This window comes from Oncorhynchus masou, unplaced genomic scaffold (genome assembly GCF_036934945.1).
Source record: "Oncorhynchus masou masou isolate Uvic2021 unplaced genomic scaffold, UVic_Omas_1.1 unplaced_scaffold_685, whole genome shotgun sequence".
Lineage (NCBI taxonomy): Eukaryota > Metazoa > Chordata > Actinopteri > Salmoniformes > Salmonidae > Oncorhynchus > Oncorhynchus masou.
The window spans coordinates 351,625-417,583 of record NW_027013300.1 but is presented as its reverse complement, the minus strand read 5'-3'; the positions used below and the strand labels follow the sequence as shown (position 1 = coordinate 417,583).

Genomic DNA, 65,959 nt, shown 5'->3' with positions numbered 1-65,959 from the left:
GTCAGTGTCTCATCGGTCGACTGCCCAGCTGACCCAGCATTCTGCAGCTCCGCCTTCTGGCAGCTCTCTGCCAACATGACCGACGGCGTCAATGGCACAGGCATCGCCAGCCTCACACACCGCCAGGGAGTGGGCAGCCTCACCCACACGGACCTGAAGCAGGCGGTTGTTGCTGCAGCGTTCAACGCTTCGTGCTGTTCTCTGACAGTAGAGCTGGTGGCGTTGGACAAAGCCATGAATGTCGGCACCTGTCTATACACCACCAAGGTAATCTGGCATCACAGGAGGCTGTTGAGGGGAGGACGGCTCATAACAGTGGCTGAAATTGAGTGAATGGAATGTTATCAAACACATGGAAACCATAGAAACCATGTGTTTGATACCGTTCCAGCCATTACTATGAGCCGTCCTCCCCAATTAAGGAGCCACCTGGGGGTGTGGTTCAATGTGGGTGTGTTATGTTCGCTATATCGTATCCTGACAGCAATTGTTGTTTGTCCCTCGAGTCACAGTCCCAAACAGGCCACAGTACCTTTACATTGGGTGACGAATTGCTTAGCAACCGCGTGACGTGTTTGGTCAAGAATCCCGTGCACTGAGCGTAATCAAAGAGAAAGAGGTGAAGAGAGGGATAACTGGTCCCAAAATCTGTTTACTCTGGCAGGTGGCGGTTTTGTTTGTGCTCACTCACCAAATGAGGAGTTTTTGTATGGAGGTCAATAAGTGTTGAATTTGATTAACAGAAAATGTAATGGCTTATTTGCTACATGTGGCTTGATCTACTCTAAGTTTTACAGTGATTAGTTTATGAGTGTACTGTTATAAGTAAGACATGTGACATCCCTGCAGTTTTGAGAAAAAACACTTTGTATCGGAGTTGTGCCTGGTCGTCACAAGTTACCACAGCCAAAGTCATAAACCCGCCTATTTCTAACAATTTATCTTCTTAAAATAATATATCTTAACCTTAAGCACACTGCTAACCGTGCTAGTGTGCTGAAGTCCAACCTCGGAACATAAATGGAGGATCCAAAACCTGTAAAAGCCAGGTTCTTGACAGCCCGCCGTTCTGTTTTGGACAAAGAATCTCATTGTTAGGGCGGAGACATAAGCATCATCATATATCCATATCTCTGATGAAAGTTGTTTGATGCTAACCGTAGCTCACGAATGTGAAGATGTTTGAGTTGCAGAAAATTACAAGCCTTTTATTTAAAAAAAAAATAATTTAAAAAACGAATTCTTTCAACATTGAAATTTGTGACAATAGATTGTTTTAGAACAATTCCAAAGCTCTGCATGCTAATGGTTCGATCGGCTGGGAAATAATTGTGCGGAAGCACAACTGGCACCTGTACTCTGTATAATTAGTGTCAACTGTGATTCGACTGTGCCTGGCAGTGGTCCCGTGTAGGATAGAGATTTGAAATCAAAACCCAACCCTCAGAGTAAAAGCCATGACCTCAATTACTCATCTCCGTTTGATCAAAACTGACTCTATGACCAAAATGATCCTATTTACACTTTGTAGTTAATAGGCGAGTTCTATTGATCCAGGTTAATTCAACCAAAAATAACTGATGAATAATAATTGTGAAGGTATGCAGGGCATGTGATTCTAACAGCTTGCTAAATCTAGATTTCAACTATAAAAAAGAATGTGTCTTTGCAGGATCCTTGTCCTGACTTTCCAGAATGCCTGAATTGCTTCGCCTTGATTTTCTGATTGGCTGGATACAATTTTACAACATCCAATTATTTCAGATCTAGTAGAGTGCAAGTTTCATCATGGCGCTGACTGTGGCGACACGTTGGCACATTAGAATTATTAGAATATGCCAGATATGAGTAAATTCTTGCATTCTATCCATGCAGGCGTTTGCAGGCTACCTGAGACATGAACCAGATAGGTGGGAGGGCAAACAGGCTGTCTGCAGTTCATTCATCAATTTCCCTAAATGGATAAACTCAACTACTTTATCATTTTAACCAACATTAGGTTTTTAGCAAAAAAGTTGTTGTAGGTGTGACGTCATTCTGTCCAGCTTTTTTTATTGACCAGACCTTCAGTGGAAACTCACTGTAGCAGGCATCTATTTTCTATGCAAATTGTCAACAAAAGATATCTGGACAAGGCGTCATTGTAAATAAAATTTGTTCTTAACTGACTTACCTAGTTAAATAATATGTAATAATATATATTGTTTAATAAAACATGTATTTGACTAATAGCGATGCCTTGTAGGCCATTTTCAACTAAGTAAGTAGTTTTTTGAGTTCAGCTCCTCTTTAAGAGTGTTGAAGCTCAGCCTGCACAAGTACTCTGGTGGTCAGAGAGTACTACCAAATCCTCTGGGCCAGAATTAGACTTATAGGACCCAAGTCTCTCTTTCTCCTCATCACTTAATCTCCCTCCCCCATTGCAGGTGACAGATGTCACCCCTCCTCAGTGTGAGGTGGTCAGCGTCTCGGGTGGTCGACTGCCCAGCTGACCCAGCAGCCTGCAGTTCCGCCTTCTGGCAGCTCTCTGCCAACCTGACAGACGGCGTCAATGGCACAGGTAAGTCGCCAGCCTCACACCTCAGGGCATAGGCAGCCTCACCCACACGGGACCAGAAGCAGACGGTCGTTGCAGCAGCGTTCAACGCTTCGTGCTGTTCTCTGACAGTGGGAGCTGGAGGCGGTGGACAGAGCCATGAATGTCGGCACCTGTCGGTTTTCCATCGTCCACGCGCGGAGCCACCCCTCCATCGCTCTGTCCCGCCCACTGTTGGTGTGTCTGCTGGTCTCTGCCTTCTTCACTACGTCCCTCAGAGACCTACTTATTTGATCTAATGCTGCGTTCATGACCAAGTGGGAATCTGTCATTTAAACGTTGTGAAGTGCATTCACATGCTTAGAACTTGTTGGGAAACACTGATTTGGCTAATGGCCAACCAGCTGAGACAACCATAAACATAAAGTACAGCCATCATGCTTGCCAACTAATTATAGTTTTCAAAAGCCATATTAGATTAGATAGATAGATAAATAGATTGCTTTTAATAAGGTTTCGTTGCATTTAACTGCTGAAAATGCTGTTATCGAGTTAATTTCCTTAGCAAGTGACATCAGAGGTCAGCATTTTGGGAGAAGTTGTAGCTCATGGGTGATAGACTAGTAATTACCAGTTGGAGGGCGTTCAGAGTGGATTTTCCTCTGTCTTATGTGGTAAATGCCACCTTCCCCACTTGGTTATGGCAATATCGTAAGGCTCATGTGTTGACTGCCTTCCCAGAAACTGCCTCTTAATGCTAAAGGATTACGTTCCAGGTCATTATATTGCAGACATTGCATTGCATCAACAACTGCTTTACGTGATACATCATTGTGAAATGACATCATTGTCTGATATGTTGAACACCTATCCACGTGTGAACTCTGCCTTCCCGACACTGCCTCTTAATGCTAAATGATGCATCAGATACGATGTGTGAAGCTGATATGTTGAACACCTATCCACGTGTGAACTCTGGCAGGCGTCTGCAAAGTAGTCAGCCTGAAACATGGCCAAAGCCACAATGAAAATGAATGTCCCTTTTGTAAAAAAAAACTGCCAACAGTCTCTCTCTCTCTCTAGGCACTTTCTCAACGTGTTATTTGCACTGTAAGATGTTTTCATTTTTGTAGCATAATGTAAGTCTTTAGTTTACATCTGTCATGAATAAAACATCTCCGCTTTCCTACTGACTCTGTATTATAACAAGACAAATAACCTGAGGTAGTTTAGTAGCAATGTGAAACCGGTCTGATTTCACATATCAGTGAAACTAGATAGTGGTCAGTCTGCTTGACTAGACTAGTAGTTTAGTGCTCAGGACACAGTTTAGGACACAGTTTAGAGTAAATAATGCTTTGACTGCACACATCCCACCCCAAGGGAGCAGCAGCATAATTGGCATAATAAAGAAATCCCCATCAAAATCCATCTGTTTAAACTAAAGATATGTGTTTTTTGCATGGTCTGCTTGTCAATCTGCCGATGTCGCCATTCCTCATGTGTGATGGAAGGTAACACCTACAGGGGTGTTTTTCAGACCAGCAGACATCCCAAAAATCGGTCTTCTCACCAAAACATTTGTAAAGCGTCCAAACAGTTTGGGCTACAAACCAGTGGTGGTCCATGCCGTTGAAGACGAGATGGCCTTATTTCTATTACAACATATTTGATAACTGTCATTCATATTTCATTCACCCAGTTCATGTAACAGCGATAGGTTTAGGCTACTACGGTCGTGGCCAAAAGTTTTGAGAATGACACAAATATTAATTATCACAGTCTGCTGCCTCAGTTTGTATGTCGGCAATTTGCAAATACTCCAGAATGCTATGAAGAGTGATCAGATGAATGGCAATTAATTGCAAAGTCCCTCTTTGCCATGCAAATGAACTGAATCCCCAAAAAACATTTCCACTGCATTTCAGCCCTGCCACAAAAGAACCAGCTGACATCATGTCAGTGATTCTCTTGTTAACACAGGTGTGAGTGTTGACTGGGACAAGGCTGTAGATCACTATGTCATGCTGATTGAGTTTGAATAACAGACTGGAAGCTTCAAAAGGGAGGGTAGTGCTTGGAATCATTGTTCATCCTCTGTCAACCATGGTTACCTGCAAGGAAACATGTGCCGTCATTATTGCTTTGCACAAAAAGGGCTTCACAGGCAAGGATAATGCTGCCAGTAAGATTGCACCTGAATCAACCATTTATCGGATCACCAATAACTTCAAGAAGAGCGGTTCAATTGTTGTTGTCAGGGCACCCAAGAAAGTCCAGCAAGCGCTGGGAACATCTCCTAAAGTTGATTCAGCTGCGGGATCGGGGCACCAACAGTACAGAGCTTGATCAGGAATTGCAGCAGGCAGGTGTAAGTGCATCTGCACGCACAGTGAGCCGAATGACCTTTGGAGGATGGCCTGGTGTCAAAAAGGGTAGCAAAGAAGCCACTTCTCTCTAGGAAAAACATCAGGGACAGACTGATATTCTGCAAAAGGTACAGGGATTGATTGGACTGCTGAGGACTGGGGTAAAGTCATTTTCTCTGATGAATCACCTTTCCGATTGTTTGGGGCATCTGGAATAAAGCTTGTCTGGAGAAGACAAGGTGAGCGCTACCATCAGTCCTGTGTCATGCCAACAGTAAAGCATCCTGAGACCATTCATGTGTGGGGTTGCTTCTCAGCCAAGGGAGTGGGCTCACTCACAATTTTTCCTAAGAACACAGCCATGAATAAAGAATGGTACCAACACATCCTCCGAGAGCAACTTCACCCAACCATCCAGGAACAGTTTGGTGACGAACAATGCCTTTTCCAGGATAATGGAGCACCTTGCCATAAGGCAAAAGTGATAACTAAGTGGCTCGGGGAACAAAACATCGATATTTTGAGTCCATGGCCAGGAAACTCCCAGACCTTAATCCCATTGAGAACTTGTGGTCAATCCTCAAGAGGCAGGTGGACAAACAAAAACCCACATATTCTGACAAACTCCAAGCATTGATTATGCAAGAATGGGCTGCCATCAGTGGCCCAGAAGTTAATTGACAGCATGCCAGCGTGGATTGCAGAGGTCTTGAAAAATAAGGGTCAATACTGCAAATATTGACTCTTTGCATCATCTTCATGTAATTCTCAATAAAAGCCGTTGACACTTATGAAATGCTTGCAATTATACTTCAGTATTCCATAGTAACAACTGACAAAAATATCTAAAGACACTGAAGCAGCAAACTTTGTGAAAATTAATTTTTGTGTCATTCTCAAAACTTTTCGCCACGACTCTACATGGTACTAACATTTTCCCTATCATTAGTCCAACATTTGCAAACAACATTTTCTATTGGACAAATTCAGGTATGTTTATCCCCGTTTTGTTCCATTTGCTTCCATTTAAGAAACGTTTTTCAACAGAATCGGCTGAATGAATACACCACTGATCACATAGTTCACATTCATAGCAGCCATGTTGTATTCCTTCTCACATCTATGCGCTCCGGCGGGCCTCGGTGGCAATACATTAGTAACACCAAAATCTTACCTTGACTTGGAAGAGTTCCAGTGTTGTGTTAAAGTCATAGCCAGCTAGCTAACATAGCATCCGCCATTCAGTAAGCTAATATAGCTTGCTGCATTTGCAAGCTAAGTGAAACTGAAAAAATTACTCTCTATTTATCTCTTGCTTCTCCTTCATTTTGGAATTAATTAATTTGTTCAAAACTGTTCAACTACTATCTTTCTCTCTTTTTGAGTCAACTATACACGACATTTTATGCACTGCAGTGCTAGCTAGCTGTAGCTTATGCTTTCAGTACTAGATTTATTCTCTGATCCTTTAATTGGGTGGACAACATGCTGCAAGAGCAGTGATAGGTTGGAGGACGTCCTCCGGAAGTTGTCATAATTACTGTGTAAGTCTATGGTAGGGGCTAAGAACCATGAGCCTCCTAGGTTTTGTATTGAAGTCAATGTACCCAGAGGACAGTGTTGGGGAATAATCAAAATTAGTTGGGTAACATAGATAAGATGTTTTATTTTCATTATATGCTTGTGAGTTACTTCTCATCAGAATGTCTATTTTTGTATAATACTGTTGGCCGGTTGCAGTTATCTGTTCTCTGTCATGGGGTAAGTTACTTGGGCCGCAGAGAGGGGAGGGGTCAAGCTTGTCTTCATATGTAAACATATCTTTTAAATCAATTATCTCTTGGCTCCACAATGTCTGTGTGCCAGTCACTGTGTCTCTGTGATCTTGTCAAGGAGGGGTGTATTTGATATATGCCTGTTGATATGAGGATTTATTTTATGGTCCTGCGAGGTGAGAACATAGTTTAGGAGACAAAGCTGAACGATAATTTATAGCCAATGCTGTCTGGCTATGTGTGTCTTTGCTATAAAGGATCTCAGTTGCAGTGTGTAAGGACTCTCAGAGAATTAATTTATAGACACTGAATTGATCTGAGAGTCACAGGGTTGTGATGGAGCTCATATAATTAAAGATGGACTTTATGATAACTCTGACTTATGGTGGTTTGTTCTCATGATTTGGTAAATACAGGAAATTTCCACTACAACGGAAACAAGCTGTCTTCTGGCTACATCATGTGCGACCCGACAGACTGCTCGAGGCTACTGTAGACCTTATTTGCAAAATAGTGTGTGTTAATCAATTATTTGGTGACGTGATTATATTTAGTATAGTTTTATCTAAAAAATACATATTTTTTTATGTTTTACAATTTAAAATGTATTTAAATCACTGAGGAGCCTCCACTGCTACAAACTAATATGATCCACCATCAAACGGTGAGACTCTCAGACATTTCTGTTGTTTTGCTCTACAAACAAACACCCATAAGCCTTATCAGAAGGTAACCTGGAACCAGTTTCAAAACTGAATGTGAAATATATATGGAAGTACACTAGCGCCAAAAAAGGGGTTATGCCACATTCACATGCCAGTCGGAACTAGGAAACTCCGACATTTGAGACTTGCTAATTCGTTGATCACAGCCTGTGATTAACTGCAACCAGTTAGAACATTTCAGAATTTCTTAGTTCCGACTAGCACGTGAACACGACATCAAATTTGGGTTAAAACACAATTTCTTGAGCTTTCTTATAATACAATCTGGGTTTTCAATGTTTGAATACTTTCTGTTTGGCATGATTTTTTTGTATTTTATTTGTCACCATATATGAACAAGAATAACATGCGTAGGCTAGACCCTGGTGACCCTGATAAGATACAGGCATCCTTCCTAACTCAGTTGCTGGAGAGGAAGGAAACAGCAATGGTGACTTTAAAACAGTTACATAGTTTAATGGCTGTGAAAGGAGAAAACTGAGGATGGATCAACAATGTTGTAGTTACTCCACAATACTAACCTAAATGACAGAGTGAAAAGGAAACCTGTAAAGAAAAAAATTTACAAAACTGTATTTGTCCTGAATACAAAGCCCTATGTTTGGGGCAAATCCCCGAAACAACTCATCACTGAGTACCACTCTTCATATTTTCAAGCATGGTGGTAGCTTCATCACGTTATGGGTATGCTCGTCATCGGCAAGGACTTGGGAGTTTTTTAGGATAAAAATAAATGGAATAGAGCTAAACACAGGCAAAATCCTTGACAAAAACCTAGTTTTCTGCTTTCCAATAGACACTTTTAGACAAATTCTGCTCTCGGCAGGACAATAACCTAAAACACACTGGAGTTGCTTACCAAGACGACATTGAATGTTCTTAAATCTACATGAAAATCTATGGCAAGACTTGAAAACGGCTGTCTAGCAATGATCAACAATCAGCTTGACAGAGCTTGAAGAATTTTGAAAATAATAAATGTGCAAATATTGTACAATCCAGCTGTGCAAAGCTCTTAGAGACTTACCCAGAAAGACTCACAGTTGTAATCACTGCCAAAGGTGATTATAATAATGTATTGACTCAGGGGTGTGAATACTTATGTAAATGAGATATTTATGTATTTGATTTTCACAAAATTTGCCTAAAAATCGAAAACAATGTTATCACTTTGTCATTATGGGGTATTGTGTGTAGATAGGTGAAAAAACAATCAACATTTAAGCCATTTTGAATTCAGGCTTTAACACAACAAACTGTGGAATAAGTCAAGGCGTATGAATACTTTCTGAAAACACTGTAGATGTCCAACTGCCATTAGTTGATATGAGAAATAATACATTTCCAACATAGAAGCACAATAGCCAAACCAAAATATGAACTTTAATTGGTTCTTGCTAACTGACCCAGAGAGATGAGACAGATTTATTTTCAGTGTAAGTAGCAAATCTGATATTGCAATGTCATAGAGTGCCTATCCTAGATAGTGTTGGGCCCAACATGTGCCTGGATGCTGAGACAGTGCACCCTCCCAAGCATATCGAATAGCTCTGAAAAATTATTAAAATAAGTCTTGTCCTACCTCATCCCCATACTGGTATGTATTTATTTATTTTGCTCCTTTGCACCCCAGTATCTCTACTTGCACATTCATCTTCTGCACATCTACCATTCCAGTGTTTAATTGCTATATTGTAATTACTTCGCCACCATGGCCTATTTATTTCCTTAACTTACCTCATTTGCACTCACTGTATATAGACTTTTTGTTTTCTTTTTTCTACTGTATTATTGACTATGTTTTGTTTATTCCATGTGTAACTGTGTTGTTGTATGTGTCGAATTGCTACGCTTTATCTTGGCCAGGTCGCAGTTGTAAATGAGAACTTATTCTCAACTAGCCTACCTGGTTAAATAAAGGTGAAATAAAAAAAATGTCTGGTTTAAACATTCAACAGCACTGAATAGGTTAAACCCTAGAATAAACTTAAAGCTATCTTTTAGTGCTAGGCCTAAATCTATCAGCCCACACCATTCTATAAATGATCCATTAAACCAACCATGAGGAACATCATTGATCCAAAGTGCGGCGATAGCACAGAACATGAAACAAATTCAAATGAAACTAGTTGAAACCTGTCGACCATAAAACCATAATGTGCGTGACCGCAATAAAACTAAATATAACCTTGCTTTTCGGCCTAACAACTTCTTAATAAACAAAATGTACAAATAATCAGATTTTGTTTTAAATACAATAAATGTAAATTCAAAATTCTTCTCCTTTTTTACACTACGCTATCACTTAGCTACGTCGTTCTTTTTTTACGCTAGGTCATCACTTAGCTACGTCGTTCTTTTTTTACGCTACGTCATCACTGAGCTACGTCGTTCTTTTTTTACGCTACGCTATCACTTAGCTATGTCGTTCTTTTTTTACGCTACGCTATCACTTAGGAACGTTGTTCTTTTTTTACGCTACGTCATCACTTAGCTACGTCGTTCTTTTTTTACACTACGTCATCACTTAGCGACGTCATTCTATTTTTACGCTACGTCATCACTTAGCTATGTCATTCTTTTTTTACACTACGCTATCACTTAGGAACATCATAATCTCACAGCATGAACCTTTCAAACAATAAAAGTAGCCCCAAATGTTTACACAACCAAAGCGTTGACTCTTGTAATCAATCAGTACAGAAAAACATAAAATAACATGTCCTTCCCGGTCACTGTGAGAATAGATTGAGATCCCTGCGTCATTAATCACTGTGAGAATTCAAGATTCAATTAAAAAAGGATTAAATGTATTTTTTTCCTCACCAACTACACACAATATCCCATTAAAACCTATATGGCTGGGTTTTGAACTGACAAATGGAGAATGTCCATTAATCCCCTCTATACACCCTATTCTTATATATATATATATAGTGCACTACTTTTGACCAGAGCCTGCATAGTGCACTATATAGGGAATAGGGTGCCATTAAAGGCTCGTCCCCCTGTCCTCTCTATCTGTCTTTGTGTATTGTCTTCAGGTGTTTCTTCAGATGGCCAGTCTGTTTGAAGTGCTTGCCACACTCAGAGCAGGTGTAAGGTTTCTCCCCAGTGTGGACCAGTTTGTGCCTCTTCAGATTATTGTAATCCAGAAAGCCCTTCCCGCAGTATGAGCACCAGTGTCTCTTCTCCCCGTTATGCCACCTCAGGTGAACATTCAGCTCCACACGCCTCTTGAACCGCTTCACACAGAGGGAGCAGGCAAACGGTTTCTCTCCAGTGTGAACGCGGAGATGCGTCTCCATGTCGCGCCGGATGACGAAGCGTTTGTCACAGATCGGGCAGATGAACGGGCGCACGCCGCTGTGGACCATTTGCTCGAGCTTAGTCAGGCCGAAGCGGTAGACGAAGGTCTTGCTGCACTGCGGACTCTGGTGGCCCCGCTGATCACCGTGGACGCGGGCGTGGCGGTTGAGGCCCTTGAGGTCGGGGAAGTCCTTGCCGCAGGCAGAGCAGGCGAACGGGCGCTTCCCCGTGTGGAGAAAGGCGTGACTCTCTAAAGAAGCGGCGCTGCTCAGGACACGACCGCAGTCTGCACACTGGTTCTTGGTAAAACATTTTAAAACTGTTTTTTGGCGAGACGTTTCGGTGGAGCCTGGGGAGCCTGTTGGAGCTGGTATGGTACCGGTGTGCGGTTCTCTCTTCTCTGGGTTTCTTAGCAACCACTGGAGATGGAGTACTGTTCTGGGGGCAGGGCCTTAAGAGGAGGCGGAGACCACAGAGGAGCGCTTCACGTTGACTTGACTTTCTGCCACCACCTACCTGGACAACAATCTCCTCCTTTTTCTCGCCGGCGGGGGTTGTCTCCGTAGCGACAGACTTGGTTGTCACAGCTTCCGTAGACGTGGCAGGGAGGGAAGAAAGCCCTCATCTTTCTGCCCTTCATCTTCCTCCCCCTCCATTTTTCCTCCTCCTCTTCCTCCAACCACGGCAGGGCGCGTGCTTGGGGTACTACTGACAACTGAGCTAAAAACTGTGTCTTAGACATTTGAAAGGGGCAAGAGGGTGAGGGTGTAGTTACAGCAGGGTCTGACAGCTGAGGAGGAGCTTCATCAGACATCCTCTCTGGGAAAGCAGGTGACTTCGGTCGTGGCACAGTGGGGGAGCGTTGCACATGATCAGTGACCAACGACCCCTGCTTCTCAGGGGGCCGGCAGGTTCTATCAACACAGTTGGAGAAGGAGCGGACTGGACCGGTGGTGTTAGCGATGTTGCCATGGCAACACCCAACTGCTCCAAAACTGTAGGCGGTTGCGGTTGTGTTGGTGGTGCGACCGGTGGTCCTGTAGGCCTAGCTGGTTGTGTTGAGGGCACTGCTATTGGACGAGCTACAGGTAGAACATCTGTGAAGGACTGTGATGGTGATGATTGGGGTGGACGAGGGGGTACGGGGCTGGGCTGTGTATCCTGATGAGGGGTTCTGGGTAACCCGGAGAGGACAGGTGGCAGGCGCTCTGGCGCTGCTGCTGTCGACTTCACCGTTACGGTCGACTGGACAGTTTCTTTTGACAGAGTAGTTACCGTGGACTGGACCAATACAGCAGACAGGACAGGTGATGTAGACTGGATAGTGGCTGCTGATTGAGAAGATGCTGTCTGGTGTAATGTTGATGGGAGACTCTGCTGCTGGTATTACCAGTGACTGCTGTTCTGCTCCAGGGGCCTGGCCTGCACTGGCACTGGTAACTTCTCTGGTCCTGGGCTGGGATGGGCTGAGAGCCTGGGGGGCCTCCTGGGTGTCTGGATCTCCCTGGAGGACGGCCGCTGCGGCTCCTGGGGTAGACTGGGTGGTGGGAGGCCTTTCCTGGGTGTAACGGTTGATCAGGGCCCTGACGGCTCCAGGAGGGACCAGGGCTACAGAGGGACAGGACGGAGAAAGGTGGCGGGGATAGTGGAAAGCGAGAGACGCAGAGAGAGACAGAGAAAGAACAAAAGACAGAGAGAATAACAGTGGAGAGATAATTATAGATATTATTAGAGCCTGGTTCTCATTCCAATACTGTTTAATACATTGTAATAAGATGTGTGATTCAGAAGCAGGTCTCCCTAGTTCCTACCTCTGCCTGGTAACTCTCTGAGAGGTTGTCTGCGGACCAGAGTCGGGGGACCTGCCCCCCTCCTTCTTCAGCAGTATGTACCCAGGGGAGTAGTCATCAGAATAGTCTGCCTCCTGATGGTGGGGGGGGGGGGCAATGGCACAATCAACCACAAAAGCTTAGGGTCATTGAAAACTCTGACAAAGACTGTGAGGCCGATGTACATAAGCTTAAATGAACAAGTGATACTAGCAAGCGCAGTGTGAAGGTTTCTCTTTTTTCTGGGTTCACCAACAACAGGTTGAGTATAGAGAGGTGGATGAATTGACAAGACAGTACAAACAGATCTGGGACTAAGACTAGCTGGGGACTCAGGCTACAAGCCTGTCTTACCCAGTCGACCTCCTGTTTGATCAGAACAAAGGCCATCTGTGGGTTGCCCTCTTTGTTATACGCTCCACAGTGCAGCTCAGTCCCCTGGTCCTCCTCCCGCAGGTGCTGCTCCCCAGCCCGAGGTAAAGCCTGCTTTGTCAGAACTGAAAATACCAGACCAGAAGATAGTTGTACATAGGATAAAAGGCACAAAAACAGGCTGAGTTAAAGTTTACAAACCAACTGATGTGACAGAACATTTCACATCCTGTGTTGCAACCATACAAATAGAATCCCGTCAAATTGCCCGTGTTTGAGGTTCCAAGTAAGTTCTATTTTATCTATTTCTATGGTTGCAACATCGCTATCATTTTGGGTGACATATAAATCCGTAGGTTATGAAGGATCTCTTATCAGTCATTTATGAATGCATAATAGTATAGACTACAACTCTCAAAACGATATGTTCTGCCTAATATTGTAGTCTATACAAATTAAACGTAGCTACATGAAGTAGTTTTGGAAAAATTAGCTGTGATTCTACATGCTCAGCGAGCTAATTATCAGGATGTGTGATCATGGGTGAGTAATTAGAACGTAGATAGATAGTTAGCTACAGTGGATAACGTTTTCAACTCACCGCATTGAACGCCGATGTCACATTTTCCGATACGTGTTGCACTTTGACTCGGTCTGGGCTCTGTGGTTTTGGCGTTCACTTTCACCGGTCCATCTCTTCGTTATTTCATGGGATCGACGCCTCGATTTGAGGTTCCTTGTTCTCTTTTTTATTCTGGATATTTCGGCTCGCAGTTCCTCAATAGTTGTTTCGAAAAGTTTAATTGTCTCGGTGACTGCAGTATTCAATACACTCTCCATAACAGAGGCGAACTGAATTTGAAACCCTTCGTTCGACATGTGGGTGGCAGACATCTTCAACCAACACTCATGTACATGTACAATCGATTATTATTTAGAATATAACGTACAGGATTGATCAGAACATGGCTTCTTATTCTATGGACACGGCACACAGTGCTTTGTGTGACGCAATGAATGATGTGTAGATTTCCTGTAAATATTTGACACAATTTTATAAAAATAGCCGGATTATATGTTCAACCTTTTTTACAGTCAACGTGAGAACGTGCAAAGGTTTTGCTCAAATAAAGACGTCTCTCCAGAGAGGAGCGTAGTGTGGATTGTCCCACTACCAGATCCGTAGGTTTGTTTCCGGAAGTGCTATTGTTTTTTGGGAATGACTTCAGCAAAGATTTGTTATAACTAGACCAAGATAGACACAGCCTGTTGTTTCCAATGGGAACAAATTAGTAATAGTGGGCAGAACAATGAAAGAGGTGGGCAGAGCCAATCACGAACTAGCAAGATCCTATTGGCGCGTTCTAGCATTTATCTGCATATTTCCGTTATTTCCCCCTCCTCGCCTTGACGTTCCTTGTAAACAACGTCATTTAAAAAAAACTTTCGCACATGGTACACTCTGCTCATAACATATAATAGTTTGGGGAACAGAAAATTGTTTTGAGATCAAGCAAAATATCGTTCCATATTCTCCCACTCACGGCCAGTAGATTTCCTGTCACTACCATATGTGGTAGTGAATGGAAAGCGGATGCTTTACATTTTATACATCCGGTGAAATGTCTGTCTCATTGTTCTATCTGTGATTTTGGTGTTGGCTCTGTAACTATCAAACGTTAGTTACCTAACTGCCATGAGCTTGCGTTCTTTCAATGCCTATGGTATTTCTTTGTTCGAATATCCTCATACAGTAAATGCTACATCTTATATCTCGAAAGTATTAAAATTGTTATTAGAACCGTCATTGAAAGAGACAACATCCAACAGTAGTTAGCCTGCTAACGGTAGCTAGCTAGCTTCCTAGCCTTTTGCTGAGCTGGATCGTAACACTGACCCACCTGAACAAAAGTACCTAAATGTTATGAACTCGTAACTGTACCTAGCTACACATAGACAATTTGCTATGATGTCTGAAGCCATCGTAACCTTCCAGTCTCAGCTCTCCGGAGTCATGGAGACGGTATTCAAGGCTGCTATGTACGAGATCACAAGGCTGGTGGAGGATAGCTTCCTGAAGGAGATGTCCCGCAGCCGGGAGCAGCTCGAGTCGCTGAAGAAGCGGCTACAGTGGTCGGAGAACAGACGCAGGGACAGAGAGGGAGACCAGAGGGGGAAGTGTGCAGACTGTGGAAGAGCTGACGAGGAAGCCAAGGAGAGAAGCTCTGGAACCTCACAGACAGGTGAAAAGAGAGACATCAAAACACATATCTACAATGTACAAAACATTAGGAACACCTGCTCTTTCCATGACCGACTAACCAGGTGAAAGCTATTTCCCCTAATTAATGTCACGTATTAAATCCACTTTAAGTGTATATGAAGGGGGTGAGACAGGTTAAATATGAATTTTTAAGCCTTGAGACATGGATTGTGTATGTGTGCCATTCAGAGGGTGAATGGGCAAGACAAAATATTGAAGTGCCTTTGATGGGTATGGTAGTAGGTGCCAGGCGCACTGGTTTGAGTGTGTCCAGAACTGCAATGCTGCTGAGTTTTTCATGCTCAACAGTTTCCCATGTGTATCAAGAATGGTCCACCACCCAAAGGACATCCAGCTAACTTCACACAACTGTGGGATGCATTGGAGTCAACATGGGCCAGCATCCCTGTGGAACGCTTTCAACACCTTCTAGAGTCCATGCCCCAGACAAATTAATGCTGTTCTGAGGGAAAAATGGGGTTGCAAATCAATATGTATGTATGTATGTATGTATGTATGTATGTATGTATGTATGTATGTATACTATATACATACATACATACATACAGTACCAGTCAAAAGTTTGGACACTCCTACTCATTTAAGGGTTTTTCTTTATTTCTTTAACTGTTTTCAACATTTTTGCATGATAGTGAAGACACCAAAACTATGAAATAACACATATGGAATCATGTAGTAACCAAAAAGTGTTAAACAAATCACAAAATATTTTATATTTGAGATTCTTCAAAGTAGCCACCCTTTGCCTTGATGACAGCTTTGCACACTCTTGGTATTCTCTCAACCAGCTTCACCTGGAATGCTTTTCCAACAGTCTTGAAGGAGTTCCCACGTGTGGTGAGCACTTGTTGGCTAATTTACCTTCACTCTACGGTTCAAATCATCCTAAACTATTTCTATTGGGTTGAGGTCGGGTGATTGTGTAGGCCAGGTTATCTGATGCAGCACTCCATCACTCTCCTTCTTGGTCAAATAGCCCTTTCTAAATTAATCACAGACAGTGTCACCAGCAAAGCACCATCATACCACCTCCTCCATGCTTCACGGTGGGAAGCACACATGCGGAGATCATCCATTCACCTACTCCGCGTCTTACAAAGACACTGCGGTTGGAACCAAAACACTCAAATTTGGACTCAAACTGGATGATCTATTGGTGTCCTTTAGTACTGCTAAGACTATCCTACCAACTACCCTCAGGGACATTAAAAACTGTGATATTTTATGTTTCATTGAGACATGGCTGAACGACGACACAGATCATTTAGAGCTGACTGGCTTCTCCATGCATCGGCAGGACAAAGCAGCTATGTCTGGGAAGACGAGGGGCGGGGGTCTAGGGCTATTTGTCAACTACTGGTGCACGATGTCAAATATTAAAGAATTCTCAAGGTATTTCTCGACATAGCTAGAATACCTCATGATAAGCTGTATACCACATTATCTACCAAGAAAGTTGTCATCTATATTATTTGTTGCCGTCTATATACCACCACAAACCGATGCTGGCACTAAGACCGCACTCAACGAGCTGTGTAAGGCCATAAGCAAACAAGACAATGCTCACCCAGAAGCAGCGCTCCTAGTGGCCGGGACTTTAATGCAGGCAAACTTAAATCCGTTTTACCTCATTTCTACCAGCATGTCACATGTGCAAGGAGAGGGAAATAAACTCTAGACCACCTTTACTCCACATACAGAGACGCATACAAAGCTCTCCCTCCATTTGGCAAATCTGACCATAATTCTATCCTCCTGATTCCTGCTTACAAGCTAAAGCAGGAAGAATCAGTGACTCGCTCAATACGAAAAGTTAGATGACAAGGATGCTACGCTACAGGACTGTTTTGCTAGCAAAGACTGGAATATGTCCCATGATTCATCCAATGGCATTGAGGAGTATACCACCTCAGTCACCGGCTTCATCAATAAGTGCATCGACTATGTCGTCCTCACAGTGACCATACATACATTCCCCAACCAGAAGCCATGAATTACAGGCAACATCCGCACCAAGCTTAAGGCTAGAGCTGCCGCTTTCAAGGAGCGGGACACTAATCCGGATGCTTATAAGAAATCTCACTATGCCCTCAGACAAACCATCGAACAGACAAAGCGTCAATACAGGACTATGATTGAATCCTACTACACCGGCTCTGACGCTCGTCAGATGTGGCAGGGCTTGAAAAATATTACGGACTACAAGGGGAAACCCAGCCACAAGCTAAATGCCTATCTGCTCGCTTCGAGGCAAGCAACACTGAAGCATGAATGAGAGCACCAGCTGTTCCGGACGACTGTGTGATCACGCTCTCCGTAGCTGATGTTAGCAAGACCTTTAAAAAGGTCAACATTCACAAACTCGCTGGGCCAGACGGATTACCAGGACGCGGACCAACTGGCAAGTATCTTCACTGACACTTCCAACCTCTCCCTGACCGAGTCTGTAATACCTACATGTTTCAAACAGACCACCATAGTCCCTGTGCCCAAGAAATGGAAGGTAACTTGCCTAAATTATTAGCGCCCCGTAGCACTTACGTCTGTAGCCATGAAGTGCTTTGAAAGGCTGGTCATGGCTCACATCAACACCATCATGCCGGAAACCCTAGACCCACTCCAATTTGCATACCACCCCAGCAGATCCACAGATGATGCAATCACAATCCACACTGCCCTTTCCCACCTGGACAAAAGGAACATCCTATGTGAGAATGCTGTTCATTGACTACAGCTCAGCATTCAACGCCATAGTGCCCACAAAGCACATCACTAATCTAAGGACCCTGGGACCAAACACCTCCTTCTACAACTGGATCCTGGACTTCCTGACAGGGAGTAGTGGTGGTTTACCTACTCGTCGGCGAATTCATGGTCAAATTGCCACAAGGGAACCACTACTAAAGGACAGCGATAATAAGAAGACTTGCTTGGGCCAAGAAACACAAGTAATGAACATTAGATCGATGGAAGTCTGTCCTTTGGTCTGATGAGTCCAAATTAGATTTTTGGTTCCAACCGCCATGTCTTCGTGAGACACAGAGTAGGTGAACAGATGATCTCCGCATATGTGGCTCCATGCATGGAGGAGGTGGTGTGATGTGTGGGGGTGCTTTGCTGGTGACGCAGTCTGTGATTTATTTAGAATTCAAGGCACAGTTAACCAGTGTGGCTACCAGCAATATGCCATCAGCGATATGACATCTGGTTTGCGCTTATTGGGACTATTATTTGTTTTTCGGACAATGACCCCAATATACCTCCAGGCTGTGTAAGGGCTATTTGACCAAGAAGGAGAGTGATGGAGTGCTGCATCAGATGACCTGGACCTCACCCGACCTCAACCCAATTGAGATTGTTTTGGATGAATTGGACCACAGAATAAAGGAAAGCAGCCAACAAGTGCTCAGCATATGTGGGAACTCCTTGTTGGAAAAGCATTCAGGTTTTTAATTTTTTATTTTACTAGGCAAGTCAGTTAACAACAAATTCTTATTTTCAGTGGGTTAACTGCCTGTTCATGGGCAGAACGACAGATTTGTACCTTGTCAGCTTGGGGATTTGAACTTGCAACCTTTCGGTTACTAGTCCAACGCTCTAACCACTAGGCTACCCTGCCGCCCCGCTGGTTGAGAGAATGCCAAGACTGTTCAAAGCTGTTATCAAGGCGAAGGGTGGCAACTTTGAAGAATCTCAAATATAAAACATATTTTGTTTTCTTTAACACTTTTTTTGGTTACATTATTTCATATGTGTTTCTTCATAGTTTTGATGTCTTCACTATTATTCTACAATGTAGAAAATTGTACAAATAAATGAAAATGTAAAAAATGTAAATAAAGAAAAACCCTTGAATGAGTAGGTGTGTCCAATCTTTTGACTGGTACTGTACATACATACAATCAGTGGAGGCTCATAATAATGGCTGGAACGGAGTAAATGGAATGACATCAAACTCATGGAAACCATGTTTGAAGTATTTGATACCATTCCATTGATTCTGCTCCAGCCATTACTATGAGCCCGTCCTTCCCAATTAGAGTGCCCCCAACCTCCTGTGATAAATATAGAATCACTCTGAAGTGGGGCTGCTGTAATGTGTACCTTTTATACTTTGGTGATCACTGATCAGACAGTATTGGTTTAAGAAAGGAGTCTGTCATGGGTGGTGGTGGCATCTTAATAATATGTTTCCTTTCCTTCATCTGATGTGAGGAGACTCTATTATCCACAATGTTACTTACCTTTTACTCCAAATGAAACGTTCTCTTTGTTTACCTGTGGCCAGGTGTGGAGAGGGGGCATGGCCTGAAGCAGGAGAAGGTATCAGGGGAGGAGTGGAGCAGCTGTGGGGGCGTGGCCAGGGAAACAGCCTTAAATGATCTGGAGGAGACTGAGGCCACCAGCCCTAGGAAAATCTCTGAGGTAGGCAGGGGACTGACTAAATACCTGTGGGGGGTGTGATGTTACAGAATGTTCAGGTGGAAATATGTTGTACATAACAGATTGTCTGTCACAAAGAATAGGGCAGCCATTTTCAAACCTCTCCTCATATTTGAACTGTTCCAGAACTTAAACACTTCATTCAACTTGTCAACAAATCATCAAGTCCTTCACTACTTGAATCAAGTATGTTAGTTCAGGGCTACGACAAAGTTATGAGATGTCTGGGGGTACCAGAGGAGAATTGTGAATATAGAACCATCATGTCAGCTCTATTCAATCACTGTCAGTTTATCCATTATTTAGTCAGAATAATTTGCTCTACCAGTCCACAGAGGTCGGAGGTCAGAAGCTGGACAGCCTGCTGAAAGAGGAGCCTCTCCACAACACTGAGCTACAGGAGAGATGGGGCGTCTGCCTGGATGGTGAGTTGAGGAGTTTACCACAAATATAACACAGACAATAACCTACTTTTTATGATGATGAGAATGATAACAAGAGTAACTTTGATAGTATGCTGTTTCATTTAAAATGTATTCATTATTATACATGGAAAGTCAACTTGAAACTGTAAGTAGACATTTAACATTACAGTTACTCTACTACCGTTTCTAGTAATTCTAATGTCTTAAATATGAATGCTTCTAATGCCTCATGTCCCCTGTGTTTTCAGGGGCCGATGGTTCAGACGTCTCGGGGCCCAGTAAGAGTTTTATTCAGCAGGATCTACAGCGGTGCCAGGATGACTGGGCTTCTGGTCTAGAGCAGCATCCTGAACCACCGGGCCCAGAGGGAGACCCCAGCCAACCTCTCTACCGCCCCCGCTACAGCATGGAGGAACTGGGGGTCGGCTTTGAGAAGTCTGGTTACGGCAGTAGTGGTAGTGGCGACCATCTTCTAGACATGGAAGGGCTGGATAGGCTTCCTGGTTCTCCGTCTCGTCTGGGGGGGCTGAGCTACAGAGCTGCAAGTCACTACCAGGTGGACCTGGGGGTCTGAGGGGGGAGACCATCACCATCGCTCCCACATGCCTCGCTCCCATCGGAGCCGGAGGGAGCAGGTGGGGTCGCCAATGCCATCCCCCCACCCGGAGGTGGGAGACCTGAACTGCCTGTTGATCAACGAGGAGGGTTACCTGCAGGACTCCAGCGTCGTGTACCCAGAACATGGTGTCCCAGAGTCAGGTAGCAGAGCCGGCCACAGGGGGCTAACCTCCATCCACTCTGGAAGCTCAGCCCACAACAACACAGAGAACCTGTATGGTGCCGCTGACGACTTTGGACTCTCTTTAAACCTCAGAGATCGTTCACAAGAGCAGGTAACAGGAGTAGGGGGGAGGCGTCATGCCTGCAATCAATGTACCATGACCTTCCCAGACTTTGGTTCCCTCAAGGCCCACAAGCAGACACACAAAACTGGTAGAGAGTCAGGGTCTGGGCCTCCGTACTCCTGCACCCAGTGCGGTAAGACCTTCACCCAGGCCTGCAACCTCAAGGTCCACCAGCGAGTCCACCAGGCCAAGGGACTCCACCTCTGCAGCCACTGCGGCAAGGGCTTCACCTCCTTCTCCGACCTGAAGAGGCACAAGTGCAGCCAGACCACAGACAAGCCCTACTGCTGCTCCATCTGTGGGAACAAGTTCAGTCGGCTCTGGAACCTGAAGGTGCATCAGCGCATTCACACGCAGGAGAAACCCCACTGCTGCAATATGTGTGACAAGAGCTTCACACGGGCAGACATTTTGAAAGTGCACCTGCGCACCCACACTGGGGAGAGACCGTACTGCTGTTCTGTGTGTGGACTCAGCTTCAAACGACTGGCACATCTGAAGTCACACCAGCGCAAACACAGGCCAAATCACCTGGACTGATTTTTTTATTGATACATTTTTTTGTTATATAACAGACACTTACAATTGCTACATTAATCTTCGAACAGCTAGTTTTATTATTTTATTTGACATTGAGAACATTTCTTGTGATCAGTTCTTTATTAATAAGGACATTGAAAATATGAACATGTTTGCTGTGATCTAGTGTACAATAAATTAGGCGGCTCTGCTATTCTTACAACTTTGCCCGGTCAAAAAGGCGGAACTACTTTTCTATGACTTCTGATCCTTCTAGCCTTGATTTTCATTTTTATAATTTTTATAGTACTTTTTAATATGTATAATTTTTACTAGGTGTTGTCCAATTAATTCTGTAACCCTCTTCAAATCAAGTTTGATTGGAAAATGCTGTTCAAATGACATGCATTATCAAATCTTTGTACTCCCTGACTAAGGCCATGCAGCCGAAACGCGTCTGAGTTTAATCTTTGTTTTCATTTAACATGCCGTACAAATAAAGGCATTTTAATTAATTATTTTCAGAGTGCCTTGGTCCTGCTTTCGTTTTGATGAAAATATGAACGGTTGTAAATCTGTGTGTTGGTTAAGAATTCACACCATACATGGACTGTCTATGAATTGTCTGTCAAAATGATCATGCCAACATAACAAACATTTGAATATGGGGCATTCATGTGCTCGTGGGAAGTCGTAAGTCTGCCATGATTGTGTTCAAGTGCATTTAAAGTCTGACCAATTCTTCAACCAATAAGATTTCAGATAGCTGGATTGCTAGCTAACATTGCTAAAAAATAAAGTTAGCTTGTGACGTGTTGATAGGACAGTTCAGCATGAACAACAAAAGAATTAATCAACAATAAGATAGTACAGTCCTGTCAGAGCCAACAGTCTCAGTTTGAAACCTTAGTCCTACCAGAACCTTTGGTTGAGAGTGTGAGTCCTTAAATGGAAGTCCAAGACCAAATAAATTTTTGTAACCCAAAGGAAGCCCCCCCCCCCAAAAAAAAAGGTAATCCAACGAGATCTAAATTTAAAAGCAATAATCCAACAGAAAAGACACAATGGGCCACATTCCCCTGCGCTATTTTCACTAGCGCCGGGACAACACCTATGTCTAGATATTTTCACTAGCGCCGGGACAACACCTGTGTCTAGATATTTTCACTAGCGCCAGGACAACACCTATGTCTAGATATTTTTACTAGCGCCAGGACAACACCTATGTCTAGATATTTTCACTAGCGCCAGGACAACACCTATGTCTAGATATTTTACTAGCGCCAGGACAACACCTATGTCTAGATATTTTCACTAGCGCCAGGACAACACCTATGTCTAGATATTTTCACTAGCGCCGGGACAACACCTATGTCTAGATATTTTCACTAGCGCCGGGACAACACCTATGTCTACATATTTTCACTAGCGCCGGGACAACACCTATGTCTAGATATTTTCACTAGCGCCGGGACAACACCTATGTCTACATATTTTCACACAACACCTATGTCTAGATATTTTCACTTGTATCTAGATATTTTCACTAGCGCCAGGACAACACCTATGTCTAGATATTTTCACTAGCGCCGGGACAACACCTATGTCTAGATATTTTCACTAGCGCCGGGACAACACCTATGTCTAGATATTTTCACTAGCGCCGGGACAACACCTATGTCTAGATATTTTCACTAGCGCCGGGACAACACCTATGTCTAGATATTTTCACTAGCGCCGGGACAACACCTATGTCTAGATATTTTCACTAGCGCCGGGACAACACCTATGTCTAGATATATTCACTAGCGCCAGGACAACACCTGTATCTAGATATTTTCACTAGCGCCGGGACAACATTTACATTTACATTTAAGTCATTTAGCAGACGCTCTTATCCAGCGACTTACAAATTGGACAACACCTATGTCTAGATATTTTTACTAGCGCCGGGACAACACCTATGTCTAGATATTTTCACTAGCGACAACACCTATGTCTAGATATTTTCACTAGCGCCAGGACAACACCTATGTCTAGATATTTTCACTAGCGCCAGGACAACACCTGTATCTAGATATTTTCACTAGCGCCGGGACAACATTTACATTTACATTTAAGTCATTTAGCAGACGCTCTTATCCAGAGCGACTTACAAATTGGACAACACCTATGTCTAGATATTTTTACTAGCGCCGGGACAACACCTATGTCTAGATATTTTCACTAGCGCCGGGACAACACCTATGTCTAGATATATTCACTAGCGCCGGGACAACACCTATGTCTAGATATATTCACTAGCACCGGGACAACACCTATGTCTAGATATTTTCACTAGCGCCAGGACAACACCTATGTCTAGATATTTTCAACACACCTATGTCTAGATATTTTCACTAGCGCCAGGACAACACCTATGTCTAGATATTTTCACTAGCGCCAGGACAACACCAGTATCGAAATATTTTTTTAGATGACAAAAATGAAAACATGGAGCAGACTTAACCTTTTAGTCCTTTAAAAACCTGCTGTGTGTAAAATACTGTGTGCTATAGCTTGGAAAATAAATACTTGGGACTCTGGATGACAACATAGTGATGTTTGTTTAGGACTGTTTTGCTAAAGAACTCCACTTTAGTGTTTTGTTTCCTTATCACGACACTGGTGTCATCCAGGCCTCTAATTTTCAGCAAAACAATGGACTGTGATAGGAAAGAGGCTTACAAATCCCGCTTAGCACACAGCAAACAATGCTACCTCTCTCTGCAGTCAATTCAAGATGTCACCTGTGGGGTGGACACACCTCCCCACCACACCCATATCTGCAACCTTAAAGGCCAACTGCATAGTAGGCAATTATATTCCCAACACAGTACGTTAACATGGACAAGACTAAGTACATGCACCAACACATTATTTAGATTTATTTTAGGGGCGATGTTTCATTTCACTTTCACATGATGCTTTCTTGGTAAAGCATGTTATAAGATAGCTTCTTAACATTGACAATATGGTCAAACTACCTACAGGACACTGAACAAAAAATATGAATGCAACATGTACAGTGTTGGTCTCGTGTTTCATGAGCTGAAATAAAAGATCCCAGAAATGTTCCATATGCACAAAAAGCTTACTTTAACATTTGTTTACATCCTTGTTAGTGAGCGCTTCTCCTTTTGCCAAGATAATCCATCCACCTGACAGGTGTGGCATATGAAGAATCTGAATCAACAGCATGATCATTATGCAGGTGCACCATGTGCTGGGGACAATAAAAGGCCACTCTAAAATGTGCTGTTTTGTCTCACAACACAATGCCACAGATGTTTCAAGTTTTGAGGGAGCGTACAATTGGCATGCTGACTGCAGGAATGTCCACCAGAGCTGTTGCCTGAGAATTGAATGTTCATTCTTCTACCATAAGCCACATCTAACACCGTTTTAGAGAATTTAGCTGTATATCTAACCGACCTCACAACCGAAGACCATGTGTATGGCGTTGTGTAGGCTAGCAGTTTGCTGATGTCAACGTTGTGAACAGAGTGCCCAATAGAGGCGGTGGGGTTATTGAATGGGGAGGCATAAGCTATGAGCAAATTAACACGATTATTGCATTTTATCAATGGCAATTTGAATGCAAAAAAATACCGTGACGAGATCCTGAGGCCCATTGTGATGCACCTTTTTTTTAAAGGTATATGACCAACAGATGCATAGCTGTATTCCAAATAATGTAAAATCCATAGATTAAGGCCAAATTCATGTATTTCAATTGACTGATTTCCTCATATGAAATGTAACTCTGCAAAATCTTTGAAATTATTGCATGTTGTGTTTATATTTTTTGTTCAGTATACATTATCCAAATTGATACATTTTGTAAATGTCAAACATTTGTTTGTTCTCATCTTTTGGTTGGAAAGATGAAGGGTCAGTGGTGAAACGTGCAACTGGAGTAACAGCATGTTTTCCCACTACTCTTAATTAAGACTTAGAGGGTCATTCAAGTGAAACTTCCCAGTCTTTCAAGTAAGTAGCTTAAACCTGCAGAACATAAAAACCATGATGTGAAACGTGAAGTCAGTACACCTAAATTTAAACTTGATTTCAGGCATCTAACTTACCTAATGAATAACAAATGACAAGTAACCAGAATTTTTTATTTATTTTTAAACAATTAATCAACTGCTAATTCAAAATCAACTTTTTATTTTCTACACTTTTACTACATCTTTCTGTCATGGCATGATTCTTCCAACAACAAAAGCGACTGTAAATGTTAATCAGCAAAGGCTTTGATACGTGTAATCAATCAATACATAAAACCATAAAAGTACAAGTCCTACCCTTCCCTGTGAGACTAAATCATATCAAATGTATTTATATAGCCCTTCGTACATCAGCTGATATCTCAAAGTGCTGTACAGAAACCCAGCCTAAAACCCCAAACAGCAAGCAATGCACATTAGTGGGATCCCTGTTTAATTAAAACTAACACAGCTGGGTTTTGAATTCACAGTTAAGAGAGAGAGAGCACTATAGTGGGCACTAATATTTGATATGTTAACACACAGTATATTATATATACATCACATGAGACTAAGCAGTTAGCCTATTAAAATGTTTATCTGACTCCATAAAGATAATGAATATGTACACAAGACTATGGTTGAGTTACAGTAATAGACAATGAAGAAAGGACTGAGAATGGAATTATAAATATACGTGTATTTAATTCATGGATTCAGCTTAAAGCTTAAATTACAAGGCAATTCTGACATTAAAAAAACGGTTATTTTGAACGCAATATTTGCTGCATACTGCAGTTATACTGCACTGTGACTGCAATCTTTTTTCGTAAGGGCACTGCTGCAACATGACCATAAACGTTGCATCTAAAAGAGCGCAGTGGATTCTGCACAACATTTCTAACAGGATAACTGATATAACCTAACAGTTATGTCGCCAATTGGATAGAAACCGAGTTTTGGACACCCTATTCCTAGTCCACTCCACTTTGGACCAGGGCCCGCATAGGGCTGAGTGGAGGGCGTGAAAAATCTCTTCAGTGTAGATTTCCTGTAAATCATTTACATAATAAATAGCCTACTACGGTACTGATCTGTATTCGAATCGTATAATAATAGCCAAATTAAATTTCGAATCTTATTTACAGTAAACGTACAGATGTTTTGTTCAAAGAAAGGTCGTATTTTCTCTCATCGTTCCATTGTAGATTGTCCTACTACTCGATCCGTAGGTTTGTTTCCGGAAATGCTATTGTTTTTGTGTATCCTTTTTGCGTTGGCTCTAACTAGCTACCAAGCTAACTGCCATCTCTCATTATCTCTGTTATTTATAATTATTACAATAGCCTCATATACATTAACTGCTGCATCTTATCTCTCGAAATTATATTAACATGTATTACTAGGACAGTCACGGAGTCAGACAACAACTTCCAATAGTATCTAGATTTGCTAGCCTGTTAACAGACAGAAGGGTTTTAGTTTCTAGTATATTTGCTGCAAACGTTAGCTTCCTATCATTTTTTTAGACTCGATCGCATGACTGATTCGCCTGTACAAAAGTAACTAAACGTTACGGATTCGGAACTGTATCTAGTTACACATAGACAGTTTGCCATGATGTCCGAAACCACCGTAACCTTCCAGTCTCAGCTCTCCGGAGTCATGGAGACGGTATTCAAGGCTGCTATGTACGAGATCACAAGGCTGGTGGACGATAGCTTCATGAAGGAAGTGTCCCGGAGCCGGGAGCAGGTCGAGTCGCTGAAGAAGCGGCTGCAGTGGTCGGAGAACAGACGTAGGGATAGGGACAAAGAGGGAGGCCGTATCGGGAAGTGTGCGGACTGTGGAAGAGCTAACGACGAAGCCAAGGAGAGAAGCTCTGGAGCCTCACAGACAGGTATAGAGAGATACATCTAAAGACAGTCTCTCTCTCTCTCTCTCTCTCTCTCTCATATATATATATAAGGGAACACTTAAACAACACAATGTAACTCCAAGTCAATCACACTTCTGTGAAATCAAACTGTCCACTTAGGAAGCAACACTGATTGACAATAAATGTCACAGTCTGTTGTGCAAATGGAATAGAAAATAAGTGGAAATTATAGGCATTTAGCAAGACACCCCCAATAAAGGAGTGGTTCTGCAGGTGGGGACAACAGACCACTTATCAGTTCCTATGCTTCCTGGCTGATATTTTGGTCACTTTTGAATGCTGGCGGTGCTTTCATTCTAGTGGTAGCATGAGACGGAGTCTATAACCCACACAAGTGGCTCAGGTAGTGCAGTTCATCCAAGATGGCACATGAATGCGAGATGTGGCAAGAAGGTTTGCTGTGTCTGTCAGCGTAGTGTCCAGAGCATTTGGGCGCTACCAGGAGACAGGCCAGTACATCAGGAGACGTGGAGGAGGCCGTAGGAGGGCAACAACCCAGCAGCAGGACCGCTACCTCCGCCTTTGTGCAAGGAGGAGCACTGCCAGAGCCCTGCAAAATGACCTCCAGCAGGCCACAAATGTGCATGTGTCTGCTCAAACAGTCAGAAACAGACTCCATGAGGGTGGTATGAGGGCCCGACATCCACAGGTGGGGGTTGGGCTTACAGCCCAAGTCCAGGTCTGGGAGGAGATCCCTCAGGAGACCATCCGCCACACCTCATCAGGAGCATTCCCAGGCGTTGTAGGGAGGTCATACAGGCACGTGGAGGCCACACACACTACTGAGCCTCATTTTGACTTGTTTTAAGGACATTACATCAAAGTTGGATCAGCCTGTAGTGTGGTTTTCCACTTTAATTTTGAGTGTGACTCCAAATCCTGACCTCCATGGGTTGATAAATTTGATTTCCATTGATAATTTTTGTGTGATTTTGTTGTCAGCACATTCAACTATGTAAAGAAAAAAGTATTTAATAAGAATATTTCATTCATTCAGATCTAGGATGTGATATTTTAGTGTTCCCTTTATTTTTTGGAGCAATATATATATATATATATATATATGACACACACACAGTACCAGTAAAAAGTTTGGACCCACCTACTCATTCAAGGGTTTTTTGTTATATTTACTATTGTCTATAACACATATGGAATCATGTAGTAAGCAAAAAAGTGTTAAATAAATCTAAATATTTTAGATTTTAGATTCTTCAAAGTAGCCAGCCTTTGCCTTGATGGCAGCTTTGCACACTCTTGGCATTATCTCAACAAGCTTCACCTGGAATGCTTTTCCAACAGTCTTGAAGGAGTTCCCACATGCTGAGCACTTGTTGGCTGCTTTTCCTTCACTCTGTGGTCCAACTCATCCAAAACCATTTCAATTGGGTTGAGGTCGGGTGATCAGCCTGACTAACCGGTGTCTATATGTAGCCTCGCTACTGTATATAGCCTGTCTTTTTACTATTGTTTTATTTCTTTACTTACCTATTGTTCAGCTAACACCTTTTTTGCACTTTTGTTTAGAGCCTGTAATTAAGCATTTCACTGTAAGATCTACTACAACTGTTGTATTCGGTGCACGTGACAAATCAACTTTGATTTGATTGTGGAGGCCAGGTCATCTGTTGCAGTACTCAATCACTCTCATTCTAAGTCAAATAGCCCTTATGTAACCGGTGTGAAATGGCTAGCTAGTTAGCGGGGTGTGCGTTAATAGCGTTTCAATCAGTGACATCACTCGCTCGGAGACCTTGAAGTAGTTGTTCCCCTTGCTCTGCAAGGGCCGCAGCTTTGTGGAGCGATGGGTAACGGTGCTTTGTGGGTGACTTATTGATGTGTGCAGAGGGTGTCTGGTTTGAGCCCAGGTAGGGGTGAGGAGAGGGACGGAAGCAAAATTGTTACACTTACACAGCCTGGAGGTGTGTTGGGTGTTTGTCCTGTTGAAAAACAAACAAGTCCCACTAAGCACAAAACAGATGGGATGGCGTATCGGTGCAGAATACTGTGGTAGCCATGCTGGTTAAGAGTGCCTTGAATTCTAAATAAATCACAAACAGTGTACCAGTAAAGCACCATCACACCTCCTCCTCCATGCTTCATGGTGGGAACTACAAATGCAGAGATCATCCGTTCACCTACTCTGCATCTCACAAAGACATGGCAGTTGGAACCAAAACTCTCAAACTTGGACTCATCAGACCAAAGGACAGATTTCCACCGGTCTAATGTCCATTGCTCGTGTTTCTTGGCCCAAGCAAGTCTTCTTATTGGTGTCCTTTTAGTAGTGGTTTCTTTGCAGCAATTTGACCATGAAGGCCTGATTCACGCAGTCTCCTCTGAACAGTTGATGTTGAGATGTGTCTGTTACTTGAACTCTGTGAAGTATTTATTTGAGCAGCAATTTCTGAGGCTGGTAACACTAATGATCTCATCCTCTGCAGAAGAGGTAACTCTGGGTCTTCCTTTCCTGTGGCGGTCCTCATGAGAGCCAGTTCCATCATAGTACTTGATGGTTTTTGCAACTGCACTTGAAGAAACTTTCAAAGTTCTTGAAATTCTCCGGGTTGACTGATCTTCATGTCTTAAAGTAAATAAGGCTATCTTCTGTATACCCCTACCTTGTCACAACGCAACTGATTGCCTCAAAGGCATTAAGAAGGAAAGAAATTCCACAATTGAATTTTTAACAAGGCACACATGTTAATTCAAATGCACTCCAGTTGACTACCTCAGAAGCTGAGAGAAAGAGTCTGCAAATCTGTCAAAGGGTGGCCACTTTTTTGGTTACTACATGATTCCATATGTGTTATTTCATAGTTTTGATGTATTCACTATTATTCTACAATGTAGAAAATAGTACAAATAAAGACCTTTTTCCACATTTCAGGCTTCAAACATAAAGATATAAAACTGTATTTGTTTTGTGACGAATCAACAACAAGTGGGACACAATCATGAAGTGGAACAACATTTATTGGATATTTCAAACTTTTTAACAAATCAAAAACTGAAAAATTGGGCGTGCAAAATTATTCAGCCCCCTTAAGTTAATACTTTGTAGCGCCACCTTTGCTGTGATTACAGCTGTAAGTCGCTTGGGGTATGTCTCTATCAGTTTAGCACATCGAGAGACTGAAATTTTTTCCCATTCCTCCTTGCAAAACAGCTCGACCTCAGTGAGGTTGGATGGAGAGCATTTGTGAACAGCAGTTTTCAGTTCTTTCCACAGATTCTCAATTGGATTCAGGTCTGGACTTTGACTTGGCCAGTCTAACACCTGGATATGTTTATTTTTGAACCATTCCATTGTAGATTTTGCTTTATGTTTTGGATCATTGTCTTGTTGGAAGACAAATCTCCGTCCCAGTCTCAGGTCTTTTGCAGACTCCATCAGGTTTTCTTCCAGAATGGTCCTGTATTTGGCTCCATCCATCTTCCCATCAATTTTAACCATCTTCCCTGTCCCTGCTGAAGAAAAGTGGGTATGGTGTGTTCACGGTGATGAGCTGTGTTGCTTTTACGCCAAACATAACGTTTTGCATTGTTGCCAAAAAGTTCAATTTTGGTTTCATCTGACCAGAGCACCTTCTTCCACATGTTTGGTGTGTCTACCAGGTGGCTTGTGGCAAACTTTAAACAACACTTTTTATGGATATCTTTAAGAAATGGCTTTCTTCTTGCCACTCTTCCATAAAGCCAGATTTGTGCAATATACGACTGATTGTTGTCCTATGGACAGAGTCTCCCACCTCAGCATTAGATATCTGCAGTTCATCCAGAGTGATCATGGGCCTCTTGGCTGCATCTCTGATCAGTCTTCACCTTGTGTGAGCTGAAAGTTTAGAGGGACGGCCAGGTCTTGGTAGATTTGCAGTGGTCTGATACTCCTTCCATTTCAATATTATCGCTTGCACAGTGCTCCTTGGGATGTTTAAAGCTTGGGAAATATTTTTGTATCCAAATCTGGCTTTAAACTTCTTCACAACAGTATCTCGGACCTGCCTGGTGTGTTCCTTGTTCTTCATGATGCTCTCTGCGCTTTTAACGGGCCAAATACTTTCGCAAGGCACTGTACATACAGTCGTGGCCAAAAGTTTTGAGAATGACACAAATGTAAATTTTCACAAAGTCTGCTGCCTCAGTTTGTATGATGGCAATTTGCATATACTCCAGAATGTTATGAAGAGTGATCAGATGAATTGCAAAGTCCCTATTTGCCTTAAAATTAACTGAATCCCCCAAAAACATTTCCACTGCATTTCAGCCCTGCCACAAAAGGACCAGCTGACATCATGTCAGTGATTCTCTCGTTAACACAGGTGTGAGTGTTGACGAGGACAAGGCTGGAGATCACTCAGTCATGCTGATTGAGTTCGAATAACAGACTGGAAGCTGAATCAACCATTTATCGGATCATCAAGAACTTCAAGGAGAGCGGTTCAATTGTTGTGAAGAAGGCTTCAGGGCTCCGATGAAAGTCCAGCAAGCGCCAGGACCCTCTCCTAAAGTTGATTCAGCTGCGTGATTGGGGCACCACCAGTACAGAGCTTGCTCAGGAATGGCAGCAGGCAGGTGTAAGTGCATCGGCACGCACAGTGAGCTGAAGACTTTTGGAGGATGGCCTGGTGTCACGAAGGGCAGCAAAGAAGCCACTTCTCTCCAGGAAAAACATCAGGGACAGACTGATATTCTGGAAAAGGTACAGGAATTGGACTGCTGAGGACTGGGGTAAAGTCATTTTCTCTGATGAATCCCCTTTCCGATTGTTTGGGGCATCCGGAATAAAGCTTGTCTGGAGAAGACAAGGTGAGCGCTACCATCAGTCCTGTGTCATGCCAACAGTAAAGCATCCTGAGACCATTCATGTGTGGGGTTGCTTCTCAGCCAAGGGAGTGGGCTCACTCACAATTGTGTCTAAGAACACAGCCATGAATAAAGAATGGTACCAACACATCCTCCGAGAGCAACTTCTCCCAACCATCCAGGAACAGTTTGGTGACGAACAATGCCTTTCCCAGCATGATGGAGCACCTTGCCATAAGGCCACTAAGTGGCAGTGTTTTTACAACTAATGCCGGTTTGCCTGAGGCTGATGCCGTGCAGGTGTTTGTACACATGCATATACAAACACTCTCATTCAAATAAACACATACAAGATCACATACATTCATGTTATAGTGCCAGACATGCACACAAACATATAAAGTAGTCATTGCTGTTATGATTTTAGGTGTCCTTGTTGTCATTTTTAATTGTATTATTTTGTTTTATTTGTTTGCTGTTTTCTTCTGTCTTTTCCTTTTTTTCTCTGTAGTTCATTCTCTTGGTTGTTGGTGTTCTGGGGGTTCTTGGGGGTGGGGAATGGAATGAATTGTTTTTTATTTTTTATTTTTTTCCGGGGGGGACACGACGACTGTGGAAGGGGGGAAAAAATGTGATAACTTAACATCAATATTTTGGGTCCATGGCCAGGAAACTCCCCAGACCTTAATCCCATTGAGAACTTGTGGTCAATCCTCAAGAGGCGGGTGGACAAACAAAAACCCACAAATTCTGACAAACTCCAAGCATTGATTATGCAAGAATGGGCTGTCATCAGTCAGGATGTGGCCCAGAAGTTAATTGACAGCATGCCAGGTTGGATTGCGGAGGTCTTGAAAAAGAAGGGTCAACACTGCAAATATTGACTCTTTGCATAAACTTCATGTAATTGTCAATAAAAGCCTTTGACACTTATGAAATGCGTGTAGTTATACTTGAGTATTCCATAGTAACATCTGAATTTTTTTTATCTAAAGACACTGAAGCAGCAAACTTTGTGGAAATTAATATTTGTGTCGTTCTCAAAACTTTTGGCCACAACTGTACAGTGCATTCGGAAAGTATTCAGACCCCTTGACTTTTTCCACATTTTGCTATGTTACAGCCTAATTTATTAAATACATTTTTTCCTCAACAATCTACACACAATATCCCATAATGACAAAAACAAGTTTCTAGAAATGGAATACAGGAATACCTTATTTACATAAGTATTCTGAGGTTTGAAATTGAGCTCAGGTGCATCCTGTTTCCATTGATCATCCTTGAGATGTTTCTACAACTTGATTGGAGTCCACCTGTGGTAAATTCAATTGATTGGACATGATTTGGAAAGACACACACCTGTCTATATAAGGTTTCACAGTTGACAGTGCATGTCATAGCAAAAACTAGCCCTGAGGTTCAAAGAATTGTTCATAGAGCTCAGAGACAGGATTGTGTCGAGGCACAGATCTGGGGGAAGAGTACCAAAACATTTCTGCAGCATTGAAGGTCCCCAAGAACACAGTGGCCTCCATCTTAAATGGAAGAAGTTTGGAAGCACCAAGACTCTTCCTAGAGCTGGCCGCCTGGCCAAACTGAGCAATCATGGGAGAAGGGTCTTGGTCAGGGAAGTGACCAAGAACCCAATGGTCACTCTGACAGTTCCTCTGTGGAGATGGTTGTCCTTCTGGAAGGTTCTCCCATCTCTGCAGCACTCCACCAATCAGGCCTTTATCGTAGAGTGGCCAGACGGAAGCCACTCCTCAGTAAAAGGCACATGACAGCCCACTTGGCATTTGCCAAAAGTCACCTAAAAAAACAAGATTCTTTGGTCTGATGAAACCAAGATTGAACTCTTTGGCCCGGATGCCAAGTGTCACGTTTGGAGGAAACTTGGCACCATCCCTACGGTGAACCATGGTGGTGGCAGGATCATGCTGTGGAGATGTTTTTCAGCAGCAGTGTCTGGGAGACTAGCCAGGTTTGAGGGGAAAGATGAATGGAGCAAAGTACAGAGAGATCCTTGATGAAAACCTGCTCCAGAGCGCTCAGTACCTCAGACTGGGGGCGAAGGTTCACCTTCCAACAGGACAACAACCCTAAGCACACAGCCAAGACATTGCAGTTGTTTCGGGACAAGTCTCTGAGTGGCCCAGCCAGAGCTCGGACTTGAACCCGATCGAACATCTCTGGAGAGACCTGAAAATATCTGTGCAGCAACTCTCCCCTTCACACCTGACAGAGCTTGAGAGGATCTGCAGAGAAGAATGGGGGAAACTCCCCAAATCCAGGTGTACCAAGCTTGTAGTGTCATACCCAAGAAGACTGGAGGCTGTGATCGCTGCTTCAACAAAGTACAGAGTAAAGGGTCTGAATACTTATGTAAATGTGATATCAGTTTATTTTTAATACATTTGCAAACTTTTCTGAAAACCTTGTTTTGTTTTGTCATTGTGAGGTATTGTGTGTAGATTGATGAGGGGTATAAAAAAAACAATTCGATCCATTTTGAAATAAGGCTGTAGTATAACAAATTGTGTGAAAGGTCAAGGGGTCTGAATACTTTCCGAATGCACTGTATATATGGAGGAATCACTCTGAAGTTTGGCTGCTGTAATGTGTACCTTCCATACTTTGGTGATCACTGACCAGACAGTTGAGTTGTTGGTAAGATGCTTTATTTCCTCCTCTGCACTGATGCGAGGAGACTCCATTATTCACAATTCAGCTTTCCTTTTAGTTGAGATAAATGTTACTCTTTGTTTACCTGTGGCCAGGTGTGGAGAGGGGGCGTGGCCTGAAGCAGGAGAAGGTACTAGGGGAGGAGTGGAGCAGCTGTGGGGGCGTGGCCGAGGAAACAGCCTCGCATGACCTGGAGGAGGCCGATGCCATCAGCCCAAGGAGAACCTCTGAGGTAAGTAGGGGACTGACGAAACACCAGTGTTATAGAACCTTCAGATAAAAATGTACTGTGCAGAACAGATTAGAACTTGTCTTTCAGGAGGAATAGGGGACCATCATGCCAGGTTTATTCATTCACTGCCAGTTTATCCATCGTTTAGTTAGAATCAACTTCTTAATTTCCTTTTGCAGCCCGCAGACGTCGGAGATCAGAAGCTGGACAGCCTGCTGAAAGAGGAGCCTCTCCACAACACTGAACTACAGGAGAGATGGGGCGTCTGCCTGGACGGTGAGTTGTTTACAACAAACACAACAGCCATCTTTATGATGAGAATGAAAAGGAGTAGCTTCTAATATGTTGTCATTGGTATTATAATAAATCAACTTGAAACTCAGTTCAAATTTAGCATTAGTTATTCTACCACAGTTTCTACTATTGCCAATGCCTCTAATGCTAATGCTTCTAATACCTAATGTCTCCTGTGTTCTTCAGGGGCCGACGGTTCAAACGTCTCGGGGCCCAGTAAGAGTTTCAGCGAGCAGGAGCTGCAGCAGTGCCAGGATGACTGGGGGTCTGGTCTAGACCAGGATGCTGAACCATCGGGTCTCGAGGGAGACTCAGTGGACCCCACCGACCCTCTCTACCGCCCCCGCTACAGCATGGAGGAACTGGGGGTCGGCTTTGAGAAGTCTGGTTACGGCAGTAGTGGTAGTGGCGACCATCTTCTAGACATGGAAGGGCTGGATAGGCTTCCTGGTTCTCCGTCTCGTCTGGGAGCGCTGAGCTACGGAGCTGCAGGTCACTACCAGGTGAACCTGGGGGGATCTGAGGGGAGACCATCACCATCGCTCCCACACACCTGGCCCCCATCGGAGCCAGAGGGAGCAGGTGGGGTCGCCAATGCCATCCCCCACCCAGAGGTGGGAAACCTGAACTGCCTATTGATAAACGAGGAGGGGTACCTGCAGGACTCCAGTGTCTTGTACCCTGAACACGGTGTCCCAGAGTCAGGTAGTAGAGCCGGCCACAGGGGGCTAACCGCCATCCACTCTGGAAGCTCAGCCCACAACAACACAGAGAGCCGGTATGATGCTGCTGACGACTTTGGACACTCTTTAAACCTCAGAGATCGTTCACAAGAGCAGGTAACAGGAGGAGGGGGGAGGCATCATGCCTGCAATCAATGTTCAATGACCTTCCCAGATTCTGGTTCCCTCAAGGCCCACAAGCAGAAACACAAAACTGGGAGATGGTCGAATTCAGGGCCAGGGACTCCATACTCCCGCACTCAGTGCGGTAAGACCTTCACCCAGGCCTGCAACATCAAGGTCCAAGCCGAGGGACGCCACCTCTGCAGCCAGTGTGGCAAGGGCTTCACCTCCTTCTCTGACCTGAAGAGGCACACATGCAGCCAGACGGCAGACAAGCCCTACTGCTGCTCTCTCTGCGGGAACAAGTTCAGTCGGCTCTGGAACCTCAAGCTGCACCGACGCATTCACACACAGGAGAAACCCCACCGCTGCACCATGTGCGACAAGAGCTTCACAAGGGCTGACATTTTGAAAGTCCACAAGCGCACCCACACCGGGGAGAGACCGTACTGCTGCGCTGTATGTGGACTCCGCTTCAAACAACTGAACCATCTGAAGTCACACCAGCACAAACACAGGCCGGATCTCCTGAGCAGAGTGGTGGTCGAGAAAACTGTTTAATTTGACATTGAGAACAATTGTTGGGTTGATCAATTGCTTTTTAATAAGGACATTGAAAATATTAACTGTTGGAAATCTGTGTTAAATAAGAATGTATGCCTTAAATGATAGACTATGAATTGTCTGTCATAATGACCATGTCAACCTAACAAACATTTGAATATAGGGCATTCATGTGCTTATGGGATGGTGTAAGTCTGCCATGATTGTGTTCAAGTGCTTTTGATGTCAGACCAATAAAAAGCTTGCTTACCATTGACAATATGGTCAAATTTATTGTAATTTTTTTATGTTTTGGGTGAAAGGTCAGTAAATCATCAACTCCGGGAACAATATTTTGTCAGTTTCCCACTTGCAATTACGACCTGGAGGGTTAAGGCCAGCCCAGATTTTTATATAAAACACTAAAGTAATAGTTTTATTGAATTCATTGGGCCCTAATCTTTGGATTTCACAACTGGGAAGACGCATGCATGTGTTCGTCACAAAAAAAAAAAAAATGGGACTCAGGATCTCGTCATGGTCTTTCTGTGCATTGAAATAGCCATTGATAGAATGCAATTAGCTTATGCCTGCCCATAACATAACCCCACCATGGGATACTGTTTGACAAAACTGCACATTTTAAGTGGACATATTATCCCCAGCACAAGGTGCATTTGTGTAATAATTATGCCACACCTGTCAGGTGGATGGATTATCTTGGCAAAGGAGAAATGCTCGCTAACATGGATGGAAACAAATGTGTGTTTAATTTGAGAGAAATACTATTTTTTTCAGCTCATGAAACATGGGACCAACATTTTACATGTTGCATTTATTTTTGTTCATTGTAGTTCAAAACCGCAGAACATTAACACCATGATGTGAACACAGTACACCTACATTTAAACTTGTTAAGGCTTCAAACTTTTCTAATGATAACAAATTATAGCATATAACCAGAATTCATGTTTTAAATACAAATAACCAACTCAGTTTCAACTAAAATAAAACAATTTGTAAAAACATTTTTTACACTTAACTACGTCATTCTCTCGTAGCATGATTCTTCTAAACAACAAAAGCGGCATCAAATGTTTATAAAACAAAAGCTTTGATACTTTTAATTAATCAATACATAAAATAACAAGTCCTTCCCAATCACTGTCAGAATAGATTGGGATCCCTGCCTCATTAAACACTAACACGGCTGGGTTTTGAATTCACAGCAAACGGAGATAACTATTCCCCCTCAATAGCTCCTATGACACCCTATCTCGTGCATTACTTTACAAAGGCCTGACACTGTTTCTGGTCCAAAGAGGTGCACTATATAGGGAATAGGGTGTCATTGAATATTTTTCCCCCCGCCATCTATCGGTCTTTGTGTACAGTCTTCAGGTGTTTCTTCAGGTGGCCAGTCTGTTTGAAGCGCTTGCCACACTCGGAGCAGGTATAGGGTTTCTCTCCGGTGTGGACCAGTTTGTGGTTCTTCAGATTATTGTAATCCAGAAATCCCTTCCCACAGTACGAGCACCAGTGTCTCTTCTCCCCGTTATGCCACATCAGGTGAACATTCAGCTCCACCCGCCTCTTGAACCGCTTCACACAGAGGGAGCAGGCAAATGGTTTCTCTCCAGTGTGAACGCGGATATGAGCCTCCAGGTCACGTTGTGTAATTAAGCGTTTGTCACAGATCGGGCAGACGAACGGACGCACCCCACTGTGGACCACCTGCTCGTGCTTAGTCAGGCCGAAGCGGTAGACAAAGGTCTTGCTGCACTGCGGACACTGGTGGCCCCGCTGATCACCGTGGACGCGGGCGTGGCGGTTGAGGCCCTTGAGGTCGGGAAGTCCTTGCCGCAGGCAGAGCAGGCGAACGGGCGCTTCCCCGAGTGGAGGGAGGCGTGACTCTCTAAAGCAGCGGCGCTGCTCAGGACACGACCGCAGTCTGCACACTGGTTCTTGGCGAGACGTTTCCGTGGAGCCTGGGGAGACTGTTGGAGCTGTAACGGTCCCGGTGGTGACCACATCGGTTGTGATTGGCGGTATCGGCGCGCCTGCTGGAAAGTCCGTGGGCACTGGGGGGACTTTTTGAAGTTAGAGCGAGGGCTGACGGTGACAATGAAGGGGATAGGTTGAGGGGTGGAGGGAGACCGTTTCAAATTTAAAGTCGCCACGGCCGCAGAACGAGGTCTTCCGCGACGAGGGGTGGTGGAAGTAACCTTGAAGGAGTGAGGCTGTGGGTTAGGAGCGGTGGCAGGAGGAGGGTTTGTGTTGTCCCCTGTAACCTGGCGAGGGCTGGTGCGGCGTGGGCTGGAGGCAGCTTGTGGGCTGGGTCTGTATGACCGGCGGCGCTGTGGGTTGGAAGGCAGAAACTGTGTCTGTGTGACCAAGCCTCTTAGCTCTGACCTCAGACCTCTCTGTGAGGCCTTGGTGACCTTTGACCTACTCCTCTTAGCCTGGGCTAACGCCAATAGTCTCTGAGCCTGCACCCAGGTCATGCTTCTCTTCTTGGATTTGGACACACCTCCAACGATAGGTGACTGTCTGGTCAGAGAGGTCACATCAGTGTTAGCTCCTCCCTCTTCCTCACTGATGATGTGGTTACTACTTCCTTGTCCACTAGACTTGTCGTCAGCCGTCTCACCGTTGGCTGTGTCCTCTACTACATCCTGGTCAACGTGAGATTCCCTGGAATTTTCTTCTCCGTTCTCCATCACCTTAGAGTAGTCATGGTCTAGAGGGGTGGTTCTCTCTCCTCTGGGTTTCTTAGCAACCACTGGAGAAGGCATGCTGTCCTGGGGGCGGGGCCTTAAGCGGAGGCGGAGACCGGAGAGGAGCGCTTCACGTCGACTTGACTTTTGCTTGCCGTCTGCCTGGACAACAATCTCCTCCTTATTCTCGCTGGCGGGGGTCGTCTCCGTAGCGACAGACCTTGTCATCACAGCTTCCGTAGATGTGGCAGGGAGGGGTGAAAGCCTCTCCCCCTCATCTTCCTGCCCCTCTTTTTCCTCCTCCTTGTCTTTCTCCAGCCTCGGTGGAGCACATACTCGGGGTACTACTGACAACTGAGCTAAAAACTGTGTCTTAGACATCTGACAGCAGCCAGAGGGTGTGGATCCAGCAGGGGCTGACAGCTGTAGAGGGGTTTCATAAGATGTCTCTGGGACAGAAGGTGACTTTGGGCCGGGCACGGTGGAGGAGTGTTGCACATGCTCAGTGACCAACAACACCTGCTTCTCAGGAGGGCCGGCAGGTTCTGTCAACTCAGTAGGAGATGGAGCGGACTGGACAGGCGTTGGCGGAGTTGCCGTGGCAACACTCAACTTCTCCAAAACTGTAGGCGGTTGTGTCTGTGTAGGTAGTGTGGCCATTGGTCCATCAGGTACAGCTGTAGGCCTAGCTGGTTGTGTTGAGGGCACTGCTATTGGACGAGCTACAGGTAGAACATCTGTGTGGGACTGTGCTGGTCGAGGAGATGGGGATGGACGAGGGGGTACGGGGCTGGGCTGTGTATTCTGAAGAGGGGTTCTGGGTAACCCGGAGATGACAGGTGGCGGGCGCTCTGACGATGCTGCTGTCGACTTCACCGCTACAGTCGACTGGACCACCGTGGTCGTTTGGACAGTTTCTTTTGACAGAGTAGTTACCGTGGACTGGGCCATTACAGTAGACAGGACAGGTGATGTAGACTGGATAGTGGCTGCTGATTGAGGAGATGCTGTCTGGTGTAATGTTGATGGAGACTCTGCTGCTGGTATTACCAGTGACTGCTGTTCTGCTCCAGGGGCCTGGCCTGCACTGGCACTGGCACCTTCTCTGGGTCTGGGCTGGGATGGGCTGAGAGCCTGGGGGGGCTCCTGGGTGTCTGGTTCTCCCTGGAGGGGGGCCTCTGCTGAGGTAGGCTGGGTGGTAGGAGGCCTTTCCTGGGTGCAACGGTTGACCAGGGCCCTGACGGCTCCAGGTGGGACCAGGGCTACAGAGGGAGGGAGATTGACAGGATGGAGAAAAGTAGAGGGGAAAGTTGTAAGGGAGAAACAGAAAGAAAAAAAGACAGAACAACAGTGGAGAGATTATTATAGATATTATTAGAGCCTGGTTCTCATCCCAATAGTGTTTAATACATTGTAATAAGATGTGTGATTCAGAAGCAGGTCTCCCTAGTTCCTACCTCTGCCTGGTAACTCTCTGAGAGGTTGTCTGCGGACCAGAGTCGGGAGATCTCCCCCCTCCTTCTTCAGCAGTATGTACCCAGGGGAGTAGTCATCAGAATAGTCTGCCTCCTGGGGGGGGACAATGCCAACAACAGGCTATATTAGTGTCAACATAAACTCTGACAAAGGCTGTTAGGCCCATGTACGTAAGTTTAAATTAAAATAAGAAGATTCCAGCCAGTGCAGTGTACAGGTGTTTCCTTTTCTCTGGGGTCAACAACAATAGGTTGAGCAGAAAGGTGGATGAATTGGGAAGACAGAAAACAGATCGGTCCGTGCTATCCGGGATCTTTAGGACTTCCCTACCCCATTGAAGTTGAAATGTAAAATGGTTAGGTAGGGGTTTAGGACAGGGACGTCCCAACGATCCTTGATAGCACTGACCCAAACCGATCGGAGACTCGGGCTAGGTGGGGACTGTCTTACCCAGTCCACCTCCTGTTTGATCAGCACTAAGGCAGTCTGTGGGTTGCCCTCCTCGTCGTAGGCCCCCTGGTGCAGCTCCGTCCCCTGGTCCTCCTCCCGCCGGTGCTGCTCCCCAGCCCGAGGCAGAGCCTGCGCTGTCAGGACTGGAAATACCAGATCAGGGGAGAGAGAGTGGTTAGTACATACACCTGACATGACATCATGTGTTGCAACACACCGTACCTATAGACCACACCTCTCAAACCCCAGTTTTCTTCTGTGATATATTGTAGTCTGTAGACCTTTGAAAAAAAATCCTACAACTGTTAGCTAAAGATCTAAGCCCATAATCATAAGCCTAATGTATCTACTGCTACTACAATCAATACTACCGCTACTATGGCTGCCGCTGCTACGTGAAAGTGGCATGCACACCTGTCCAGTAGTTTAGAAATATATATTGATGAGAAACTTAAAGGATGACTTGAGACAAATTCATATTCATCTGTGGGTGTTCAAGGAGCCATTGAAACTAGAAGTCCAAAAAAAGTGACAACGAAATGAAGAAAAAATATATATATTTATTTTTTGTTTGCCCCTACCCTCTGAACAATCCAAAGTTGGTTTGAGGTGACTAGGTCACATGGTCAAGGACTAATTTAAGTTAAAGTAATTTTGTATATGAATATCTATAAACACTGAACAAAAATATAAAACACAACATGCAACAATTTCAACGATTTAGGCGAGTTACAGTTTATAAGGAAATCAGTCAGTTGAAATAATATCATTTGGCCCTTATCTATGGATTTCACAGGACTTGACAGGGTTGCAGCCATGGTGGGCCTGGTAGGGTGGTGGGCCCACCACTTGGGAACCAGGCCCAGCAAATCAGAATTAGTTTTCCCCCACAAAGGGCTTTATTACAGACATGAAACGGAGGAGTACTTCTCAGCTGTCCGGGTAGCTGGTCTCAGACAATCCCACAGGTGAATAAGCCGGATGTGGAGGTCCTGGGCTGGCATGGTTACACTTGGTCTTCAGTTGGACATACTGCCAAATTTTCTAAAACAACGTTGGAGGCGGCTTATGGTCGAGAAATGAACATTAAATTCTCTGGCAACAGCTCTGGAGGACATTCCTGCAGTCAGCATGCCAATTGCACACTCCCTCAAAACCTGAGACACCTGTGGCTTTGTGACAAAACTGCACATTTTAGAGTGGCTTTTTATTGTCCCCAGCACAAGGTGCACCTGTGTAATGGTCATGCTGTATAATCATTTTCTTGATATGCCACACCTCTCAGGTGGATGGATTGTCTTGGCAAATGAGAAATGCTCCCGAACAGGGATGTAAACCAGTTTATGCACAACATTTGAGAAGAACTCACTGTGTGTATTGGAACATTTCTGGGATCTTTTATTTCAGCTCATGAAAACACGGGCCTATCACATTTCAGAAGTTATAAGCAGATTAATTTTGATTTATCTTGTGCATTTTTTTTTTTACCAAAAAGTTGTTCCATTGTCTGCCCGACAAATTCTTATTGCTCCAGAGAAGCCTTTATACTGACCTTACTGGAGGCTCCATCAGTGGATTTGCCAAGGCACTTGTTGATGCCAAGCTTCATGTTTTCCTGTACTTCACTCAGTGCCTGGACAAAGTATTGTCCAGTGGATGCCTCATATTTCACCACAGCCACAAGCCTCCCATGGAGGGTGTTCGTTACATATCTGACTATGACAGAGCATTGATCTTGTGTTGGAATGTCCTACGTAGTGTCAAACTGGGCTGAAAACACACCAGCTTCCTGGATTTCACTTGCTATGGTGGCCTGCGTTGTGTGTTGGATGGTGGTAATGACGTTATCGATGGTAGTCTTTGATAATAGATTGATTAGAGAGCCTCTGTCCCCTCTTGACCCAGACTCATGCTTTTCTTATCCCTATTGTCTTCGGTCTTACCGCTTCAGCTGCAAAACCTTGACTAACAGTTGAACTGGGCTCAATGGGCTGCGCTCGCTCTCCTCTCTGCTGCCAGTGCCTTCAGGCTAACTAGGCTGAGATGATTGACTGGTAAAGGTGCCAAATTAATAATTTGTTATTTTTTAATATTTGGCTTTATCAGCCTAAAGGGACTTCAACCACTTCTCTCTCCACTTTTCAGCACCTTTAGGTTTTTTCTGTTTGTCCATCCTACTCCACTATGTATTCAAATGTTACCACCACCAGAGATGGGAAAGAGGCAGGGCCCAGGTAAAGTTAGAATGGACTGGAGCAAAAGTAATTGGCTGGGAGAGAGAAGATGACAGATGTAATACCCAACAGCAGTGCCAGTGGGCTGGCAGCCCACTCGCCTGGGCCAATCAGACACACAGCACTTTGTTACTTTTATTTAAGCAGGGGCTGGGGTTATTTATATTCTACGTTGCATCGGCTCCAACTGTCAAGCGGACCCACTGGGAAAACTCCTGGTGCTCCAGATGGCCAGTCCATCATTGACACCTCCACTGTGGGACTCTATAGGATCTCACTAGCTGGTGCAAGGCTCTGCACTCCTCCTTGCTTGTTCTGCCCACTGATGCATTTCCTCCCATTGGAAATGACAGACTCTGGTCTATTTTTTATTATAATGTTAGCCGAGACCAACAACACCAAAACGGACTATACAGCTGCAAGCAGTGAGTGGAGTTCCAAACGGACAGAACTAAACAAGTTAAACGTCTGACATGTGATTCAATGTTTTCCACACACAGCTATGTTTAGCCTACTTGGACACCGCGTCCCCCCACAACGACTAGCCTGAAGCCACAGGGCTTTCTCGCAAACTCCATGTCCCTATGTGAGAGCACTGGGGAAACGAAAGGGAAGCAAAAGGGAGTCTGTTGCGCAACTGAAATGTGTCTTCCGCATTTAACCCAACCCCTCTGAATCAGCGCTGCAGGCTTAAATCGACATCAACCGCGCCTTGGTCAAGTGCAGAAGAACATAAAAACGGTAGATTTGTGACACTTTGCAGGGTCTGGGATTTGAATCAGCGACATTTCGGTTCCTGGTCCAACGCTCTTAGTCGCCCCGTGTGAACTGTATTGCGACATTTAGGTTCCTGGTCCAACGCTCTTAACCGCTATGCTACCTGCCGCCCCTTGTGAACTGTAGGTCGGGATTTTTGACCTGGCTACATGTACATCGAACAACACAGCAGTGATCAGTAGGGACGAATGTCGGGTTCCACCCATCTGTGGTCGAGGGTGAATTCCTTATTATTACGTGATTATCGACTTGGAGTCGCCCCTTGTACCACCCGTTGCTTCTCGCCACTATCCAGGCCAAGCAGCCCACATCATCTGAAGTGTCTGGCTAGTTTCGCCTCCAACTTCTCCATACACTGACTTGGCTGAATTACCGCTTGTAACATACACCTGACATGCTGAGTTCTCCAGGGAAGCTATCAGCCTGATGTAGAGTTTACTGGTTACGTTCCAAAAAAGGTGTATACAAATTAAACGTATACATTAAGCAGTTTTAGGAAATATTCTCAGCGTTGAGCCTTCATGCTCAGCTAAATATCTAGGCTATTAAGATGTTTGTTAATTTGAAGTTAGCTTTGCTAACTAGTCCAGGAGCGTACTCATTCCACCGATTCTGTTGCAAAATGTTTCGGAAACAAACGGGGCGGGAACTACCTGAATTTGTCAAATAGAAACTCGTTTCTTGTAAAACCATGATAAAATTGTGTGGCTGAATGAATACACCCGTTTTCTACTCACCGCATTGAACGCCGATGTCACGTTTGCCGATACGTGACGTTCTTTGACTCGGTCCAGGCACTGCGGTTTGGCGTTCACTTTCACCCGTCGATTTCTTCACATTTTCGAGGGATCGAAGCCTCGATTTGAGGTCCTCGTTCTCTTCTTTTATTCTAGATATTTCGGCTCGCAGTTCCTCAATAGTTTTTTCAAAAAGTTTCGTTGTCTCGGTGACTGCAGTATTCAATACACTCTCCATAACAAAGGCGAACTGGGTTTGAAAACATTCTTTCGACATGTTGGCGGCAACCAGCTTCACGTTCGATTATTATGTCCAATGTAATGTACAGGATTGATCAGAATTGGCGGCCTATGTCCGTGACATCATGGTTTCTCTTTCCACTGTGGACCACTGAGGTATGATATTAAATGGAGACTGAGTGCAAGATGGCCGACCGCCGTTTTAGGTAAAATACCCACGTTCGCATACGCCGACTCATGGACGGTCCATATCCGGGTTTTCCGTTTGCATCCGGTTTATACAGACCAACATCACATGCGCACTAGCACTCAGGGGGAGCAGCTCAGATTGCGGTGTTCGAGAGCCACAAAGTAACTGCAAGCTGACTGATCCACAAATTCTGAGTGGTGGGCGGGATAAACCGCTTCAGTGTAGATGTTTCTGTCAATTTACTGAAGGATCGATCAAGCTTTTCATTGGTGATCATGTAGAAGTTAATGGCGACGATATATTAGATAAATGTAACAACAATTTAGTCAGAGAAATTATAAACAGGATGTTTACCCCTGCAACAATGTTTCAAAGTCATCTTCATTTGGCAGCGTGCGTGGACTATTGTCTCGTTAAAATACAACTGGGGACTTCAGTGCTTTCAAAATAACAGGGAACTTGGGAAAAAACAGGTGGGGGTAGAGAGACTAGAGTAGTGGGGGCGTTTTTTTGGGAGCGCGCTTGTTTGAAATTGAAAAGTGTCGCGGTAGCTTTTGATAAAGAATAACCTCATAACGACGCAGCTGCATTTCAGTGGGATGTATTGTTGAGCGCTACATCCCGAGGGGTTTGTGCTGATTGTACGGATATTGTGACAGCCGGTTAAATGGCGTCCCTTGAGAAATCCAGTACGAGCTTTTGTACCGGATACATTACGTTGTTACAGCTTTCAAGCTTATGGGCATGTGGCAGCAGTGTGTAGGAGGGAGGGTCCTAGCTGTGAGAAGTGTGCAGAAGGGCATGTGGCAGCAGTATGTAGGAGGGAGAGTCCTAGGTGTGAGAAGTGTGCAGAAGGGCAAGAGACAGCAGTGTGTAGAAGGGAGGTTCCTAGGTGTGAGAAGTGTGCAGATGGGCATGAGACAGCAGTGTGTAGGAGGGAGGTTCCTAGGTGTGAGAAGTGTGCAGAAGGGCATGTGGCAGCAGTGTGTAGGAGGGAGGGTCCTAGGTGTGAGAAGTGTGCAGGAGGGCATGGGTGTGTAGGAGGGAGGGTCCTAGGTGTGAGAAGTGTGCAGAAGGGCATGAGACAGCAGTGTGTAGGAGGGAGGGTCCTAGGTGTGAGAAGTGTGGGCAGAAGGGCATGTGGCAGCAGTGTGTGTAGGAGGGAGGGTCCTAGGTGTGAGAAGTGTGCAGAAGGGCATGTGGCAGCAGTGTGTAGGAGGGAGCCTAGTGTGTGTGCAGAAGGGCAGGTCCTAGGTGTGAGAAGTGTGCAGAAGGGCATGTGGCAGCAGTGTGTAGGAGGGAGGGTCCTAGGTGTGAGAAGTGTGCAGAAGGGCATGTGGCAGCAGTGTGTAGGAGGGAGGTCCTAGGTGTGAGAAGTGTGCAGAATGGGCAGTGTGTAGAGGGAGATGTCAGGTGTGAGAAGTGTGCAGAGAGAGACAGCAGTGTGTAGAGGGGTCCTAGGTGTGAGAAGTGTGCAGAAGGGCATGTGGCAGCAGTGTGTAGGAGGGAGGGTCCTAGGTGTGAGAAGTGTGCAGAAGGGCATGTGGCAGCAGTGTGTAGGAGGGAGGGTCCTAGGTGTGAGAAGTGTGCAGAAGGGCATGTGGCAGCAGTGTGTAGGAGGGAGGGTCCTAGGTGAGAAGTGTGCAGAAGGGCAGTGACAGCAGTGTGTAGGAGGGAGGGTCCTAGGTGTGAGAAGTGTGCAGAAGGGCATGAGACAAAGGAAGGGGTCCTAGTGTGAGCATTGGGGAAAGTAGTAGTAGGTGTTAATTGTAGTGGTGCCCATGGAGCTGGGGATCAGAAATGTCCCGTTCGTGAGAGGCAGGTTGAGGTTTCCAGGGTTAGAGTAGTGCAGAAGTTGTCGTATGCTGAGGCTGTGAAGAACGTAGAGGAAGATGGATCAAGGGGGAGGGATCCTGAGAGGAGTGGTGTGACTAGTAGATATGTACCAGTACAGAGGGATAAACCAAAAAGTGATATATGTTTCAGTAAGATTGGATTTTTAGCATTTATCGTTTATCAACTGTACTCCAGTGAGTTTGTGGTGGCAGCTGCAGTATTTGGGTGTGAGTTGGAAGAGTTACAGGTAATGGTAATGTCAGGTTGTTGGCATATTGGATGGGTTGTTTTTTATTGTTATTTTCCAACCGTCTAGTAAGTGGCTAATGCAGCATATTGGAAACCGGCTGTTAAACATCGAAGACGAAATAAAAAACTAGCTCCGACTTTGAAAAATCGATTTGAACGGTCATTCAACTCGGAATTCCAACTCGGGCCTCTTTATAGAGCTCTGACCTGAAGATCACTGACGGCATGAATTGACGTCGTATTTTTCCGCGTTCCCATTTCACACAATCCACATAGTTATTTGATAACTAATAAAGTAAGAGACGTTTCTTACAAGATTCTTTACAGATGTTATCATTGTAATAGTCTTATTTCTAAATATGTAATTAATGTAGAAAATAAGTGTAGCTTTTGTGAATCGGAAAATTAGACTACAAGGCATTTATTTTCTGTTGTTTTCATAGCGAAATATTTTTGGCAGATATGAAAATATACATTAGCGATAAAATGGGTAAACTTTAAGCATTACCAAATGTTATCTTTTTTTATTTTACATACATACGAAGTGACTGTCAATACATACATTTAATTTTTTCATTTTATTGGGAAAATGTTACATCCATTAAAAAAAAGTTTTTAATAAAACGTTTCAATATTTTTCTAATCTATTTAGAATATTATTTATCATCCCTGAAAGGTATAAATAGCAATTTGTCAAAGAAATGTCCACAGTATTTGTCAAAGTGATTTGTGATATTTGTATATTGTTTGGTTTTGTACAATGTTCGTGTGATGTAATAACTTATATATATTACAATGTATACAATAACAACTGTAAGTGTCTGTATCCTAATATATAATCAAAGCTGAATTATATTTTGAACGTCAATAACAGTAAACGTGTAACATACAAAGCTATTGCTTAAATAAAGGTTGTCTTTTTACTCCAGTAAAGAGCGTTCCGATGTAGATTGTCCCACTAACCAACCCGTTGGTTTGTTTCCGGAAGTTCGACTGTTTTTAATGGATGCTTTTTGTGTTGCCTGTCTAGCTAAGTAGCATGCCAACTACCATAGCCTTACTGTCTCTCAATACATCTGGTATTTATATTTATTAGAATAGCCTCATATACAGTAAGTACTACAGCTTATTTCTCAAAATGGTAAAACAATTGCAATAGGACATTTATTGGTGGAGGCAAAAGCGGTTTAGTTACCAGTATCTGTTCTGCTAAGGTTAGCTAATTAGCTAGCTTCATCTCATTTTGATAGACTGGATCGTAACACTGACCAACCTGAACAAAAGTAGGTCAACTTTACGATCTCATAACTGTAGCTAGCTACACGTAGACAGTTTGCCATGATGTCTGAAGCCATCGTAACCTTCCAGTCTCAGCTCTCCGGGGTCATGGAAACGGTCCTAAAGTCAGCCATATACGAGATCACCAGGCTGGTGGAGGATAGTTTCCTGGAAGAGGTGTTCCGGAGCCGGGAGCAGGTCGAGTCGCTGAAGAAGCGGCTGCAGTGGTCGGAGAACAGTCGCAAGGAGAGGGATAGAGAGGGAGGCCAGAGGGGGAAGTGTGCGGACTGTGGGAGAGCTGACGTGGAGACAAGCTCTGGAACCTCACAGACAGGTGAGGAGTGAGAGACTTTTAAAGTCAATATATCTACTCAACAAAAATATAAACACAACCTGCAACAATTTCAAAGTTATTGCTGAGTTACAGTAAACATAAGGAAATCGTTAATTGAAATCAATTCATTAGGCACTAATCTATGGATTTCACACGACTGGGAATACAGATATGCATCTGTTGGTAACAGATATCATTATAAAAAGGTAGGGGCATGGATCAGAAAACCAGTCAGTATCTGGTGTGACCACCATTTGCCTCATGCAGTGCGATACTCCTCCTTCACATAGAGTTAATCAGGCTGTTGATTGTGGCCTGTGGAATGTTGTCCCACTCCTCAGAAAATGGCTGCGCAAATTTTCTGAATATTGGTGGGAAATGGAACACAATGTCGTACACACGCCGATCCAGAGCATCCCAAACATGCTCAATGGGTGGCATATCTGAGTGTGCAGGTCATGAAAGAACTGGGATATTTTCAGCTTCCAGTAATTGTGTACAGATCCTTGCAACATGGGGCCAAGCATTATTATGCTGAAACATGTGGTGACTGCGGCGGATGAATGGCGCAACAATGGACCTCAGAATCTCATCACGGTATCTCTGCATTCAAATTGCCATCGATAAAATGCAATTGTGTTCGTTGTCCGTAGCTTATGCCTGCCAATACCATAACCCCACCACCACCATGGGGCACTCTGTTCACAACGTTGACATCGGCCAAACGCTCGCCCACACAACGACATGCATGCTGTCTGCCATCTGCCCAGTACAGTTGAAAGAGTATGGTTCTCCAGTGTGCCAGTGGCCATTGAATGTGAGCATTTGCCCACTGAAGTCGGTTACGATGCCGAACTGCAGTCAGGTCAAGACCCTGGTGAGGACGACGAGCACGCAGATGAGATTCCCTGAGATGGTTTCTGACAATTTGTTCAGAAATTCTTCGGTTGTGCATACCCACAGTTTCATCAGCTGTCAGAGTGCCTGGTCTGTGGTTGTGAGGCCGGTTGGACGTACTGCCAAATTTTCAAAAATGGCTTATGGTAGAGAAATTAACATTACATTTATCTGGCGACAGCTCTGGTGGACATTCCTGGCATGCCAATCTGTGGCGTAGTGTGACAAAACGCCACACTTTAGTGGCCTTTTATTGTCCCCAACACAATGTGCACTTATGTAATGATCATGCTGTTTAATCAAATTTATTCACAAAAATGCTTGACCGAAATATTTGTTTTTTTGTATGTTTTTTGTAAGTATGGAAAATCACCTGGTCATAGAAGGATCAGGTGTTCCTAATGTTTTGTACTTTCAGTGTATATATATATATTTTCAGTGTATATATGAAGGAGTCACTAGTGGGGCTGCTGTAATGTTTAGCATCCATAATTTGGTGATCATAATTTTGATCACAAAAAAAAGGGAAACGAGGAAGGGGAATATCTTAAATTGCACCACCATCTAATCCTGCACCTATACACTATCTTCAGAAACCCACCACCCCATCCCACTACTTTGGCCCTAAAAGACCCTACACCTGGCTGTCGGCCTGGGAGGATGGGGGGGGGGGGGTTATCCTTGGGCTATCCTCTACTCTTTTCACTGCCTCAGCATAGGAAACATTTTGTCCCTTTCGAACTCTGGCAATCTCAACCCGTCTCTCTCACAGAGCACTTGGGATCCCCAGCTGCATGGGTGTCCCCAGAGTTGACACAGTGTTTCTCTATCCCTTTGTTACACTGTCTGAGTACACCCTCCTGCACACTTCTGAGATTGTGGACTGACCCTTCTACACACTGCTGCAATATCCAAACCCTTGACACCTAAAGCACCATAGCATGTTCGGAACATGGGCCCTCACAGAATATCAAATATAACCTAACCTGACCTTTATCAGGTAGAAACTCTGTTTCACCATTGCCACCGAGTCTACAACTCACCAAACGGCGGGCGTCACAAATACTAGGAGTATTCCTTTTCATCTGATCCACCTCTACCGGTCACTCCTTTGAGTGGTGTCCTGCTCCAGAGAGCAAAGCACGACATAAGTTGAAACGTGTGATGTGCAGCGCCCCCTGCCTTTGGGCGGAGGAAGCACAAAAACTCTAAACAATTCCACTTCTCGGATCTGTCACAGATGTAACCGCTCCCAGTTTGTCCTTTACCCAACCTGACACAACGCACGGGTCGGCCACTCCTACCGGTCCAAAATCATCTCTGAATGTCTACCACACCTGTAGTCACAGGTACTTCACCCTGGTCTGGCTCAACTTCAGAGCCCTACTTCACCCTGGTCTGGCTCAACGTCAGAGCGCTACTTCACCCTGGTCTGGCTCAACGTCAGAGCGCTACTTCACCCTGGTCTGGCTCAACTTCAGAGCGCTACTTCACCCTGGTCTGGCTCAACTTCAGAGCCCTACTCCACCCTGGTCTGGCTCAACTTCAGAGCCCTACTCCACCCTGGTCTGGCTCAACTTCAGAGCCCTACTCCACCCTGGTCTGGCTCAACTTCAGAGCCCTACTTCACCCTGGTCTGGCTCAACTTCAGAGCCCTACTTCACCCTGGTCTGGCTCAACTTCAGAGCCCCCTACTTCACCCTGGTCTGGCTCAACTTCAGAGCGCTACTTCACCCTGGTCTGGCTCAACTTCAGAGCGCTACTTCACCCTGGTCTGGCTCAACTTCAGAGCGCTACTTCACCCTGGTCTGGCTCAACTTCAGAGCGCTACTTCACCCTGGTCTGGCTCAACGTCAGCGCTCCTTCACCCTGGTCTGGCTCACTTCACCCTGGTCTGGCTCAACTTCAGAGCCCTACTTCACCCTGGTCTGGCTCAACTTCAGAGCCCTACTTCACCCTGGTCTGGCTCAACTTCAGAGCCCTACTTCACCCTGGTCTGGCTCAACTTCAGAGCCCTACTTCACCCTGGTCTGGCTCAACTTCAGAGCCCTACTTCACCCTGGTCTGGCTCAACTTCAGAGCCCTACTTCACCCTGGTCTGGCTCAACTTCAGAGCCCTACTTCACCCTGGTCTGGCTCAACTTCAGAGCCCTACTTCACCCTGGTCTGGCTCAACTTCAGAGCCCTACTTCACCCTGGTCTGGCTCTACTTCACCCTGGTCTGGCTCAACTTCAGAGCCCTACTTCACCCTGGTCTGGCTCAACTTCAGAGCCCTACTTCACCCTGGTCTGGCTCAACTTCAGAGCGCTACTTCACCCTGGTCTGGCTCAACTTCAGAGCACTCACTACTGCTGACTGACTCATGGTTCTCAAAAGAACAAGTACATTTATAGGTACTTTTACTTGGCTTCTATTCAAGGAGACATTTTTACACTTACCCGTCATCGCACTCTGATCTGCTCAGTCTGTTGTTTCAATCTAGGCCCTTTCCTTTTACTTGAAATGAAATGTTCTCTTTGTTTACCTGTGGCCAGGTGTGGAGAGGGGGTGTGGCCTGAAGCAAGAGAAGGTATCAGGGGAGGAGTGGAGCAGCTGTGGGGGCGTGGCCGGGGAAACAACCTTCCATGACCTGGAGGAGGCTGAGGCCACCAGCCCTAGGAGAATCTCTGAGGTAGGTAGGGGACTGACTAAACACCTGTGTAATGGAATGTTCGTTTAGAATTATATTGTGCAGAACAGATTAGAACTGATTGTCAGGAAGAATAGGGGACCATCATGTCAGCTCTGTTCAGTCACTGTCAGTTTATCCATCATTTAGTCAGAATCGACTCAGTAATTTCCTCTTCCAGTCCACAGAGGTCGGAGGTCAGAAGCTGGACAGTCTGCTGAAAGAGGAGCCTCTCCACAACACTGAGCTACGGGAGAGATGGGAGTTCTGCCTGGACGGTGAGTTGAGGAGTTTACTACAAACATAACAGACAATAGCCAACCTTTATGATGATGATGAGAATGATAAGGAGAGTAGCTTCTAATACGTTGTCATTGGTATTATAACAAGTCAACTTGAAACTTTAAGTTCAAATTGAGCGTTAGTTACTCTACTACAGTTTCTACTATTGCCAATGCCTCATGTCTCCTGTGTTCTTCAGGGGCCGACGGTTCGGACGTCTCGGGGCCCAGTAAGAGTTTCAGTGAGCAAGCACTGCAGCAGTGCCAGGCTGACTGGGGATCTGTTCTGGACCAGGGGCCTAAACCTCCGGGCCCCGAGGGAGACGCAGGGGACCCCACTGACCCTCTCTACCGCCCTCGTTACAGCATGAAGGAACTGGTGGGCGGCTTTGAGAAGTCTGGTTGCGACGGAAGTGGTGGTGGCGGCCATCTTGCAGACATAGAAGGGCTGGATAGGTTTCCTGGTTCTCCGTCTCGTCTGGGGGCGATGAGCTATGGAGCTGTGGGTCACTACCAGGTGGACCTGGGAGGGTCTGAGGGGGGAGACCATCACCATCGCTCCCACATGCCTGACCCCCATCAGAGGGAGCAGGTGGGGTCGCCAACGCCATCCCCCCACCCAGAGGTGGGAGAACGGAACTGCCTGTTGATAAACGAGGAGGGGTACCTGCAGGACTCCAGTGTCTTGTACCCCGAACACGGTGTGCCGGAGTTGGGTAGTAGAGCCGGCCACAGGGTGCCCACCTCCATCCACTCTGGAAGCTCAGTCCACAACAACAACACAGAGAGCCTGTATGATGCTGCTGACGACTTTGGACTTTCTTTAAACCTCAGAGATCGTTCACAAGAGCAGGTAACAGGAGTAGGGGGGAGGCGTCATGCCTGCAATCAATGCACCAAGACCTTCCCAGACTCCGTTTCTCTCAAGGCCCACAAGCAGAAACACGAAATGGGTAGAGGGTTGAGCACAGAGTCAGGGTCTGGACCTCAATACTCGCGCACCCAGTGCGGTAAGACCTTCACCCAGGCCTGCAACCTCAAGGTCCACCAGCGGGTCCACCAGGCAGAGGGACTCCACCTCTGCAGCCACTGCTCCAAGGGCTTCACCTCCTTCTCCGACCTGAAGAGACACAAGTGCAGCCAGACCACAGACAAGCCCTACTGCTGCTCCATCTGTGGGAACAAGTTCAATCGGCTCTGGAACCTCAAGCTGCATCAGCGCATTCACACACAGGAGAAACCTCACCGCTGCACTATGTGTGACAAGCGCTTCACACGGGCGGACAATTTGAAGGTGCACCAGCGTATCCACACTGGGGAGAGACCGTACTGCTGCGCTGTATGTGGACTTCGCTTCAAACAACTGGACCATCTGAAGTCACACCAGCGCAAACACAGGCCGGATCTCCTGAAATGAATTTGTTTTAAAAAATATATACAGTACCAGTCAAAAGTTTGGACACGCCTACTCATTCAAGGGTTTTATTTATATTTACTATTTTCTACATTGTAGAATAATAGTGAAGACATCAAAACTATGAAATAACACATATGGAATCATTTAGTAACAACCAGCTTCAACTGAAATGCTTTTCCAGCAGTCTTGAAGGAGATCCCACATATGCTGAGCACTTGTTTGCTGTTTTTCCTTCACTCTGCGGTCCAACTCCTCGCAAACCGTCTCGATTGCGTTGACGTCAGGTGATTGTGGAGGTAAGGTTATCTGATGCAGCATTCCAACACTTTCCTTCTTGGTCAAATAGCCCTTACGCAGCCTGGAGGTATGTTGGATCACAAATGAAAAACAAATGATAGTCCCACTAAGCGCAAACCAGATGTGATGGCATATCACTGCAGAATGTGGTGGTAGCCATGCTGGTTAAGTGTGCCTTGAATTCAAAATAAATCACATACAGTGTCACCAGCAAAGCACCACCACACCATCACACCACCTCCTCCGTGCTTTACGTGGGAACCACTCATGCGGAGATCATCCGTCACCTATTCTGCGTCTCACGAAGACGGACAAATTTCCACCGTTCTAATGTCCATTTTTTTCTTATTGGTGTCCTTTAGTAGTGATTTCTTTGCAGCAATTTGACCATGAAGGCCTGATTCACACAGTCTCCTCTGAACAGTTGATGTTGAGATGAGTCTGTTACTTGAACTCTGTGAAGCATTTATTTGGGCTGCGATTTCTGAGGCTGGCAACTCTAATGAACCTATCCTTTGAAGCAGATGTAACTCTAAGTCTTTTTTTGCTGTGGCGGTCCTCATGAGAGCCAGTTTCATCATAGGGCTTCATGGTTTTAAGTGCGACTGCACTTGAAGAAACTTTCAAAGTTCTTGAAATGTGCCGAAATGACTGACCTTCATGTCTTAAAGTAATGATGAACGGTCGTTCCTCTTTGCTTATTTAAGCTGTTCTTGCAATAATATGGACTTGGTATTTTAACAAATAGGGCTAACTTCTGTATACCCCATACCTTGTCACAACACAGCTGATTGGTTCAAATGCATTAAGAAGGAAAGAAATTCCACAAATTCACTTTTAACAAGGCACACCTGTTAATTAAAATGCATTCCAGGTGACTATCCCATGAAGCTGGTTGAGAGAATGCCAATAGTGTGCAAAGCTGTCATCATTGTAAAGGGTGGCTACGTTGAATCTCAAAGGTAACATACCTTTTTGATTTGTTTAACACTTTTTTGGTTGCTACATGATTACGTATGTGTGTTTTCATAGTTTTGATGTCTTCATTATTCTAAAATGTAGACAATAGTAAAAATAAAGAAAAACCCTTGAATGAGTATGTCGTGTCATTGACTATCATTAAATGTGAAGACTGTATATTATCAAATCAATTCTGTGTCATTTAATCGATTAAACTCAAAATGTAACTTTAATTAACTAGGAAGTCGGGGAACCACGGGAACATGTTTAGAGTTTCCATTTCCGGAATATAACTCTTCAGATATTTTCATATCTTATCAAAACAGTTGCTTATTAATGAATTTTGACCTCATCAGTCTCATTACTGAACGTTGCAAACCTTTGGATATCTGCACGAACCCTAGCATAGAATCATGAATAAGCGATATATACATTTGGCTTAATTATTTATTTACTAACTAACTTAATCAATCGCAGAATTACATAAACACACACAAATAGTTCATACATTGGTTACTAGATGATACAAAGAGAAAGTCCCTGGTGGACAAAGCTGATAAGGCGGCTTGGTAGACTAAGGAAAGGGGTGGGGACCGCTCATAGGATAACTGCACTCATAGAAATTGCTAATACTTTGAACATGAACAACCGCTCATTCTAAAAGAGATAGCAATTGACATATTTCTGAGTGTATGTTTTGTTCTTTAGTTTGTAGATTTCATTGCCATTTCAATGTGGGAATGATCTCCACGTTCTCTGGTCTTGTCCTTTGGGGGAGCTGTAGTTCTTAACCTCACTAGGTATGTCGTCAACAGCCAGTGAAACTGCAGGGCGCCAAATTCAAAACAACAGAAATCCCATAATTAAAATTCCTCAAACATACAAGTATTTTACACCATTTTAAAGATACATGTGTTGTAAATCCAGCCACAGTGTCCGATTTCAAAAAGGCTTTACGACGAAAGCACACCAAACGATTGTTAGGTCAGAGCCAAGTCACAGAAAAACAGCCATATTTCCACAAGCAGAAATAGAGATAAAATTCATCCCTAGCCTTTGATGATCTTCATCAGATGACACTCAAAGAACTTTATGTTACACAGTACATGTATTTTTGTTTGGTGAAGTTCATATTTATATCCAAACATCTGAGTTTACATTGGCGCGTTATGTTCAGTAGTTCCAAAACATCCGGTGATTTTGTGGAAAGCCACATCAATTTACAGAAATACTTATAATAAACATTGCTAAAAGATACAACTGTTATGCATGGCATTTTAGATCCCCTTCTCCTTAATGCAACCGCTGTGTCAGATTGTTTTTTAACTTTACGGAAAAAGCACACCATGCAATAATCTGAGTACAGCCCTCAGAGCCCAAACAACCCAAACAGATATCCGCCATGTGTAGTCAACAGAAGTCAGAAATAGCATTATAAATATTCACTTACCTTTGATGATGTTCATCAGAATGCACTCCCAGGAATCCCAGTTCCACAATAAATGTTTGTTTTGTTCGATAATGTCCATCATTTATGTCCAAATACCTCCTTTTTGTTTGCATGTTTAGCCCAGTAATCAACATTCATGAGGCATGATCACTAGGTGCAGACAAAGTCAAAAAAGTTCCGTTACAGTCCGTAGAAACATGTCAAACGATGTATAGAATCAATCTTTAGGATGTTAAGATAAGTCTTCAATAATGTTCCAACTGGAGAATTCCTTTGTCTTCAGAAATGCAATGGAACGCAAGCTAACTATCACGTGAACGCGCATGGACAGCTCATGGCTCTCTGGCAGACCTCTGACTCAATCCCCTGTCATTTGCCCCATTTACCAGTAGAAGCATCAAACAAGGTTCTGAAGACTGTTGACATCTAGTGGAAGCTTTAGGAAGTGCAACATGACCCCATAGACACTGTGTATTTGATAGGCAAAGAGTTGAAAAACTACAAACCTCAGATTTCCCACTTTGTGGTTGGATTTATTCTCAGGTTTTTGCCTGCCATATGAGTTCTGTTATACTCACAGACATCATTCAACCAGAGTGTTTTCTATCCAAATCTACTAATTTTATGCATATTCTAGCTTTTATGGCTGAGTAGCAGGCAGTTTAATTTGGGCATGCTTTTCATCCAAAATTCCCAATGCTGCCCCCTACCCTAGAGAAGTGAACCAGTTCAACATGTAGCTACCGCCTCATGTTTTCTGATCTAATGTACATTCTACTCTGTAGAAAAGGGGACGTTCCATGACGCTGTGTCATGGCTGTGCTCACGGGGGCTTGGCCACTGACTAGTTAAACTTTATATGAAAACCCATACTCGCATTTAGAAGGCTAACATCACATTTCATCTTTTCACAAATAGATGAATATGTAATCATATACGTTTCACTACATTTAGATGTAAACCCCATAATTGATAAGTGTACACAACCAAAGACACGGTAATGTGTGTTTCCTGTCCTTCATGAGATCACCAAATGAAACACACTCGACATGACTGTCCCTTAAGTGTCCATGGACCATTCCCACATTCTCAAAAATATAAATATTGTTTAATTCTCCCATTTTGGGGATTAGGATGTCTGGCAAGGATATTGTATTTGTTCTCTGTAGGCTCTCCCTTCATATTCAGAGTTTCTATCAGGAATTTATGACATTTGTAAAACCTGATGTGGGAGAGAGAGTGAGAAGGGGAGCCACAATATACACCCAAAAGGGCCATGTCGTGACAGTCCCCTTCTGGTGGTTGAACTTGGTAGGCTCTCTGAGAGCGGAGTAGTCCACCACAAGGATGGGCGGTGGATGTCTGGTTGGTGATCGCCGTTGCAGTCCCCCTCTTGTGGTTTACCCGGGTAGGATTTCTGCAAATGGAGCAGGCCACCACAAGGATGGGCAGCGGCTGTCCGGATTGGGATCGTTGTTCCGGACACGTCGTCCAGGCTGGTGGATCTAGGCAGTAACTTAGGCAGATGTTAACAATGCACACACACTCATGAAATACATAATTACATTTCTTCCCAAAAGAGCGGTGTTGTGGCATTAAGCGATGGTTGTATGGGGAACTTGTTTACATCACATCCTAAGTGTCAATGGAAATAAAACTAAGAGTTTAATTTTACTACACGTCAATGTGTCTTACACCATTGTCGTGGTGATAGATATGAAGGAGTCCCTTTCATAGCTATGTTATCTATGGAGGAGCTAACATCACGACGGAAGTACTCTCCAAGCACTCAATCAGTCATACGCAGTGTGATCATGGTTCATGACTTCTAATAACTTTCCTCCTGAAGGAATGGATGGTTCTATTTATTAGTGGCATGTGTGTTAACCATCAGAAGACTATTCTGGCGATTCCTAATATCTTGTCCAATATCCCGTCCACTCCTCTCTGTTCTCATGGGAAAGTTTACAACTAAATTTGTTTTCTGCTCTGGCGGCCTCGTACAGTGTTGCACATAGTCTTAAACACCCTTAAACACCCTTTGGGCTAAATCGAGTTGTTCCTGTAGAAAATGATTTTGTTCCTATAGAAGACGATTTTGTTGAAGAGTTTGTGCTTGTTCGTCGTCATAAGTTTTAGCAATTATATTTAATGGTTCAGTTTTCAAACGCAGTTCCTTAGCTATCAGAATGTTTGCTTTTCTGCTTTTAGTCCTTAGTTTCCCAGTTCTCTCCACCTGTCCCTTTTGTCATTAGTTTCCCAGTTCTCTCCACCTGTCCCTTTTGTCTAGCGTTTCCTGCTCGTGCTTCGGCTGTGGTATTGGACCGATGTCAATCTTGGATGGCAAGACATCAGGGCTAAACTGGAAAAGGCCTGCGCCCGATGGTTGATTTGTAGTGATTTCTACTGTTTCTACTGTTTTTCCACTAATGGCATAGTTAGGGTTGGTATCGCTGCTGAGGTCAGAAGTCAATCCTTTCTGAGTGTTCACTAATTAGCGGGGGAGTGGGGACCACCCCCTCTGATAGCTTGCAAAATATTTGAAAAAATTGAGAAGACTGTTACTATTTTTTTCAAAGTGTGGGTTTGGAATTTGTTGGAAGCTGCAAAAAACGATTTAATCTATTTGTAGACGTTAATGAACCATCACTACTGTATCCGTAATGTGGTAGTTGAACGTGAATTAATTTGCAAAAGCAAATGTAATTGATTAATCGATGATAATGAATAATGTGCCAGCAGCATACCACCCTGCATACCACTGCTGGCTTGCTTCTGACGCTAAGCAGGGTTGGTCCTGGTCAGTTCCTGGATGGGAGACCAGATGCTGTTGGAGTGCCAGTAGGAGGCACTCTTAAAAATATCCCAATTCCCCAGTGATGCAACCAGTCAGGATGGTCTCGATGCTGCAGCTGTAGAACTTTTTGAGGATCTGAGGACCTATGCCAAATCTTTTCAGTCGCCTGAGGGGGAATAGGCGTTGTCGTGCCCCGTCCATGAGAATGTGGGTGTGCTCGGTCCTCCTTTTTCTGTAGTCCACAATCATCTCCTTTGTCTTGATCATGTTGAGGGAGAGCTTGTTGTCCTGGCACCACACTGCCAGGTCTCGGACCTCCTCCCTATAGGCTGTCTCATTGTTGTCAGTGATCAGGCCTACCTCTGCTGTGTCGTCGGCAAACTTAGTGATGGTGTTGGAGTCGTGTCTTAACCGAAAATAGGTTTACTCCAATATCGGCATTGTTTTAAAAATGGAATGTAGGCAAACCAGTGAGAACCCACACATAATCCACAAGTAAAACGTACATGGTTTCACAGAAATGCTCAGATGAAGGTAAATGTTTGAAATTGGCAGAATTATGGCTGATTTAAGATGAAAACTTAAACCATGTTACTTTATTTGTGACATAGGCACTTACTATAGTCATTTATTCATTAACGTTACACAGCCTTGCAGTCTACCTTTTTGGTATTTTGTACCAGTTTACATGTTTTGAGAAAGGCATGGTCTTCAGGCTACAGAAGATGGCAAAACATGTATTAATAATGATAATTGATTGGGCTTACATAGCACTTTTCGAGACACCCAAAGCTCTTCACAGCTTCAGGGGGAACACACCATCCTAACCTTATTGTATTGTCCCATCCACCTCCCTCTTTGGAGGACAAATTTAACTCTTTTACATGAGTATTTTATTATTATATATTTTTTATACATATATTTAGTTTAATATACATGATTCATACACTTAACATACATGTTACTGATAGGAATACAGTTTGATAAACACAGTACACCTGCAATGGTACTCATTGATGAGTATGACGTGCTCTGGCAATAAGTGCCGTTGGATCTTTAGTGACCACATAGTTAGGCCACCCGTTTAAAGTCCCACTTTCTTCAATTTTATTGAGAAACAATCCGTTGTTAGTTAGTACAGTATTTAAAAAAAATAATATGAGCTGGCGCACACCCAGAATAATAGTTTGTGTGGAGGTGCCGACAAATGGCAAATAAACTATAAGCTATCAAAATAAAGTTGCACACTCCATGAGTAATCTCCCAGCAATTGAATGGGTATTATCCAACGTTTCAGCATCACTGTGCCATCCTCCGGGTGAGGCATCACTATGCCTTCCTCAGGGTGAGGCATCACAGTGCCTTCCTCAGGGTGAGGCATCACAGTGCCTTCCTCAGGGTGAGGCATCACAGTGCCTTCCTCAGGGTGAGGCATCACCTTCCTCAGGGTGAGGCATCACAGTGCCTTCCTCAGGGTGAGGGATCACAGTGCCTTCCTCAGGGTGAGGGATCACAGTGCCTTCCTCAGGGTGAGGCATCACAGTGCCTTCCTCAGGGTGAGGCATCACAGTGCCTTCCTCAGGGTGAGGCATCACAGTGCCTTCCTCAGGGTGAGGCATCACAGTGCCTTCCTCAGGGTGAGGCATCACAGTGCCTTCCTCAGGGTGAGGCATCACAGTGCCTTCCTCAGGGTGAGGCATCACTGTGCCTTCCTCAGGGTGAGGCATCACTGTGCCTTCCTCAGGGTGAGGCATCACTGTGCCTTCCTCAGGGTGAGGCATCACTGTGCCTTCCTCAGGGTGAGGCATCACAGTGCCTTCCTCAGGGTGAGGCATCACAGTGCCTTCCTCAGGGTGAGGCATCACTGTGCCTTCCTCAGGGTGAGGCATCACAGTGCCTTCCTCAGGGTGAGGCATCACAGTGATGCCGAAACGTTGGTAAATACCCATTAAATTGCTGGGAGATTACACATGGAGTGTGCGACTTTCTTTATTTTGACAGTTAGTACAGTGCTAAAATGACATTTTTGTAAAAGTGTATGGTATAAATGACAATGATCTGTCTTTGAACTTACTGCCATTCCAGCAGCATTTTTCTCTTTGGCTTTTGTTTGTCCGTCTTTGCCCTGGTGCCATTCAGACGTCTTTGTGCCCACATCATGAAACGGAACACCTTTGAATGGGACACTTTTACACTCCCAACTGAGTTTTTTTTCTTCCTGCCAAAGGCTGTGCATCTGTTTGGTCGGGTTTGAGTAGTTTGGCCTTCTGACTTTGTGTTTGTGGTAACTATATTATTGTTTTGAATATAATGGACAGGATTTATCAGAACATGGCTTCAAGTTTTCACTAGTTATCACAGCCACAAATTACAAATTATTATGATTTTTTTGTGGTCGACTGGTGTTCTATAAATACATTTTTTAAAATTGTATTCACAGGAATGTCCCTGTATTGATGTGTAATATTGTTATTATTGTTGCAATAACAAATAAGTAAGATGGTGGAAGTGGACGCTGAGTTCGAATCAAGCAGCGTGTCGATCAAAGTTGGTGAAGATGAATGCTCTGAATGGATAACAGTAGTGTTGAACTGGAACAGAAAGGAAATGGTCTAAAATTGGAGTGGAGGACACGTGTGTGAATTATATTGAATCGCTTCTTGTTGGGATGCGTTTGTTCAGTAAGGATGTATATGTGGGAGACCAGTTTGAGGTGTAACAAATTGTGAAGTAGGCCTATGAGTGACCAAGAGTGGTCTTAGTATGATTAACTGTATTTATGAAGAACAGAGGAAGATTGCAGCGGGCCTCAAATGAATCCGGGCAACATACATTTTGTGCTTTAAACTTCGGGTGACGACAGATGTTCAGGTTGAATACCTGAAGAGAATTCCTGGTGTGGTTGGTGCCCAGCGTCTGACCCGCTGGGTGAATGGAGAAAACGAAGAAAGTCTGTCGGTACTGTTGTTTTTTGATAAAGAACACCTACCTATGCATGTGAAGCTTGGTTATGTAAGATGTGCTGTAAGAGCTTTCATCCCCAAACCACTGCAGTCTAAGAATTGTAAACGATTTGGCCATGTTTCAACGTGTGTAGAAGGATGGTGTTGCAGTTGTGCTGGGGATCATGATCCGAGTGCCCTGCATACAGGGTGAAGAAAATTGAGGTTGCAAAAGTTATCAATCTCCTATGAGGAGGTAATTAAAATAATTGAGAACAGTTGATGCACCTGGAGATATGATAGTGGGAGCACCACAGCCTGTAGTAAATGTGTGCTGCCAGTCAAAATATGCTGTGTGTGGAAAAATATGGATTTTGCCACAGTTATAAACTGTGCTGCTCAAATCTCAAAGAAGTCTAAGAAACTGGACATTATTGTGGCTGCTGCAGAAACGTTTGTTGGACTTAACGATTTTACCTCTATATTTTTTATGTTTGGTAGTTTGTTACGCTTTTGGGGAATTATGTTTCCATCCCGCACAGTAGGTGGCGGGATGCAGATTAAATTGTACGTTCGCCAATATACCATAGAAGAAGATTATTTATATGCGTGTGTGTGTGGGTTGAAGATGGCCGCCGCTAACATGGCGAAAGAAGGTTTTGAAACCCAGTTCGCCTCTGTTATGGAGAAGGTGCTGAAGACGGCAGTCATGGAGACAACGCAACTTTTCGAAACAACTATTGAGGAGCTGCGATCCGAAATATGCAGAATAAAAGAAGAGAACGAGGACCTCAAATTGAGGCTTCGATCCCCTGAAAATGTGAAGAAATCGACGGGTGAAAGTGAAAGACAAACCGCAGAGCCTGGACCGAGTCAAAGAACATCACGTATCGGCAAACGTGACATTGGTGTCCAATGTGGTGAGTAGAAACCGGGTTATTTGTTCCCTCCAAACAGTTTGTTTTGAGTTTGAAATTAGTAGCTATTGTACAAATTCAGGTAGGTCCCTCCCGTTTCGTTTGCTCCCTTTCAAGAAACGTTTTGCAACAGAATCGGTGGAATGAATACACCTTTGGACAAGCTAGTTAAGCTACGTTCAAGTGATCACACATCCTGATAGCTAGCTATTTAGCTGAGCATATGAAGGCTCAAAGTTGAGAATATTTAACAAAACTGCTTCATGTACCTATGTTTAATTTGTATAGACTACAATATTAAACAGAACATGTTTGAGAGGTGTAGCCTATATTATGCATTCATAAATGACTGATAACCTTAATAATGCTAGTCACTTTGCAACATAGGATGTTGTCATGTCATCACCTGGTTTGTCATCTTCACCTCTACATTTCTAGATTTCCTCATCTCCTAACCACTGTCTCTCCTAATCTGGTATTTCCAGTTCTGACAGTGCAAGCTTTGCCTCGGTCTGTGGAACAGCACCTGCGCGAGGAGGACAACCCACAGATGGCCTTTGTACTGATCAAACAGGAGGTGGACTGGGTAAGACGAGGCTTCAAGTCTAAGTCCCAGATCTGTGGGTGCTGTCTTGCCAATTAATCTACCTCTATACTCAACCTTTTGTTGTCGATCCCAGTGAAAAGAAAAACCTTAACACTGCTCTCCCTAGAATGACTTGTGTATTTAAGCTTACATATTGACCTCACAGCCTTCATCAGAGTTTTTGTTGACCCTATTGTGGTTGCCCCCCCCCCCCCCCCCCCAGGAGGCAGACTATTCTGATGACTACTCCCCTGGGTACATACTGCTAAAGCAGGAGGGGGGAGAGCCCCCAACTCTGGTCCGCAGACAACCTCTCAGAGAGTTACCAGGCAGAGGTAGGAACTAGGGAGACCTGCTTCTGAATCACACATCTTATTACAATGTATTAAACACTATTGGGATGAGAACCAGGCTCTAATAATATCTATAATAATCTCTCCACTGTTGTTCTGTCTTTTTTTCTTTCTGTTTCTCCCTTACAACTTTCCCCTCTACTTTTCTCCATCCTGTCAATCTCCCTCCCTCTGTAGCCCTGGTCCCACCTGGAGCCGTCAGGGCCCTGGTCAACCGTTACACCCAGGAAAGGCCTCCTACCCCCCAGCCTACCTCAGCAGAGGCCCCCCTCCAGGGAGATCCAGACACCCAGGAGAACCCCCAGGCTCTCAGCCCATCCCAGCCCAGACCCAGAGAAGGTGCCAGTGCCAGTGCAGGCCAGGCCCCTGGAGCAGAACAGCAGTCACTGGTAATACCAGCAGCAGAGTCTCCAACATTACACCAGACAGCATCTCCTCAATCAGCAGCCACTATCCAATCTACATCACCTGTCCTGTCTACTGTAATGGCCCAGTCCACGGTAACTACTCTGTCAAAAGAAACTGTCCAAACGACCATGGTGGTCCAGTCGACTGTAGCGGTGAAGTCGACAGCAGCATCGTCAGAGCGCCCGCCACCTGTCATCTCCGGGTTACCCAGAACCCCTCTTCAGAATACACAGCCCAGCCCCGTACCCCCTCGTCCATCTCCTCGACCATCACCAGCACAGTCCCACACAGACGTTCTACCTGTAGCTCGTCCAATAGCAGTGCCCTCAACACAACCAGCTAGACCTACAGCTGTACCTGATGGACCACCGGCCGCACCACCAACACAACCGCTACCGCTTACAGTTTTAGAGAAGTTGGATGTTGCCACGGCAACTCCGTCAACACCGGTCCAGTCCGCTCAGTTGCTAACTTTGTCTGAAGAACTTGCCGGCCCCTCTGAGAAGCAGGTGTCCTTGGTCTCTGAGCATGTGCAACCGTCCCCCACTCTGCCATCACCGAAGTCCCCTGTTGTCCCAGAGAGGATGTCTGATGAAGCCGC

At 44.5% G+C, this 65,959-nt stretch overlaps 6 protein-coding genes across 8 annotated transcripts in view; 5 read left to right on the top strand and 1 right to left on the bottom strand.

Moving 5' to 3' along the window:
• Positions 1 to 14,538: 14,538 nt before the first annotated feature.
• On the top strand, positions 14,539 to 20,641 carry LOC135536921 (uncharacterized). Its single transcript, XM_064963139.1, has 4 exons — positions 14,539 to 15,158; positions 19,488 to 19,624; positions 19,971 to 20,067; positions 20,316 to 20,641. Exons 1-4 carry the CDS (start codon positions 14,882 to 14,884, stop codon positions 20,639 to 20,641), a joined length of 837 nt encoding a protein of 278 aa, XP_064819211.1. The 5' UTR covers positions 14,539 to 14,881.
• Positions 20,615 to 22,011, top strand: LOC135536920 (gastrula zinc finger protein XlCGF7.1-like). The gene has a single exon (XM_064963138.1). It carries the CDS (start codon positions 20,670 to 20,672, stop codon positions 21,510 to 21,512), a length of 843 nt encoding a protein of 280 aa, XP_064819210.1. The 5' UTR covers positions 20,615 to 20,669; the 3' UTR covers positions 21,513 to 22,011.
• Positions 22,012 to 26,759: 4,748 nt separating this feature from the next.
• Positions 26,760 to 37,142, top strand: LOC135536919 (zinc finger protein 135-like). Its single transcript, XM_064963136.1, has 4 exons — positions 26,760 to 27,422; positions 35,048 to 35,184; positions 35,364 to 35,460; positions 35,665 to 37,142. The coding sequence occupies exons 1-4, from the start codon at positions 27,140 to 27,142 to the stop codon at positions 36,882 to 36,884; spliced, it is 1,737 nt and encodes a 578-aa protein (XP_064819208.1). The 5' UTR covers positions 26,760 to 27,139; the 3' UTR covers positions 36,885 to 37,142.
• Positions 37,143 to 38,240: 1,098 nt separating this feature from the next.
• Positions 38,241 to 45,731, bottom strand: LOC135536927 (proteoglycan 4-like). The gene is made up of 5 exons (XM_064963148.1): positions 45,258 to 45,731; positions 41,510 to 41,652; positions 41,041 to 41,152; positions 38,645 to 40,845; positions 38,241 to 38,525 (listed from the first exon to the last, which is right to left on the bottom strand). The coding sequence occupies exons 1-5, from the start codon at positions 45,532 to 45,534 to the stop codon at positions 38,241 to 38,243; spliced, it is 3,018 nt and encodes a 1,005-aa protein (XP_064819220.1). The 5' UTR covers positions 45,535 to 45,731.
• Positions 45,732 to 48,736: 3,005 nt separating this feature from the next.
• LOC135536934 (zinc finger protein 782-like) lies at positions 48,737 to 56,042 on the top strand. Of its 3 annotated transcripts, none has more exons than XM_064963157.1 (5): positions 48,737 to 48,884; positions 49,141 to 49,384; positions 52,817 to 52,953; positions 53,132 to 53,228; positions 53,432 to 56,042. In XM_064963157.1, the coding sequence occupies exons 2-5, from the start codon at positions 49,159 to 49,161 to the stop codon at positions 54,646 to 54,648; spliced, it is 1,677 nt and encodes a 558-aa protein (XP_064819229.1). In that variant the 5' UTR covers positions 48,737 to 48,884; positions 49,141 to 49,158; the 3' UTR covers positions 54,649 to 56,042. The 3 variants fall into 3 exon arrangements, with proteins under 3 accessions (XP_064819229.1, XP_064819228.1, XP_064819227.1); XM_064963156.1 differs by having other exon boundaries at positions 48,737 to 49,055; XM_064963155.1 differs by having other exon boundaries at positions 48,737 to 49,384.
• Positions 56,043 to 63,705: 7,663 nt separating this feature from the next.
• The window catches only part of LOC135536922 (zinc finger protein 777-like), a 5,219-nt gene continuing 2,965 nt past the window's right edge, over positions 63,706 to 65,959 (top strand). The window contains exons 1-4 of the mRNA XM_064963140.1: positions 63,706 to 64,014; positions 64,497 to 64,597; positions 64,821 to 64,932; positions 65,128 to 65,959. The exon at positions 65,128 to 65,959 is cut by the window's right edge and continues 2,965 nt beyond it. Of these exons, the coding sequence (XP_064819212.1) occupies positions 63,723 to 64,014; positions 64,497 to 64,597; positions 64,821 to 64,932; positions 65,128 to 65,959 (1,337 nt within the window). The 5' untranslated portion in view covers positions 63,706 to 63,722. The remainder of the gene's footprint in view (positions 64,015 to 64,496; positions 64,598 to 64,820; positions 64,933 to 65,127) is intronic.

Coding starts and splice junctions, on each gene's coding strand:
- LOC135536919 (XM_064963136.1), top strand. CDS start 27,140: ATGATGTCCGAAACCACCGTAACCTTCCAGTCTCAGCTCTCCGGAGTC. Junction 27,423..35,047: donor CTCTGGAGCCTCACAGACAG/GTATAGAGAGAT, acceptor ACCTGTGGCCAG/GTGTGGAGAGGGGGCGTGGC. Junction 35,185..35,363: donor GCCCAAGGAGAACCTCTGAG/GTAAGTAGGGGA, acceptor TTCCTTTTGCAG/CCCGCAGACGTCGGAGATCA.
- LOC135536921 (XM_064963139.1), top strand. CDS start 14,882: ATGATGTCTGAAGCCATCGTAACCTTCCAGTCTCAGCTCTCCGGAGTC. Junction 15,159..19,487: donor CTCTGGAACCTCACAGACAG/GTGAAAAGAGAG, acceptor ACCTGTGGCCAG/GTGTGGAGAGGGGGCATGGC. Junction 20,068..20,315: donor ATGGGGCGTCTGCCTGGATG/GTGAGTTGAGGA, acceptor CTGTGTTTTCAG/GGGCCGATGGTTCAGACGTC.
- LOC135536934 (XM_064963155.1), top strand. CDS start 49,111: ATGATGTCTGAAGCCATCGTAACCTTCCAGTCTCAGCTCTCCGGGGTC. Junction 49,385..52,816: donor CTCTGGAACCTCACAGACAG/GTGAGGAGTGAG, acceptor ACCTGTGGCCAG/GTGTGGAGAGGGGGTGTGGC. Junction 53,229..53,431: donor ATGGGAGTTCTGCCTGGACG/GTGAGTTGAGGA, acceptor TGTGTTCTTCAG/GGGCCGACGGTTCGGACGTC.
- LOC135536920 (XM_064963138.1), top strand. CDS start 20,670: ATGCCTCGCTCCCATCGGAGCCGGAGGGAGCAGGTGGGGTCGCCAATG.
- LOC135536927 (XM_064963148.1), bottom strand. CDS start 45,534: ATGTCGAAAGAATGTTTTCAAACCCAGTTCGCCTTTGTTATGGAGAGT. Junction 40,846..41,040: donor CAGAGAGTTACCAGGCAGAG/GTAGGAACTAGG, acceptor CTCCCTCTGTAG/CCCTGGTCCCACCTGGAGCC. Junction 38,526..38,644: donor CCACCAGTGTCCGCAGTGCA/GCAAGACCTTTG, acceptor CGTGACCTGGAG/GCTCATATCCGCGTTCACAC.